Consider the following 72,089-nt stretch of genomic DNA (forward strand, 5'->3'; position numbering starts at 1 on the left):
CGCTCTGTTCTTATACATGAGAGTGTAGCACTGTACGTTCGCACTTCGAATAAACACGCAGAATTTAAAGTGAACAACTACCGTCCTTCACTGCTTTTCTGATTGGTGTCCCAATAAAAAGCGTACCATCTGAAGTGTTCAAAATAGCAGTGGTTTCTCTGAAAAATGTGTAGGAAATATTAAAACAGAATCCTTCCATTGGCGTTTGGTGTCCTTTCATCGGTGGGATGAGTGCTTACAACACTGGTTGGTGCAGGCGATGACAATCGTAATGCCAGTGGAAGTCGAACGCTGAGACCACGCGTGGTTTTGCAGGCTTCATTCATTCTTGTTTATTTATAGAAGAAATACCTCAGTGGTCGTGCAAGACACGCACAATATTTTTTGTTCTTCTTGTGGGTGGTAGCGCGCGCCATTTTAAGTGTTTGTCCGCCATTTGCAGGTTGGTATGCAAGCAAACACACTATCGGCAGGGCCACCAGGCGCCTACTTTAATGCGTAAGAGAAAAATGCAAAAATTATGTTTTAGCGCAACGCTGCCTCGAATGCGTAAAATAAAATTTCAAGTTATACACGTTTCTATTAAAACAAGTCTACCTGCGAGTATTTTTGGTCCAACCAGTAGACTGACGACATCGCTGTTAGCTGATGATTGCGGTATTCTTTTTGTCGTATTAGCTCTTTATTTGCGTCAATGTGATGAACGATCTTCTAATCTGCGCCACAATCGGAAAGATTTCTCCGCATAGTAGCCAGTCCCTTTAAGGTGGGGGATAAGTGACGTTGAAGATGTAACCTAATCGTCATAATCGCAGAATGTGAAACACGAATGTGAAACAATTTTTTCTCGACAGCTATATTACAATGAGCTAAAATATTCATTCCAACCATAGCACTAATGGGCTACTTTGCGTTAACTAACAACAGCGCGCCATCAATTACCACACTCTTTGTTTTTATGAAACAGTGAGCTTCTCACAAACAATTTTTCTAACAAAACAAATGTGTATCAAATTTATCTACTATGTGTTTTACTGATTTCATGTTTCTAGAACGAAAGCCGTAGATCTAAACTCTAATTTGATTTACTACAAATTCATTTTTTTACATTTCGTATTTTTATACATCACTTCTTGCCGTGCTAACACATGCAACAGTTATGAGAAGTGTGATCTAACCACATCTAAAACTCTTCTAGATACGTCACTAGGTTGAGCTTTCAGACGTTAGAGATATTAACTTGTACACCGCTCTTTCAAGCAGGATAATTCTGCAGTTTTTGCACTGTCTACACACTAGATCAAACAGCGTGCCGGAAAAGAAGTGCTCTCTAGTGGCCAGAGGACTACCCGAAGGCTCTTTGCGAGATATACGGACCCGGTACATCTAAAAAAAACCGCCAGGCATGTGCAATGCGCCGCACAGTCACAGCAAAAGAAAGCTGCAGCAGTGGCTTTTCAGAGTCTTTTCTAAACACTCATTAGGCTAACGGCTGCAAGCACACCTGCATGATGCCGACTACGGCATTAAAAATAAAAAAAAAGTCAGCGTAATAGCCCGGAAGTCGCTATGCTTTTTTTCAACATTTTTCGGAGAAGCGTGGTGTCCGCTAAATTATTGCGAAAGCTTTTTTGCCAATTGTAAATGCAGTGGCTGACGACGATGAGAATTAAGGCCAAAAGTGGGTAAGTGCCACAGAAATAGGCTTAAGAAAAACAAGATTTTGTAATGGGTTGGAGCATTGGACGACCCACTCGTTACGTTACTCGCGTTGTGCGACGACTGCTTGATCTTTCACCGTTTTAAAACGCTTTATATGTCGTGATAATGCAATTGCTTTTCCGACATCAAGCCTGCCTAAGGCAACTTTGCCGAAAAGTTCCAAGCACCGGCGTGGCTTAGTGGTAGAATAGTGAGCTGGCTGGTAGAATACACGGTAGCTGGTAGAATACACGGGTTCGAGCCCCACTGTCATTGGTACTACGTATTTTGTTTTCGAAATTTCTGCGATTAGTTACGGAAACCTGCGGAAGCAGACAACTACGGTGCCGTGAGAGACCCGAGCTCTGATCTCACAACAGATTTTGCTCTAAAAAATAGCCACAAATCATGACGCCACCAAAATACGTTGCTGTTTTATTGCAGGCTATATTCATCCTCATAAAAGTGGTTTCATGAGCAACATATCAGGTAAAAAAAAGCTGTGTTATAGAAAAAAATGGTGGTATTGATTCATATCTGTATGAAGTACAGCGCGATAAGTTAACCTACTAGGATATTGTACATAGTCACAAGTAATTGTTTCTATGGATGTTTTATTTCGCCCCATTTTGCAAAACGAGCTCCCACAATACCCGAGGGTAGTCGTCCACAGGATATCCATCACGTTGCAGATCGTTCATGCTGAATGAACAAGCATCAAGATATGCTCCATCATTACCTGCTTTATCAGGCTTTGCATAGCTTTTAAGATAATTTTTGAGCACATGCTCTTTGCTGCATTCTCTCTTTTGAGTTTGGTGTTTGATGGTCAACCAAACCTTTCCTTTTAACGGCCACTGAAGAATGTGGTCAATTATTCCTTTGTGCAGCTCAATGAATCCATTCAGGTAAACATGTTCTCCCCGTTTCATGAATTATACGCCAAGCAACAGGCGATAGCCACAGATATACTTGCTGTTCTCCACGTGACGAACCCCTCTGCTCGACAAAGCTCTCTCCTTCAATTCTGCGATTCGTGGTATGACGAACCCGTGTCCCTTAACATTGATGCTGCTTAGAGCCATGGTACATTCTCAGTATTTGTTCTCCCTAGATCCGTATGTTTTTCAAAGTCATTTACTTCAAATATCTTAGCAATACTGTCAGCACAGCTGCCACAGATCTTCGCGGCTCCCCTGTACAGTTTTTGGTGGCTCTCCATAAGGGCAGTTCCCTCAGCTCTGAAGAGTTCCCTTAAATCCACTTTCAGCCTCCCCCCTGTATTTTCTTTCATCTCCTCGAGACTTAGCGTGGTCCCTTTCAAAAACTTTTTGAGGGTTTCGCGTGAATCGCGTATTGTTCTTGCAAGCTCATACAACTTTTCACTGTGACCATTCAGAGTTTGATACATTGCTTCGGAGCAGGATGCAATGCTGTCAAATCTACCACTTGTGCTTGATATTTCGAGCAGTGTTTCTTTCAACGTGTTCACGCATTGTGAAATCTCATTTAGATGGTTAATTTCTGAGTTCTTTTCTTGTGTGAAATGGTCTAGGCTTCGTTTCATTTCATTTACTTGTGTGTCGAGCTTTGCACTCAAAGCCATCATCAGAGCCCTTTCGCCCGTTGCATCAGTTGGCGGATCCTTGGACGCCGCAGACTTAATATCACGGCACTCGTTCTGCATGTGGGCGCACACATTATTACAGCCCACGACCATCGAACATCTCGGACATGAAGTGGAGTGGTGGTCACAGTCTTTGCAAAAGTGTTTGTTGAGTTCTGATGCCGGCAACACAGTATCGCATCCACGGTCTTTGTTCCAGCATTTCACCTGATAAAAAAAGATAGAGCAACTTTTCAGTGGTGTGTACCGTTAGACAAACTTGTATAATCTCTACTATAGCATTGTCAGTAGTATGTCAAGATTGACGTGGGAAGTATATATATATATATATATATATATATATATATATACATACATATATATTATCACGGGGTCATGATGACGAAGGGAGCAGGATTTAGTGATTGGTATGTGGGGTTTCACGTCCCAAAACCATCATATGATTATGAGAGACGCCGTAGTGGAGGACTCCGGAAATTTCGAGTACCTGGGGTTCTTTAACGTGCACACAAATCTGAGCACACGGGCCTACAACATTTCCGCCTCCATCGGAAATGCAGCCGCCGCAGTTGGGATTCGATCCCGCGCCTGCGGGTCAGCAGCCGAGTACTTTAGCCACTAGACCACCGTGGTGGGGCGAAGGGAGCAGGCAGTAGGAGTTGGTCGAACATCACAATGTTAATTAAGCCAAGCTGGTTGCAACGTAAAAGGAAATTGAGATTACAGCAAGACATTGGCACTGATATCGGCACACTGAGCGTCGGTCGTCGATCAACTGACAAGCGGCGAAGCGTGTCGGCACTTACACTCTTGCCATCGAATATTCTAGCGTTATCGCTAGCTGCGACATAGGTTCCAGAATAATCTGCGATGCTACCGAAGTGGGCGTAATCTAGACAAAACGATCTACTAAAGCCCCGAAGGTTCTCGAACATAGTAGGCGCTGAACGTAGTGTGACGGCGTGATAACAACATATGACACAACATATTCTTTATTCTTTATTCAAAAAAAAACCTTACAGGCCTCAGAGAGGGCATTGGGTAAGGGAGGGAGGAATCGGAATGGTACAGACAGGTAACGAACAGTTTACAGGCAGGATCAGTGCAAGAACAACGAAAAATTATATATATATATATATATATATATATATATATATATATATATAAATGAGATCACATTTTAGGCTGTATAGGGCGAGGTAAATTTGAGAGAATACAGCACTTGTTGATATGAACATGGCGACAGAGGGATACATTTTAAAATAAAAGGCAAGGGGAATATAAATCACCGTTACGCAATGCACTCAGAATACAAAAACAGGGTCACATGGTGAACAGAGTGAGTAGCTGACGGCGAAATGTATCGGGATCAGATATGGAGGCTATGCAATCAGGGAGGTCATTCCAAAGACAAACGGCCCGAGGCAGTGGTGATGAATTGAATGCATTAGTTGACCCGTATATGCGCATGAAGCTGAACTGATTATGCAATCTGCGTGAAAAAGAGTGAGGTGTTTGAAGCTGAAGCCGCTTTCGTTTATTAGAGGTAATATATTTCTGGAACAGACAGAGAAGAGCAATATTGCGACGGCTATTCAATGACGGCAGCTGAAGGTCTGATTTAATTTGCGTTATGTTTGACGTGATGTCGTAGTTTCGTGATATGAAGCGGGCACCTTTATTTTGAATCCTTTCTACCATAATAATCATGTAATTTTGATGAGGAGACCAAAATGCTGAGGCGAATTGTAATATTGGCAGAATAAAGGTAAGAAAGGCTAGTTTTCGCATATTAGTAGGGGAATTTCTCAAGTTGCGGCGTAGGTAGCCCAGTGAACGTCATGCTTTGGCACAGGTAGACTCGATATGTGCGGCCCATGAAAGATTCTCTGTGAGAAGAACACCTAGGTATTTGTAGGAAGAAGTATGGGAAAGCATGGTATTGTTCAAGTAATAGGAGAATTCAGAGTTTACGTGTTTACGGGTGAAAGACATTACCTCGTATTTTGTTAAGTTCAGTTTTATAAGCCACTTGTCGCACCAGTTACAAATATGGTTGAGATCTGCTTGAATGGTTAAGTGGTCATTACTGGAGTTTATAGAACGGTATATTATACAATCATCGGTAAATAGACGCATGCAAGAAGTAATCTCGGAGGGTAAGTCACTAATGTAGATTAAAAATAGTAGGGGTTCAAGGACGCTGCCTAGCGGTACGCCCGAACTAACAGAAGAAAAAGGGGACGCAAGATTGTTAACGACAGTGAACTGCTGTCGAAAAGAAATGAAGTTTCGATTCCAGGTTAATGTTAAAGAATCAAGTCGTAGAGCAGATAGCTTAGAGATTAGTCGGCAATGGGGCACACGATCAAAGGCTTTAGAAAAGTCAAGAAAGATACAGTCCGTTTGAAGGTTGCTGTTCATGTTTGAGTGTAAATCGGTGGTGAATTCAAAGAGTTGTGTGTCACACGAAAATTGTTTTCTAAAACCATGCTGATTAGGAAAGAAAAAATTGTCGTCTCAAGGTGATTGTACACGTGTGAACTGATTATGTGCTCAAGCATTTTGCAGCATATGCAAGTTAAAGATATGGGTCGATAGTTGTCAGGCGAGTGAACATCTCCAGTTTTGTGAATTAGTTTTATCTTTCCTATTAACCAGTCGTCCGGTAGCATGCCAGATGTTAGAGATTGGTCAAAAATTTGGCATAATATTTTGCTTGATATGGGGAGGGTGTTCTTTAATATCTTCGAATCAATGTTGTCAATACCGGCTGATGTGGATAATTTTAGGTTGTTAATGAGTGATCCAATGCCTCCAACAGTGACAGTAATGGGTTTCATATAGGCGGCGTCAAGTTTAGGAAAAGTAGGCATATTGGAAGAATCTTCCTGAGTGAAAACAGATGCGAAGGACCTGTTGAAAACAGAGGGGCAATCGGCGATAGGAATAGGTATTTTGTCAGTTCCATGTAAAGTAATTGTGTTAGTATCTCTGACCGGAGATATAGTTCGCCAAAATTTTTTGGAATTAGACTTAAGCTGGGAAGGTAGGTCTTGCGAATAATATTTATCTTTAGCTGAGGTTATTGCTGAGCAGTAGGTTTTCAAACAGTGTTTGTATGCCTGCCATGCCCCATCAGTGCGCAAGCGTTTAGCCCTGTTGTACAACCGTTTCTTCTTGTTTCGCAGTTTGCTAAGGGACTTGCTGAGCCAGGGGCTTAATTTATCGTTGGTTATGGACACCAAGGAAACATTCTGATCGACTAGCGCTGTTAATTTATCTCTGTAGAGTACCCAGTTTTCATTTACGGATCGACAAATGAAAGTAGGTAGTAACTTTTAAAAAAAATTGTTCTAGTTCTGTGTTAATGGCAGCGTAAATTCCTCTATTGTAATCGCGAATTCGTTTTGTTGTTTTTCCAGATACGGGCTTCGGGATGCTTAAATTAAGTTGGAGGAGGTTATGGTCACTAAAACCGCTCACATTTGAAATTGAAAGTATTGTGTCAGGAGCAGTGGTGAATACCAAGTCCAGGATATTGGAAGCACGGGTGGGTTCCTTGGCAACTTGGAACAAGTTGAAATCTAACGTTAGATTTATTAGTTCTAGAGACGCTTGACATGAGGATGACGTGTGTTCCCAGTCGATAAGAGGAAAATTAAAGTCGCCAAGAAGATATACATGGTTAGATGGGCATGACTGAATGGCATGAGAGATGCTATCACGCAAGTCCCCCAAAAAAGAATGATCATAATCTGGTGCACGGTAACAAGCCCCAATTAATACCACACTAGATGACATAGACAAAACTGCCCATTCAATTTCGATGGAAGATATCGAATCAATCCAATGCGAATGAAGCGTTTTCTTAATAGCAAGGAGTACGCCGCCACCGCGCCTGCCTATTTACGCGGTCGTTCCTATAAATTTTGTAAAGGTCATTGTGAGGTAGTACTTCGTTATCTCTTATATCTGGATTCAACCACGTCTCCAATAGTACTACTATATCTGAATCGCTATCATCAAGAAAAGAATAAAACGTGTCACGTTTGTGTAACAAGCTTCGGATGTTCGTGTACGCGACCGAGAGTGGAAAGGCTGCTTGGGGCACGAGATGCGGCGCGTGCGAGTTTAAGCTTACATCTAGCTATCTGGAAGATTGAGCAACTGTGTCATTAACGGCATCATACACATATACCTACTTACCCAAGTGAAGCTTGTGTAGAACCAACTTGTCCGGCTTGTCGAATGATCTGGCAAAAGCGACCAACTTTCTTCACACGTGTTGATGGCGCAAAGTTTTCCCCAATAGAAAAAGTTGTTCCCTTAAGCTTACGAGCTGCAGACAAGATGCTCTGTTTGTCCCTGAATGAAGATAATTTTGCTATAATGGGCCGTTTTTTTTTCAATGGAAAACTTGCCCAGGCGGTGTACACGTTCATACTGCACACTTGTAGTGGCAAGTTCGAGTTCGAGTTTTTCTGCGCAGAATTTGATGACCTTTTCTTCAGACGCTGCCCAATTTTCTTTTTCGTCGTCCTCTAAACCGAAAAATATCACGTTGGAACGTCTTAATCTGTTTTCTGCATCGTCGCATCTGGAAGTTATTTGTTGTTGCTGACTTGAGATATCATGCAAGGCATTTTGAGAAGGAACTACTTCAGGGAAAGCTGGATCGATTGCACCGGTTTCAAGAGCAGTTACTTTCGCTATAAGATTCTGGATTTTTCTATTAGTAGTTGCTTGTTCCGCTTTAATACCCTGAGGTTCAAGCAAATTAGACTTCAGTTCAGTACGCAGTTTCTCAATTGCCCCCAAAGCCGATTTGAAGGCAACACCCTCTGCCTTACTCATCGGGCCGGGGTTCGATTCAACATCGCCCGCCAGCAAGAGCAGCAAGTGAAGAAGGGAAGAAGATATTGTCGCGGTACAACGCGAATAAAACACAGATACACCTTGGGACGATGAAAGGCAGCGTGTCCTGAACAGCTCAGTCACAAGATCGTCTTCTTCAGCCTCGAGAGAAGCTAGAGGCCCACTACCTCGTGCCCACTAAATGCCCCATCATCGTTATCGTCCACATGTAGACACGCGTCATTTGCCTCCCTCCCAAAGAGCATCGCCCCGATGCGCAGTCTGTAATGCAGTTTTTTTTCTAAATTAAAGTATCATGCAATCACTCGCTGACGTAGGGTTTCATGCGGACTACGTGAACGAGTTCAGGATGATGCTGGCGACGCCTTGTACTATACGAACAGTCGGGAACAACTTCGTAAGTGACATCGCTCAGTCGTCGCACAACTAGGTACGGTCCAAAGTATCTTCTTAAAAGTTTTTCAGAAAGTCCTCGTTTTCGTATGGGCGTCCAAACCCATACTTTGTCGCCAGTTTGGTAGACGACTGTTCTGCGGTGAGCATTGTAGCGGCCTGCATCGTAGTCTTGCTGCTGGCTGATCCGTAAACGTGCAAGTTGCCTAGCTTCTTCTGCGCGTTCCGTAAACGTGGCGGCGTCCGGGACGATGTCGTCGCCTTCGTGCGGTAACATTGCATCTAACATGGTTCGTACTTCCCGTCCATGAACGAGGCTGAAAGGTGTCATGCGGGTCGTTTCTTGCTTGGCCGTGTTGTATGCAAACGTTATGTAAGGCAAGATTGTATCCCAGTTTTTGTGTTCGACGTCAACGTACATCGAAAGCATGTCTTCAATGGTTTTGTTTAGACGCTCTGTCAGCCCGTTTGTTTGTGGGTGGTATGCGGTGGTCTTACGATGCGTTGTTCCACTCAGCATCAAAACATGGTCCAAAAGAGCTGCTGTAAATGCGGTTCCTCTGTCTGTGATTACGACGGTTGGTGCACCATGCCTCAGTACAATATTCTCGATAAAAAATCTTGCCACCTCCGCTGCTGTACCTCTCTGGATAGCCTTTGTCTCGGCATAACGGGTCAAATAATCCGTCGCGACGATAACCCATCGGTTGCCTGCAGTAGAAGTAGGGAGTGGGCCCAAAATGTCCATGCCGATCTGGTGGAATGGAGTCATTGGGACCTGTACGGGTTGCAGGAGGCCAGCTGGTTTAGTTGGCGGTGACTTGCGTCGCTGGCAGTCGAGACAGGTACGGATGTGGTGCTTCACGACTGTGGTTAATCTTGGCCAGTAATACCTTTGCTGTACCCTGGCTAACGTTCTTGTGTAACCCAAGTGGCCAGAGGTAATCTCGTTGTGGCATGCTTTCAGTACTTCGGTGCGAAGGGCTGCTGGGATGACGAGCAGATAGGCAGATCCCGTCGACGAAAAATTTCTTTTATGGAGTACTCCGCCACGTAAACAAAATGATGACAACGCTCTTGCGAAAACTCTTGGCGCCTTCCGAGATCTGCCATCCAAGTAGGTAATTAAGCCAAGCAACTCAGCGTCGTCTCGTTGTTGCTGCGCAATGGTGGTCGTGTCGAGGACACCGAGAAATGATGTTTCCTCCTCCTCGGGTAGGGTTGCCGACTCAATGGGTGAACGGGACAAACAGTCGGCGTCCATATGTCGCTTCCCTGACTTATGTACGACTGTCATGTCGAATTCCTGCAGCCTGAGACTCCAACGCGCTAATCGGCCGGTAGGGTCTTTAAGATTAGTTAACCAACACAGTGAGTGGTGGTCGCTAATTACTTTGAAGGGGCGGCCATATAAATACGGACGAAATTTTGTAACCGCCCATACCACGGCGAGACACTCCTTCTCAGTCGTGGAGTAATTAGCCTCAGCACGTGTTAACGTTCTGCTTGCGTAAGCGATTACCCTTTCTGCGCCATCTTGCTGCTGCACAAGCACAGCTCCCAGACCGACATTGCTAGCATCGGTGTGAAGCACCGTAGGGGCTCTCTCGTCGAAGTGGGCAAGGACTGGGGGTGTTTGTAGTCGCTGGCGAAGATCGTTAAAAGCAGCTTCCTCTTCGTTATTCCACTCAAAGGTGACGTCTTCCCTTGTTAGGCGAGTTAGTGGTGATGCTATGCGTGCGAAGTCTGCGATAAATCGTCGATAATACGCGCAGAGGCCGAGAAAGCGTCTGACAGCCTTTTTATCGGTCGGCATAGGGAACTGTTCTACGGCTGCAATTTTTTCAGGATCGGGACGAATACCAGCATGACTGACGACATGACCAAGAAATCGCAGCTCTTCGTAGCAAAAGTGGCACTTCTCAGGCTTCAACGTCAGGCCCGCGGACTGTATGGCTCGTAAGACCACCTCAAGTCTTTCAAGGTGCTCGTCAAACGTCGCGGAAAATACTATGACGTCGTCCAGATATACTAAGCATGTTTTCCACTTCAACCCAGAAAGCACGCTATCCATGAGTCTTTGAAAGGTAGCAGGGGCTGAGCACAAACCGAATGGCAAGACCTTAAATTCATATAACCCATCTGGTGTCACAAAAGCGGTCTTCTCGCGGTCTCTCGGGTCCACCTCGATTTGCCAATATCCACTCCGCAAGTCCATTGAAGAGAAGTATCGAGCATGTCGAAGTCTGTCGAGAGAGTCGTCTATACGTGGTAGTGGATATACGTCTTTCTTGGTCACCTGATTTAGCTTCCGGTAATCCACACAGAAGCGCAGGCTGCCGTCCTTTTTCTTAACGAGGACTACAGGCGACGCCCAGGGGCTCTGTGAAGGCTGAATGACGTCATCTTCAAGCATTCTGTCTACCTGCTGTTGTATCGCTTCACGTTCTTTTGGAGCCACGCGATAAGGGTTCTGGTGAATAGGTCTCGCCGTTTCCTCGGTAATTATTCGATGCCTGGTTAGAGGCGTGCGGCCAACTCTTGATGTTGTCGAAAAGCAGTCTTGAAATTTGGCCAGTAACTCAAGGAGTCTGCGTCGGTCGTCTTTTGGCAAAGTAATGCTAACGTCCAGAACAGGCGCTGAATCAAGATTTAGCGACTCGTCGACTACCGCCAAGCAGCCTTTGGCATCTATGACATCGTCGAAGTAAGCGACAGCCGTGCCTTTAGGAAGATGCCGGCGCTCAGCACTAAAATTGGTCAGCAGCAAGTCCGTGCGTACAGCAGCAACTCTGACGATACCTCGTGCGACAGAAATACCGTGGGTGAAGAGCAGCGAGCTTATTCGGTCCGCAACTCCTTCGGCGTCAAACTGAGCAGCGGCGGCCACAGAAACAAGCGTGCATGACCTCGGAGGGAGAACCACATCGTCATCGGTAAGACGCAGTTGGTTTGGTCGCGCCTCTGGGGAATCGGGTAAGCCCGAACTGTTGCAAAACGTAATCAAGCTCTCTGGTATGTTGATGACGGCACCATATTCCCGTAAAAAGTCCATGCCGAGAATTACGTCTCTGCAGCATGCGGCGATAACGACGAACGACGCCGTAAAAGGAGAAGCTCCGATGTCAATTCTTGCGGTACATCTTCCCGAAGGCATCAATAACTGGCCTCCTGCTGTTCTTATATGAGGGCCCGTCCACGGCGTCTTCACTTTTCTGAGGCTGTCGGCGAGGTCCTGACTGATAATGGAGAAGTCGGCACCAGTGTCGACTAAAGATGTCACTTTCTGGCCGTCGAGAAGAACACTAAGGTCAGCAGTCACAATTTCATCGTTTTCACGGCTTATCGGCTGTATGGCGTCGTGCTGTGGGGGCTTCTTGTCGTTATCTTTATGGCCTGCAACCTTGCCCCCGGAGGTCGCCGCTCTCAGTTTCCCCGGCGCGGGCTAGGTGACCTTCTTGTATTAAGGTTCGCATAGGTGCGGTGGTGCGACAAAGGCGAACGTGCGGGGGACGGAGAGCGGGACTGACGTCTCGGACCAGGAGGCTGAGCAGGCATTGCCTTCTCTGCAGTGGTAGAGCCGTCCTCAAAGTGATAACGGGCTCCATAGAAAGAGGTGTCGTCACGGCGCGGAGTGTATTCGTCGTTGGCACGTCGACCGTCAAACCAAGGTCGTTGAGGACGGAATGAATCACCTCGATGCCAGCAATGACGGGCAATATGTCCTGCACCTCCGCAGTGAAAGCATAGTGGACGCCTGTCCACGGTGCGCCATGCATCTGTTTTCCGGGTCGGTGGACGCGTCGATGCCCATGGGGTGGCTGTGGATGGCTGGTTGTGTGGCTGTAGCGTAGGTGTTTGATGCAGTGTCTGCTCTTGCGGCGGATACGAAGGGGCCATCGGCACCTGGTGGTACAGCGTCGGCATAGCTGGTGGTGGACGTCGGAGAGCGGCAGCGTAGCTCATAGGACGCTGCTGAGCATCAGGACTAGCCGTAGACAACGCTTGGTGGATTTCATCGCGTACGACTTCAGCGATCGATGCGATGGGATTTTCAGCAACAGGATTCCGCAACTGCTGCAGTTCCTCGCGAACTATCTCCCTAATCAAGTCTCGCAAGCAGCTCTGACTCTCAGACGTCATGGCGGTAGCATTGATTGGGACATTGCAGGACATGCGGTCATATTGCCTGCAGCGTTGATGAAGGGCCCGCTCAATAGCCGTAGCCTCCTTAATGAAGTCAACCACGGTAGTCGGAGGGTTGCGCAGTAGCCCGGCAAAAAGCTGCTCCTTGACACCGCACATGAGGTAACTCAACTTTTTATCTTCCGTCATGTGCGGGTTAGCTCGTTGGAAGAGACGAGTCATGTCCTCGGCAAACATTGCAACGGTTTCGTTGGGTTTTTGAACCCGTAGCTCCAATAACTGCTGCGCGCGGTCCCTTCTATCGATATTGGCGAAGGTATCGACGAACTTCTCTCGAAAGTCGGGCCAAGCTGACAGATTGCCTTCTCTATTCTCATACCAAGTACGAGCACCGTCGTCAAGGTAGAAATAGGCGCGCCAAAGCTTTTCCTGTTCCGACCAATGATTTACCTTGGCAACACGCTCGTAGTGGTCAAGCCAGTCGTGAACGTCTTCATGGGCACTGCCACTAAAGCGATCGGGAACAAGGGGTTGAAAGAGGGTCACCTGAGATGGGTGCGTCGGAAAGCTGCCTTGGGGCACCTGTTGCGGGCTTGCGTTGGCCATTGGTTGAGCTGTGCGCTGCCTAGCAGGTTCCGGCGAGTGAGTCAGCTATGGCGCGAGCCCTCGCAACCGTCGACTGGAGCGATGCACCGGTGTTTCTACAGGTGACAGTGCGTTTGGACTCGATGAGCGGCTCCCAGCGGGCGTGTGGAGCATCAGACAGGGTTGCGGCCCAGCGCCTCCACCAGTGTCGCGGTACAACGCGAATAAAACACAGATACACCTTGGGACGATGAAAGGCAGCGTGTCCTGAACAGCTCAGTCACAAGATCGTCTTCTTCAGCCTCGAGAGAAGCTAGAGGCCCACTACCTCGTGCCCACTAAATGCCCCATCATCGTTATCGTCCACATGTAGACACGCGTCAATATGCATAATGAACAATCCAAGATATGTTTTTTAACGCAAGACAACTCTGATGGCCACGACAGCGCAACAAGGCAGTAACTGCTCGTTTTGTAACACACGGCATGGTTCAAGTAACTAACCTGGAAGAAGATCATTTGTGAGCAGCGCATGGCGGAAGCAGTGCCGTGCCCGATATGAAAGTAGATGCGCTTTCACATAGCAACTGTTTATTCTGCCGACATTTCGACGGGAGCCCCGTTTTTTTTCAAGGCATAATAATGATGTATATTATGATATAACTGTATATATATATACCAATTTTTATTAGGCGCTCCAAACTAGGTGAGAACCACTTGTGCAAATAACTAAGGCGTTCAGGGGGACAGAAAGTTAGATGTTAATTATCACCTCCGCAGCCCAATGAACTAAAATTTATTATTTACTCTTACTGGCTGCGGTAAGCTGGCATGTTTATATTAAAACAATATATAAGCGTGGTGTTGGTATACACTTTCAGTTGGAAGATTTTTTTAGTTTGTCTGTGCTCCGAGACATCCGGCTTCAAAGTTTGTCCTTCGCATGATTACGCATGCAACAGAATGAGGGTCACCTGGAAGCTCCTCCCCAACGTGACGCCTCTGTTGTGTGCGCTGTTTAGTGTACGAAGAGGGCGGAAGCGTAGGCATAGGTGATAACAGTTAGCCATCCTTCATCTATCTAACTGCAGCAGGCATATCATTTGCAACGCTTGGCAGCGCTGACAACAGTCCAAGCAAGCCGACGCCACGTGTCGAAGCGTTCGAGTTAAAGATGCTAATGGCTGTACGAGACGTTATATTTTTTTCCTGCGTTTATTGCGCATGTTGACAGCTTTGCCTGGGCGCTCGAACAACACAGCGTGTCGAACGTGCGCAGAGAGCTTATATAGAAACACGGCGACAGTAACACTGGACCAGCCACACGCCTTCACTTTTCGAAGAGCGACAATTTAGACCTGCTACGCGATGTAAGGGAATGCAACCATTTCGAGGAAAACATTGGGAACAATGTGCGGCGGACACGTATATACTTCCTCAAAATGACAGTGTCGTTCTAAAAAGAGTTCAGCACTCACGCTGTTTGCGACCGCATAGACTTGCTGCTCGCGCAACACGCTGAGCGACGTACCTTTGATGGCAGGTCTCTTGGTGGTTTCCATTTAGTGTGCAACGCGCAATGTGTACTAGACTGTTCTGTACAAATATTTTTTTTCCATTGGTGGCGCCTGCTAGTGCCGAAACAGAAGAGCAGTGCTCGGAAGAAGACCAGTCGCTCGAAGAAATTTTAATTGCCAAGAAGACTGGCTTTAAAATAAATATCTAAGAAGGCACTCGGCCCTGGCAGCCGAAGCACACCAACCATCAGTAAAAGATTCGCAGCACATAGAGCTACTTGGTTGCTCTCACCGCGCATCGCGTACGTGTAGCTAAAACATTTCAGATGACGTGCAGGTCCGTACGTAAACTTTTTGCGTTTGCGTACAAGAAGTCCTTAAGTACGATAAACTAAAGCTGCCCAATCTGAAACGCATGGTGTGTTAGGCGAATTGACATTGGCAACATAATACAGCATAAGACCATCTGTGCGCCCCACTCTCTCAAAGTGCTTTGAGCTTCTACAGACAATCGATAGATCACACGTACAGCCGTGAGCTCTATTAGGGTAAACACGTGAGCGCGTGGCCGCACTCCGCGCAGCGCCAGTGTGCTGGCGCGGGCGCGCGTTGAAGTGTAGTGGTGCATGCGCACAAGAACACACTGGAGCTGCTTAACGTCATCGGCTACATCGCATGAGTGCACCATTCTGTGCACTCATGCGATGCATTCTGTAGAAGACAAGCGCCACTTTCGCTTTTCATTATATAGAACAGCAGGAGCGGCACACTCGTGTGCACCTACGCCACTTGGATTCGATGCGCGGCCACTCCAGATCCACTGGCGCTCCGCAGAGCAATGCTACGTTGAGCCGTGTTCACCTTAACAGAGCTCACCCGTGAACTTTGGGAATTGACGTTAAGCAAGGCATCCGGAGGGAACCTTACCGTGTTGTAATTCTTTTGTTTTTAGAAACACCCTACCAAATGACGCTAATATAAGCGCATATATTTTACCCCCTTTCATATGTTCAACAGTCGCGTATGTTAATATAAACAGTTATCACTTGCACAACTATGCCAGAAGGAAATCAGTATTAGCCACACGAGAAACGGTAAGCTGATTTGTAGCACTTATGCTCGCGAGGATGGCAGCCCTGCAGGCTTTGCTACATAAATATCAGTGATTGACACTTAAGTACAGTTGGCATTACCCCAACGAGATGGCTGTTCCTTAGAGTAATTGATTAATATGTGGATTTTAACGTGCGCTTCTAAACCAGCATACGATTATCGCAGATACCGTAGTGAAGGGCTCAAGAAATTTTAAGCACTTGAGGTTCTTTAACGTTCACCCAAATCTAAGCACAAGGGCCTGCAGAAGTTTCGCCTGCATCAATAATGCATCCGCCGCAGCGGGGATTCGATCCCGTGACCTTCGGGTCAGAAGCAGAGTACCTCAGACACTAGACCATTGCAGCTGGGCATGGAGTGCATACACAATGCTTATAAAATAGAAGAGTGATTACTGCAACCACACTTGACCTTTCACAATAATTAAACCTTATTAGTGTATTTTTGAAGCTGTACCAAGACCTGACATAGCTCTGTGGTAGGGTACTTGTTTTAAACAAAGAATGCTTGGATTTGATTCTAGCTGTGGCCCCTATATTTCTTTTTTGCATTCGTCCGGTCTACGCTGCCGATGCAAGCGTTTTTCTTTGTGCTCTTGCGTTAAAATTGCTAAATTCCTGTTCTCGCTATTCGTGGGTATGGACACAAACTCTCAATACCCTGTGTTACATACCTGCTTATCTGTGGCACATACCAGCCCGCGGGTACGTGCCACAGGTCTGGCGGAGATACTTACTTTTATTTGTGTCTTTTCTGTATACCGGGCGTCCCAAATATCACGTAGCAAGATTAAAAAAAAGAACAGCTTTACGCGAAGCATTGCCAAAGCATAATGTTCACTGTGTAGTGTAGTATAGCCGTTAATATAGTTTTGCTTATTTACAAATATTATTGCGTTACAAGCATATTTTACTTAAACAGTAGTCGCCTAATTACGAAAACGTCAAATCGGCAGATGTGCGCATTTTGAACTGACATTTGTCTGTGCTACTTTCAACAACGTATTGAGCAGGCTCAATATGTGACACATTTATAACGCGCAAAGGAAGAGGAGGACGAAGAGGAAGTGATCCTGTTGACGTCCCTGCGTGTTCCACGTCAGGGACGTCCTCCTCATCTAGCCATGGCGCCATCGACGTCATGGACGCCTTCGAAGGCGCAGGCCTTCGACGTTGCCGTCCCTGCGGGGACTAGTCCGGAGACCGTCGTCGACGCGACGGCCTCAATAGTTGGCCTCTCAGAGGTACACTGCGTTCAGCACATGGGAGGCATGAACTTCCAAGTAACTGTCAAGAGCATGGCTTCCATGACTCTCATCGTCGACGCTGGCTACCTGACCATCGGTGGCGAGCGTATCCCTGTCGTTCTCGTCGGCCCGCAGGTAACTAACGTCACCTGCCTGTTTTTACCAGCCTTCGTCTCCAACGAGGTACTCGTCCAGGCTTTGTCCCCATACGGCAAGGTATTGACTGTGACCACTGGCGTCATGAGCGCAAGACGCGGAGTTCTCACAGGCACACGCTATGTCCGGATGGAAATGAGTCCCACAAATCGCGTCCCCAACTATGTTCGCGTTTCTGGTCATCGAGTCACCTTCGACTACCGTGGTCTGCAACGTGTTTGTCGTCGGTGTGGCTCTAGTGGTCATTATCGAGCACAGTGCACAGCACCATTCTGTGGTCGCTGTGGTGTGCATGGACACGAAAGCGAAGGTTGCGACCGCCCCTGCCGACGTTGTGGAGATAACCACCCTACCGCCGTCTGCCCTGTGCGTCGTTCATATTCTGATGCTACTTCGGGGACCTTTCCTGCCCTACCGTCTGTGTCACCAACGGCAACAGATGAACGAGAACCCGAAGCTGTATTAGAAGAACGCCAGAATCCGATTCTGAGAGCTCCATTAAAAGATTAGGAAGTGTGCAGCTTGGCCAACCCGAGCGCGCCACGTCTGCAAATCTCAGCAATAGAAACAGCCACCGCGATTGACCTCGCGTCTGTCTCAGACAAACATGTCGTGCCATGTTCGACGTCGGCGCAAGCCGAGAAAGAAGCGCTGGTAGGCACCGAGGCACCGGAATCATCGTTAAACCTAGCAGCTGAGTGCCCAGAAGAAGCTGACGTTGCGAGATCTACGGGCGCTGGTGTCTCGCCTGGAACAGAATTAAAACCTAATGAGCAAAGCCCTTTGGATCATTCCGAAAACCAGGCTCGTGACTCCCTTGAACAAGTAGCAAGATGCCATGGGAGTTCTTTACTGACGCGTCTCGACAAGCAATCCGTGATCAAGTTCGTTGGAGGCGGCGACAACGTTAACGCTGCAGCCCTATAACCATCTGATTCGTCAGACAGCAGCTTCAGCCTCGAAGTCGACAGTAGCATCGGACTCCCTTCTAGCCCAGACAGTTGTGACGTGGAAATGCAAGCCCCGCGAGAGGTCAAGCGTGCTCACAAGTCTGGCACCAGCTCGGACGGCACGCACGACAGCCGCTCCGAATTCCAGCAACCGAAGAAACCTCGACCCTCTTCTAGAGGGTCGAATGGTGCTGTGTAGTGTACGTACTCCAGTTCCCCCGGACAAATCCCCGGGGTATACCGAATCGAAAAACACGACCAGGTCAGTCACACATCTTTTTTCAATATGGCTGACACCCTGAAAATTCTTTCTTTAAATGTTCAAGGGTTCCGTAACCCAGTAAAGCAAGCCGAGGTTATCAGCATAGCCCGCGCAGAACATTGTGATATTCTGTGTTTACAAGAAACAAATTTTTTCACCATTGGCCACGTTCGTGCATTCAAACGCGCATTTAATTTAGACTGTTATTTTTCCTTCGCGACATCTCGCTTCTCTGGGGTTGGAATTATTATTTTTAACCGCGCTCTTCTGCGAAATCATCATGTTTTCTATGACGCGTTTGGACGGGTATTGGCTTTTGACTGCATCCTATCATCCTTCAAGCTGCGTGTTTTGTGTATTTATGGGCCAGCTCAAGCAGCGATGTCTAACGATTTTTTACGTGACCTGGACGTGTATTTTCTAGACGGTCGTCATGTTATACTCACTGGAGACTTTAATTTTGTATTAGACACGCGAGCTGACGTGCAAGGTCCAGGATGCGGTCGCTCTGATTGGAACGCGCGAGAGCTACGTCGCCTAGTGACACATTTCGCTTTGATAGATACGTACAGACTAGTGCATGGACCACAGTATGCCTGGACTTGGCGGCGTAGCACGTCGTCTAGTCGTTTGAATTGTTTCTATGTGCCGAGCGCGCTAGCTTCTTACGTATCGCACTCTGATGTAGTAACATTACCATCATCGCCTGTTTATATATCAGACCACCGACCAGTGACGCTCGAGGCTCACTTTCCCTTTTCATCATCAGTGAAACCTTGGCGTCTTGACATACGCATTCTGCACGACGCGCCTACACGCTCCAGTTTATCTGGAAGCTTGCGGGCCTCTCTCTTGGGATGCGGTCCGGAGGTGTGGGACGCGCTCAAGACACAGTGGCGTTTACACTGCTCAGTAGCAGGGCGGGCCCTCAGACGCCGTACGTCCGAAGAACTAGCGGACACTGCCACAAAGCTGCGTATTGCTCTTCGGGTTGATCGACTAACTCCCTTGATGCGCGCATGGCAGCGAGATTTAAGGGGTCGTTTTCAACGACTCATTGCAGCTTCGTCATTGACGGCGGCTGCTTGGCGTTGCAGACGTAATCCATGTGCTCACCCTGAGGTTCTACGCTTTGCGAAAAGCTCGCTTCTCAACCCGTCGAGTCGACTAGGAACTCCGGCGGCCAGATTCTTACACACTGCGTTGCCGCCGACACGTGATCAATCAATATTCCTAGCTCACTTTGCCAACATGGCTCGTACGACAATGTCATCACATCGCGGTACCACCGAGACAGCCACAATGTTAAGTAGGCTACCTCAAATTTCATCTGAAGTCGCTGAACAACTGTGCACAAGTCCGTCAGCTGACGAAGTGAAAGAGGCACTGTCTTCCATGAAGCGTGGCTCGGCCCCCGGGCCCGATGGGTTGCCTGTTGAGTTTTATTTAACGTTTTGGGACGACATTGGTGCTCTTTTCACCTCTGTTATTTGCCGCTGTTTCGAGAACTTTGATTTTCCTGATAGCTTTCGCGATGGTCGAATTGTTTTAATACCTAAACATGACCCATCGTCAGTTCGCCCAGAGGAGTGGTGACCAATAACGCTCCTCAACGTTGATTATAAAACTTTCGCGGCAATTATCACTCGGCGTTTGAGAAGCTTGATGCCCTCCTTAATAGGTCATCATCAGGCGTGCTCTATTCCTGGAAGAGAAATCCACAGTCTTTCCTTTGTTACGCGAGATATAGTTGCGTACACGTTAACAAGATCAGCTCAGGGACTCTTGGTTTCACTTGACCAAGAAAAGGCATTCGATCGCCTCGAACATAGCTTTATATTTAGCGTAATGGCAGCATTTGGCTTCTCACAAAACTTCGTCGAGCTTCTCAGAAACGCATACCGAAATATACGCAGCACGTTGTTTCTTGATGGTTTAGAGAGTGCGCCATTTCCGGTTACCCGTGGTGTTCGCCAGGGGTGTCCTTTATCCCCTGCACTTTTTGTACTCAGCCTCGAACCATTCCTTCAATCGCTAATCGCTGACCCTTACGTTAGAGGCCTTCCTCTTCCAGGTAGTGGTACCGTGACAGTGACAGCATTTGCTGATGACATCACGTTGTATTTGAAGAATGAGGACAGTTTATCCCGTAGCCTACGACTTTTTACGACGTATGGCATGATTTCAGGTGCCGCTTTAAATTTTTCCAAATGTCGATATTTATTCATTGGTTGCCCAGACGCATGTCTAAGTTCCTTTTTCGGTCTTCAGAAAAGTGACTCTATTCGTATTCTGGGGCTCGATTATACTTCCTACGGCATATCAGGCTCCTTGTGGAATTCTGTAGTCGAAGATGTAAAACGACACGTCCGGGAAGCACAAGAGTATGATTTACCGATGCTCGAAAGAAGGTATTTAGCACAGACGGTGTTTTGCGGCCGTGCATGGTACATATCTCACGTCTTACAGCCCCCATTACGAATCACCAGGTCGTTGCAATTCCTCATTGGCTCTTTTTTCTGGTCGGGTGGAACAGAGCTGGTTTGCCGAGCAGCTCTTGGGCAACCGAGAAACTGCGGTGGATTCGCATTCCCATCCGTCTCTGTTCGCTGCCGGCTGCTTATCCTACGATTCTTACTTCGGTTGTTGCATGGTGATCAGTGCCCCGCGCGTGATCTTGCCTGTTATTTCTTGGGCACCAAACTACGCTATTTACTACCTGACGCACGGCTTAATTCTGCACCGCAAACACTTAACGTGCCTGCATTATACTCAACGGCAGTAGCATTTTATCGACACGCGCAGCAGGTTTGTCCCGATGTGGACATTCTTGAAAGCCGCATCGTATATACAACGGCGGCTCTTCTGCTTCCTCTGGTTCCTCCAGCCCGTCTAGCACGATCGAGACATGTCTCGTGGAGCGCGATAACGGCATCGTTTTTGCCTGGTCACCTCCGTGACTTTATGTGGCGTCTTGGATGGGGAGTACTCCCAACACGGGACAGATTGGAGAGGTGGCGCATGGTGCCATCTTCCACTTGTCCTAACTGCCCGTTACAGAAGTCTAACCAGCATATGCTGAAGCAATGTGTCATCGCAAAGGTGTTTTGGAAGTCAGTTAACGCTAGTTTTCGTGGCCTAGGTGTTAATCGCTTTGTAACATCTGGTCGCTGCTCGCGTAGTCGCTTTGCACGCCTTCTTATAGCTGCGGGAGCCTTTTGTTTATGGCGTAATAGGTGCGAAGCTGTTGCGGCAGGTCATCGTCGTCGTGCTCTTTTTCCGATTCTGGAACGCCTATACTGTGAACTCTTATCGTTTCTGTCGGAGGAATTGTTCTTCCTTGGGGAGGAAGAATTTCTGCGACAATGGTCGTGCCGCTTTCTGTCCGTAGTTGACAGACGCGTTCGATTAGTCTTCCACTTGGCCTGGTTCCTATAGCCAGGTCACCTGTTAATGTCTGATTGGTGCATGTAATCAGTATGTGTTTACTATTTTATGTGTTTGTGTATGTCCCATATTGGTGTGAGCTCTTCTATATATGCACTTCATTCTAACGCTGTAAGTTATGTAACCTTTATGAAGATTGATACCTGTTGTACATATTTTCTAACATCTTCACCATGTATTGTAAATTCTGCACATATATCATCATGTACATTGTCCATATTGTGACTAGTGCATTTATGTAGTGTATGTATAGTTATTAGTACTATGAACGATGGACATCCTACGGACTTGGACACTTGTTTAAATGTGTAATGTATGTTGTGCTTTGTCTTTTGTTTGCTATTGTGCCTGTTATACAGACGCTTGTCCCTTAGCTTTGTTGCGTCCCAGGAGAGAATAAACTTTTTCTAAACACACAACGTACTATAATTGCGTTCTCGTTTTGTTACTGTTATCAAAGAAAGCCTGCGAAATTCAAAAAATAACACGTGACTGGACTTCTGAGCACATCAGAAAGACGCGCCCTCAAACAAGCTCACTTTGAGATAACCAGTAGCAACGAAAGAAAAGTAGAAGGAAACAAAAAACGGATCGAACCGTTTGTCTCTCTTACACGCCAGGCTGTAATAAATCTAATCAGAACAGTGATGCGGCCGCCAAATGTTGACCATGAGATATGAATGGTGATAGCGACGCACTATCGAACGGAAGGAATGCCTGAAAAACTGTGACACATGTTGGCATCCAACCGGTACCTTTGCTAATGTGTAAAACGCGATTTCTGCTAAGAGAAAAGAGGCAACGCGGTTGCTTCCAGTAAGGGTATATTAGGACGCTGCTTTTTTTTTAGAGGTGGGAGCGCAGTAACCTTTTATTTTTCATATTTTCCGGGCTTCCTTTATTCATAAAAGAATATCAGTACGCAATTCTAATGTTGTTGTAAGTAGCACAGACAGACGTCATTTCCAAATGTGCACATCTGTCTCGTTCACAATATCATAATTAGGTGATTATTTCTGAGTAAAAAATATTTAAACAATTTAGTTGATAGGCATAAACAGGAAATTAGTAGTTGCTACTTCAGTATACTGGGAGATTTGCACTAGCTTTGCTCTACCCGCAACGTCGTTCCAATCTTTTTTTAAATCTTGCTGCGAATAATTGGGATGCCCTGTATATGTATACATACATACACAGGATATAACAGCGGTGAGCTACAAGAAGTGATGCCGACAGCAAGAACCAGCCGAATGTGGCCACATAATTGATATCCTAATAATAAACAATGAAACTAACAGTCTAAGTGTCAATCAGCGTAGTTTTCATTTTTGTGATTTCGTCTCGCTGAGCTGATTTCGTCTTGTCGTGAGAATAATTTTGCACTCTGCAAATCAGGGGGGGGGGGGGACCTTACGCTGTTCCGCCAATTTTACCTTTCTTTTGAGCAGGTTCACAACAGGAAAGTGAATCCGTAAGACGTCTTCTTCCAGGGCTCGTTGACCATCGAGTGGACAGCAGTGCCCGCTGTCGTGGCGGCACTGTTCGTAGCACTTGGTGCAGGCAAGGCAGAAAAGCGGTCACTCTGGTTACCAGGCAGCACGCTTTACATATTTTGTTTGGTGGAATAGGTTCCACGAAAGTCAACTCTCTCCAGTTCAACTCGTCGGAAAAACCGACCACCATGTACCGATGGCTCGTAGTAGACATGGTGAAAGCCGCAGCAGCCTGCTATCACAGTCGAGGAAACTCTTGCCGCTGGAACCTTGGAAGGCTGTCGACAGTCTTTCGTAGCGGCCGTTTCCTTCACTACAATCACGATTATTTGGGCGGTCTCCTGCGACATATCACGTGCGCTGATTGCGGAAAGAAAATGTGTGCCTGCAGAGGTGTGTCTTCAGAGGCTCACCTTATCAAGGAATTGTTCTATTCATTCTGGAAGAAAAATATACAAAAGCATGAAATGTGTGCGAATATTTACCAGATAGATATTTGCAGGTATAATAATGCGCACATTTCATTTGACATGATATTTACTGCGCAGTAAAATTGTTGCGTAAAAGAACAGTAACATTAAGCATGAGTACTTGCACGTCTTGTTTGGGACGCTACTCTAGAAGCATAAACTTGCAAGTCTGTTTCTTAATAAACATTGTTAGTTACGTTTGTATCAAATTTTTAGGTACCTCCAAGAGATGCCTAGTTATACTGATATTCCAATACAAAACCAACTACAAGTGTAGGCCTTGCAATGCACAATGCAAATAAATAGACCAGTAGTACAGTTATATGGCAATTGTTAAAGGGAAGCGCAGTAGAGTACATAAAAAGTAAGTGTACACTGATAATTCGTCTTGATCAGTTACACACCGCTTGTAATCGTCAGATATAAAATGATGTGCCAAGATCAGAAAGCATGTCAAGTCAGGTTGCGCAAAAGAACAACAATATAACGGAATAACTGCATGAGGCGAGATCGTGGAATCTTATTTCATTCACGACAACAATCTAGTATGCTTCAAGCAAGCATTACTTGAACATGCGCCGTTGTAAGTTGGCTTTCTTTTCGGATAACCTGGCATTCAGCGCTTGCCGCGCGGAACGAATAAAAAAATACTTCTGAGTCTGTGAATGCGGCCGTATTTTGATTGTACTCATATATTAGTGCTCCTGTATAAGTGGATTTTGGAGTGCCTCGTTTTTTGTTGTAGAAGCTCATAAAAGTGTTGCGTCGTCATGACATTTATTGTTGTATCAGTAGTTCTTTCTTGGGTACTTTCAGAAAAAGAGAGAGAGAGAGAGAAAATAACATTTATTTGCACACATCTAGAGTGACGGACAAAGGGGCTTTGGCCTTCATCACCATTCATCCTCCTAGCCATCGGCCGGAATCTTTTGGGACTCGGTGGCGGTCAGGGTGTAACAGATGACAAGTTCGCGCCCATCTCGTGAAGTTGTTTCGTGCTTTTGCCACTGTTCATTTACGCAGCCTCCTTTACCGCGACTTCTTACAAACTAGCACAGATCTCATGGTCTGAAAGTAGTGGCCAAATTTATTGTCCCAAAACTGTCCCAATATTTAATGTCCCAGATATGATAAGGTGAGAGGCCGTTGTGGAAGTCTCTGAAAATTTTGACTACCTGGGGTCCTTCAGTTGCAACTCAGTCTACTCACACGTACCGCTAGCGTTTTCGCCTCCATCGAAAATGCGGCCGTATATGGCAGGACCGGCACCTGGCGCGGCAACGCTGACGTTACGCGAAGAAATGACGACCGGCGGCTACACACATCATGTCAGGTCAAAATGTATTGGCGCCTTGACTGTGGCACGTAGTCATGTTATCACATGACACGCATCTCATGATTGTCATGTTTTCACTATTCACATACCTCTTCAATCATTGACGTCACGCAATACTAAATTTGGCTTATGTGAAGCTAGCGAAACGGCAGCGAGCGCATCATGAGTCTGGCATGTAGACATGTTGATAAATGAATCTGATGTTGTGAATATCATGTTTGGATGTGTCATTTACCTATGTCGTTCGTTCACGTTGCAAAATACCGAGATTAGCAGATGTAAAGCTAGCGAAACGGCCACAAGCGCGTCATGAGGTTACCATAATGTCATGTTGTTACATGACACCCATCTCATGTTTACCATGTTTGAACCAGAATCATGCTTTCGTCTTTCATTCACGTCCCGTAAACCGAATTTGGTATATTTGAAGCTAGCGAAACGGCCGCCAGCGCATGATGAGCGTGGCATGTAGTCATGTTGTTACATGACACGCATCTCATGATTATCATGTTGGCATCAGTCCCACACCTTCTTCATCCATTCGCGTGCCGTAATACCAAATTTCGTATATGTGCCGTTAACGAAAATGCCACGAGCGCATCATGATAGTGACATGTATTCATGTTGTTACATGACACTCCTGTCATTATTTTCATGTTAGGGTCTGTCACTGGTGTTCGCCATGCAATCATGTTATATCATACAAGTTTTGCAACATGTTATGTGAGCGGAACCACCGCAACAGCTGCAAGACTCTGAAATGTAAATCATGACAATATACACAAACATATCATGATTTTCTCGTTATGAGTAGTCAAATATGTTCTTAATACAGCCATGTTATGCCATACTATGTTCGCTATCGGCACTATTATCGAAACGGCCAAGAGAGCTGAAAGCTGTAGATAGATAGATAGATAGATAGATAGATAGATAGATAGATAGATAGATAGATAGATAGATAGATAGATAGATAGATAGATAGATAGATAGATAGATAGATAGATAGATAGATAGATGCGCTTAAAGTCGCCGAAGTTCGCTGAGAAATGCTTCGCATTCAGAACTCCGGTGTACGCAATCGAATGCGAAGCCTCTGCATCGTGAATGCGAGGCGTTAACCACTGAGTCATAGGAGCACATCCTTAGTCGTTGAAACGGAAAGCTATTCATATCTACCACCTAACGCTGCTGACAAGCAACCGGGGGGGGGGGGGGGGGATTATCGTCTCTTCAGCATCACCAGAAAGATAGCGCAATAACCACGCGTCACCTAGAGAGCCTTCATGTGCACGCGTCTCCATTTTGCAGGGTGCTGTCAGCCTTCAACCCACCACTTGCCAGCACTCACTAGAACGCAGTGTCCACTTCATGTTTCCATGGCAACAAGCGCCATGTTGGTTCCCGCGGCCAAACATTCTAGTTCCGCCACACTGCATCGCCCGCATGCTGGCGTTGGTAAACACATGCGTACCACGTAAACACATGCGTAGATGCGCACCCTTTGGTGCCTGACCCCATCTTGTGACGGTAACGTTGTCTGTGATGCGGTAGTTTGCACGAGGAAGGCAAACTGCGCCAATACGTCCTTCGTTTGTGGCTAGGTCGAACGGGGTCTTCAGCTTCAGCGGAGCGATTTTGTTGTCGAAACTGCTTAAGTCACTGTGCACGACTATCCGTGAGAGCTGTATGAATTTTTTTGTTCAGCTTGGCAAAGGAATATGTGGCTTGTGGAAGAAATCCAGAAAGAAACAGACTCATCTGCACATAGCAAGGTAACGCGATCGAGAAAAGCCGTCTTTGGGTCTCATCATCGTTCCGCCACCATCAGTTATACCAACTTGATAAATTTAGGCTGTTTCCTAATTAAAGCTCAAAATGAAACAATGGCACGAGAACAAGAAGAAGGAACAAGAAAGAAATATACCACGACAAACGCTCAACAGCAAATGACATATTATTTCTCAGTCATGTTAAAGACACGAGGTGTAAAGGCATGGACATAAGAGAGAAGCCAAGACACCGCAAACGCCGTGGTCTTCTCTCTTGTTCTCGGGTGTCCACATGCTGTCTCTTTAATTTATGTAAACTCACCAATCAGCTAAGATTCCCAATATTCGATAAGAATGGTTCGTCTTTTTACGACGCAATACGACGATATGATCATGACAAACGCATTATAATCGAGGGCTCCAGAAATCCAGTACGTTCGCAAGTTAAACGCATTACTTTCGCAGCGTGTACTAACAAGCGAGCATGTTTGCCGGTCATTCAAAAACTTTGCCATTACTCAAAATATTCGAAAATTGAATCACTCATTGTTTGGCGCTCACTGTAACTTGGCGGTTGACTCGAGTCCAGATGCCCACTTTGAACTGAAATCGCGCCGGGATATGTTTTGCGAAGATTAATGATCGTTATTTTAATTGTGCATTTTCGCAAGAAATTAACGTTGAATACTTAATCCAGTGCCTTTTTTTATGCTAACCGAGCCAGGTCTGCAGACATCTACAGCGGCAAAAGGGCGTCATAGCAGTGAGTAATTACCGCATTGCTGTCAACCGGCTCCAGCAAAACAAAAGTGGAACGATATTCTCAATGACAGAGAATGACGTTAAATCACTAATAGTGTAGAAATACAAGAGAGTTTAAAATTTCGTCATTGCAATTGTCCGTAATTTTAGAGTCCTAACTTACCAGGTCGGCACCAAAAAGTGGAGCTCACGTAGACTCATTCAAGAAATGTATTGTGCTCCGCCGATTTGGAGAAGCTACAGGCAAGCGTCTATCAGTAAGGCACACTAATACACACCTGTACTCTGGAAACTACAGCAAGAACTTTCAATACTTTCCAGACTCTGTAAACACCCTGTACCACATTATATGGTGCTGTGTCCAAACAACACAAGTCTCCAGCCCTTGGACGAACACCGCGTACGAGAAAATCCATTGACCAGTGAAAGGCGTTGCTGGCGTTGGTAAAGTCTGGGGACAAGTTCCAGCTGGTGGGAAGGGCTCAAGCGTCGGCGGCGAGCCATGGCTATACCAGGAACAACTTTCTGTGGCATTGAAGAGAAGGCTACGTGGGCGGAGCTACTGCTTCTGTAAATTTCCGTGAAGTATAGTCCGGTTCGGCTCGCGTTTCGCATAAAGGCTGCGTTCATGTTGTCCCACTGCACACAGTTTTATACGCCTGCTCACACAGCCATTTGTGAGAGAAATTTGACACAAGTTTCTTAGGCGAGTCGTCTGCATAGCTGGAAGGCGACGCACGCTCAGCTAAAGATGAAGATGCCAATTTGACTGTGAGGTGCACGCAAAACTTTCTACGTTTTCAGGTACGCCAAAACGCGAAGTGACTTTTCAGAAAGCAGCAACAAAAAATGTTATCTCCGCTGTATATGCAGCGTCTCTTTATAAACAGCATTTAGCAGGAAACATTGTTGTTTTTCAAATATTTTCACGCGGAAAACACGGACTCAATCGTGGCACTATATTCTACAGCGGGGGCACATGCCCACTTTGGCTTCGTCGTCTTCCCTTTATTGCCACAGAAAAATGTCCCCGAGTATACGTGAAATGTGTAAGTAACCCGTCTCTGGGCGAAGAGAACGTGCGTATATTCACAAAGTTTCATTCTCTCTCTGACTCTAAGTGCTCAATCAGGGTAAGACTCGCAACTTCTTCCTCAACCGGACTCACTCGGACACCAACTCGCTATAAATACAAGTTAGCACGACTCACTCATACTTACTGCTTGACGTGAACCTCAGTGATACGACTGACTTCGCTAGCATAAACATTGATTTTTTCATTATGATGGTATTGCTCCTCTATGCTAAGATGTGACATAATCGGTGCTTTGCGATACACCTTTTGATCTTGTACCTTGAAATACGAGTTATCAATGGTTTCAGTCAAACTTCGATATTTTCCTGGGATACGCTACTCAAACGAGATACCCTATGAAGGTTTGCGTCGCACTATGCACAATTTTTCTTTTAAGAGCCTGCGCATGCTTAGTTAAAAAACAGAGTACAGTAGCTCTAAATAGTAAAGAGGAAACCGGGCGGGGCAATCACTTGCAAATTATGCAAGACAAGATCCGCCGGCTACCTACAACAACCTTAACCTTTATTAACAACTTCTCGCGAAATAATTCGTGGTGCAGGTCATGGCACCCGCTTACGCCAATAAGTATTCTAAACAGTATATATTTCGTTCGCATAATAGCGTTTTTTAAGTTGTATATGTGGGAACAGGCTTCAGTATAAGTACAAGCCAGTAATAAGGCGGATAGTAAAGCTGAATATAGATACACAGGACTGCATATTGGTGGTAAAACGTGGAGGTCACTCACACTCATTCAGGGAATATTGTGTGTGTTTACGTGTCGCTCTGTCCCACGCGCAGCAATACGTTTCTCATTCGTACTCAGTCCGATTTAGGTGCAACATAAATAATAGTCCGCGAAAAAATGTAAAATTGAGGCCCCTACTAATCCTGAGTGAATTTGCCTACCTGTGCTTGACATCTAACACATGTCCTGCGGTACGTACAGCACACTTGCTTCAATTGTTACTCTAGATCTTGGTGAGGCAAGCTGTGTGTGCCTGTAGTGAAACACCATTTCGTTTTACGGCTCATACTCGTAACTTTTGCTGTTTCTCAATAGTAAAGATATGGCTGGTCGAATTTTAATCAAAGTGCCCGAGTGACTAGCGTGTTTGACAAAGAACACTCACCGAAGCAGCATAACAGCACCGCCAGAATGGTGTCCCTATAGAAATACATGGTAAGTATACTACCACTGCCCCTACGAGTAAACGCAGTGCGCGGATAGCCACCATAACACGGCCGTGACAATTATGTCGGTAGTGATGACGCTGCCTCCACAAAAGTGAACATGGCTGTCATTCTGGGGAGAGATGCCTGCGAACAGAGAGAAGAATAATGCTAGAAAAAGGAGAGAATCGTCAAGTCACAGTGAAAAAAATTCTCCGTGAGGTCTCCATTGAACTCCGCCGTATTTTTTGTTTGAATACTTATGTTTGCTCAAGCTTGAGAGGTAAGTGCCACTCGATCGTGAGTAGTCGCATAAGCCTGGGAAACAGAACAACATGGTTCTAACGTGGTTGCTTGGGCGAGTTGGTACGACATGATTCACATAAAAAACAGCGCCAATAACGAGAGACAAGAAAAAGAAGGAGACAGACAGCGGCACTGACAGACAGCGGTCAGTGCCACTGTCTGTCTCCTTCTTTTTCTTGTCTCTCGTTATTGGCGCTGTTTTTTATGTGGAACATGGTTCTCTCACCCACCACGGGTATACGGCATCTGTAGCCTCCGTGTCTTCCACCATTCCACCGTCCTTAAACCCACGTTAACACGAGACACCGCATTCACTTGCACTTGAGAAAGGTCATAATCGTTTACTTATTAGCCGGCATTGCTGGTTATTGTCAACTGACAGTTTGTTTCCTACTTAGGGTAAATCTAGAAGCCCATGGCATCGCGTGGCCGGAATCACTTTGCGCGTGCGCAGATGTTTGAGGAGCTGGCGAGAACCACATCGTCTGCTACGGCGGCACACATTGGCCACATTCTAGGGTATAGCGTACAAAATTGATCGTTACTGTGGGAAAGAGACAGATATTCTGTACAAAAAGTTGTGCAACGCCAACCTATAAGCATTTATTGGTGATCATTGGCAAGTCTGGGTTTCTAGAAACATTATTTCAAAGTACACTTTGTTTGCTATTTCGAAAAGCTCTGGTACTGAGTGCGTTGACATATATTCCTTCTTTTGTGCGTGCACTGCCATACGCTGTGACGCGTAACCCTGAAAGGTGTCCGCGCCGTGCGTAGTATAAATGCCACGTTGAAGATGAAGGGTTCATTCTACAGCGGCTGCCGTGCTGCTGGTTCATCACAAATAAAACAAATGGGAGCAAATTTAGGATTGGTTTTTGTTTAGATAACAACCAAAAGGTGCTTTTCCTTGATGACGTTTTATTACGTGAGCGGTTGTTCATTGTTACCTTGACATTTTATTACATGGGTTGTTGTTCATGAGTAGTTGTTCACTTCATCAGCTAACTGGCACGAAAGAAAAAAATACATTGAAAAAGTTTTACCAGCAGTGATTTATAAGCTGCCTTTAAATTAAATGACAATATTTTTTTATTCTCAGGCATTGTAACTCTTCCAACAAAAATTTATTACACGTCTTCACAATATGGAAAGAAAAGAAAAAAAAAGGATAAGGTTTATGTAAAAACAATTAGGCGGTGCTGTTTTGAAGGCTTCTCCTACGGGTTACCTGTTTTAAAGTCACGCGATGTTAGTTGTTATTCGGGTATATCCCTAAACCGGCTGAGATAATTCATTTTCAGTGCTCGCTGTCTTTCATTTCAAGTTTACCAAGTTAACCTAATGAGGCTAAACTGTAGCGTCATTAAATCAAACCCTTAGATTTAGTGCTTGGTCACAAAGGTAAGCGGGATATGACAGCAAACCAATACATTCCGGCACCGACACTTGTATTAGTCTTTATCGGGATATACAAGGACAAGAACTTTGCGCGTCACAAGTACCCAGACGAGCCCAGTTGCAACGGGTTTAATGGCAAAAAAATGCCTCAAATTCTAGATATATTTTTGTAGCGTGTGTGGCAGGTATGCAATCTTCATCCTCAGCAAAGAATCAATACTCGCTGTAAGCCAAAAGCGAAGCTCGCGGTAGCTCAGCGTGCTAGGAAAATTTTTGTACAGGGAAAGCCTGGTTGCGTCACCAGGCGTCACGGGGTTTTGATATGCATAGTTATAAATTGCATTGCGTACTGCTGAAAACGAGATTTTCCGGCACGTACTTTGCAAGCGAACACGTGATGTATGGCACATTAAGAAACAGCCATGATATTCACAAAACGTAGATGAAATGTTTCCACGCATTATGAAAGAGAGTGCTTATCTAAAGCTGAATTCTTCTCTCATGGCACGCACAAGATTCTAGCAGTCAGACTGAGCTCCGTATCACCAACGTTTTATCTGTTGCTAGGACAACTGCACCAACGTGGAACTGTCAAAATGACAAAAATTTGGGGTGATTTGCAGTGATTTATATGCAACAAGCAATGCATGCTTCTGAGGAAACAAGATAATTTAACCGAGCAGCAAAATACGTTCATGCTTCATGCTTCTCTTCGTGTGTCCCTGTGGGCATGCGTTGCCTTCTTCAGTGCATTCATTATTTTGTACTTTTCTTTCATTTCCCTAAACGCCACGCTAGGGAGGTTGTACATGAAGGGTGGCCTTACAGTGGCACAGAAGGTAACTGGTGGACTCATATACCTAAAAACTAGTTCAAAATGTTTATGGACACGTCATTTCAGTGACAGAATGAGAGAGGTGCTTCCATTCAGTCGATCAAGGCTTATTAATTAAACAATGTGTAAACGTTTGTTGTGCGACCACTTGGAATGGCTTCTTGGAAGTGATACCCAGTACAGAAGCAAAGTGGTGGGATTGGGCGCAGGATATGTAAAGCCTTATGAAGTGAGCTGTCAGAGAACTTGTTACAAACAATTATTGAATCAGTTTGACGCCAAAATGAGTGACAATCGGGATCATGCCTTAAGTAGTAATACGCCTGCCTCAGTCATATTTCTCCGAAAGCCGTGCTGATGCACACGCATTGATTCTACTTCAAAAAAAATCACGCCATTTCTAACTAATTAGAACCATGTCAAGCATGCGAAGCAGTTCATGGTTCGAGTAAAAGTCTCGATCACAATGGGCTCCCTAGGCCGATGTAATGCGTCTTTGCAAGTGGAGTGCACAATGAATTCCCTGTAGTTTCTGTGTTGTTACTCGTACCGAACTCTTGTTGGACCTCACCACGTGGGAGCACATGCGTGCATCACGGCTTGAAGGAAGCGTTCGGTTGATGGGCTGGAAAGCACCTGCACCAGACGTCACGGGGTCATGACGTCGACTAAGGGCGCACACTCGATGTTCAGTTGAAACTGTGTATTCGGTCGAACTTGGAGCCAGGAAATGAAGGTCAGATTGCAGCAAACACACTGGCACTGATAGCGGTGAATAGAGCGCCGGCCGACGATCAACTGATAAGCGGTGAAGCGCGGCGGCATTTTCACACGTGTGGTCCAATATTCTAGTGTAATCGCTAGTGGCCGCGTATCTTTCAGAATAATCTGTAATGTCTGAAGTGGGCGTGATTTCAACAAAACAATCTATTACAGTCATGAAGCTTCTCGAACACTGCAAGCTTGGTTCGCGCTGAGAATTACTCACAGTGCAACGAGGCGATAACAAAACTTTCTCTTTTCAAACTCGGATAGTGGTTCGAACGATAACGAAGTAAGCGTAGCTTTATCAGAAACGGAAGCCTCGACAACAGCCGAGTGAAGAAGCGCTGACAGCGCTTGGAGTTCACAAGACCGTTTCGGCATTGGGCGGGCACGCTGCGCTCTTCGTGGCTTTTCAAATGCAGAAGTACACACTATTCGGGTTTTCGCAAAAACTAGACTGGAGACCTCTGTACTTTTCTGAGCCTATTCCGGCGTACCGAATATGCGACGCTTGTGGTTTGCTGCCCAGAACGACCATCTGCCTGCCCTGTCGACATGTACTGTGCAAAGCATGCTATGAGCAGTGCTTGGATACCGACGCACACGAATGTCCCCTAGACGGTGAACAGGTTTCTGCAGAAGACGCTGATTGGAGAGACTTTCCTTTGGAGAATCTGCTGAGGCGTAAGGTAAGACTGAAGAACGAAAAACAATCGATTCTGTTACAATATGGTGCGAATATGATCGCAATAGTTAGAAATAGATGTGAGATACAACGTGGCTGCACCTTGAGTAATGCCAATATTTGGCTATAAAAGAGGTGTAAGCATTGCACTGGGAACGTTACAGGTAAAAATAGAAGTGATTTCACCCACATTCAAATAAATCAAGCGGAACTCAGATATGGAAGTAGTTGCGTTTCTTGACTGTGACAGGACATGGCAGTTAGAGTTTGATGAAGCCAGTATGCTAGAAGTCTGAGTACTCTGCACGGTAATGAACAACGGATGCACAAATATGTGGATCCCTCATCTATTGCGTGCCTCGTAGCCGTGTTGTGGTTTTGACAGGTACAACTCCAGATAATATTATGGCGAAGATGCGTAAAAAATGTTCCTTCTAAGGCGATCGCAGCAGACTATCACCACCTTAACGGGTATGTGCCATTATAAGGCTTTCAAGAAAACTAAAGTTTTAAATTGGTATGGGCCACAAAAGATTGCTCAATCTCACTATTCACCACTGGTCCACTAAAACAGAAAGAGGCAAAAGTTTGAGACACAAATAGCTATGAAGCGCTGGCAGAGGCCCAAATACCCCGAACGCAGGCAGAAAATGAATAGAGTAAAATGTTTTTATATCAAGCTCAGTTAATTCCAACACACAGTTTACTCAAACTGACGTCCTGCTTCCGGCACAGCCCCGTGCATTTCAATAGAAGGAAAGTGCCGATAATATGAACGTGTCGGTATCAGAAAAGATAATTTCGAACTGTGTGCCCCTGGTATTAGGTTCTCCTCGCAGAAACTGCCCGGAATGATTACGCAAATACGCAATAATTTCACTTGTCGAAAAAAAAAAAATTGGCAGATCCCCCGTACCAGCGGAGTCGACATTGTGCGAAGTATGCGGAGGGAAGGTGACCATGTTGCAGTTTTTTTATTGAGGAACAAGTCATGAAAAGACGCTAAATATATGTAGTTACTTCACGCATTGACATATGTTGAAGAGTTGCAGATTTTTATAATTCTAGACGATAGCACTTGCGCAACGATGCCAAATAAAACATGCGTATTAGCAACACCAGAAGCTCATATGAAGTGCTCATGCTCGCGAACATGCTAGCCCTGGACACTGCTACAATAATCAAATTCAGCGCATGGTACCTAACTACAATTGACGTTAACCCAACGTGATGGCTGAATTAAAGGTGTACATATGCAATGTTTATAAAATTGGGTAGATATCTGTTACAAGCTGCCACTCTAGCGTCGCCAGCGCGAAGTCGGCGACGGGAATGACAGCAGGTTGGTTCGTTCCGTACGCAAGCAGAGACAGTGAAGAGATCAGAGACGTGGGAAAACAAAACAAACTTTACTCTAGTGATATTGAAGCAACACGGGATCTAATACAACACTTCAATACAACTAACAAAATATATCGACACTTGAAACAATTAAAGAAATATATAACAGAAACAATAAATCAGCTTACGAGAGAGAACTATTACAAGCTACACAAACTAACAACAATGGAACTACGGAGTAGAAAGTTCGAAGATATAAACAGGTGAAGGCATACGTTTGATGACCGGCAGCGTTGTGTCCCCGACGATCGGATGCGAGAAGTCGAAGAGAGTTCTGGCACGACTGCGATGTCGGCGGTGTTGCAACGCTGGTGGCTCCGGGAGGCTAGCGCTTGCAGGTGACTTCGAGCAGGTTGAGCTAACTCGAGGCGAAGTCCCGATGTCTACGTTGCAGACGTTAATATCGCGTCACAACTAGACGAACGGCTAAGTTTAGGTGGCCAGCCGATACAGAGCCACACTAAAAACTTCTAGAAGAGATGCTTGTTGATCTGTTTCTACACCATCTTGGTCAGCGATTAGTCTGCCTAGAAGGGCAAAATCCTGCGCTTAAATTCCCCTCGTGTCTCGTCGCTCTCTTCCTTGGGGACAAGAGACCTCTACCTGGGTCCAATCATGCGCGTTTAATTGAGGGGAAACTCCCCCCAAAAATATTTTGACCCCACCGCTTTTTAATAGGGAGAGGGCCCGCAACTAGCGAGAGTCACAACCTGTCGGGTTGTTGTCATACTGCTTGGCCACCAGAGCGTTTCCCACGCTTTTCTCCGTGGGAACGGTCAACCACTTAGCTCTCAGCCGGGCGTCTTGTAGTCTAATCCTTGTACGGGGTATACCGCGGCCTTCTACGACCTTGCAGACGTCGCCACAGTTACAAAAGGATTAACTGTCGGCGGCGACGTTCTAAGGAGAGCACCCCATTTTGCACTTATCGGTTCCCTTTCATGTGCCGCCGTTTCTCACGGTCAGTCGGGGAGTACGGCGCCCGTTAATTGCCGTGGCGCGGTGTCGCCGAAAATAGCCGTCCGTGACAATATCACTGCAACCACTATTGACACTTCACGAAGATTAGCGTTTATTTGAAAAGTACTTCCGAGACCTGACGTAGTTCTGTTGTAAAATGCTTCATTGCCACGCCGAATGCTTTGGTTTGATTCTAGCTAGAACTCTGACATGTATGCTATGCCTTTGTTGGGTCGACGCTACCGATGCCGGAATTTTCTTAACGCTGACGCGTTAAAATTGCCCGTATGTTCTCTTCGTTCCTGGGTAGTTAATAAGTGTCAATCACCTGTGGCAAATATCCGCATACCAGCGGCACATACCTGCCCGTGGATACGTGCCACTGCCTGGCAGAAAGTGTTTGACGACGTATGCGACAGATACATATATATATATATATATATATATATATATATATATATATATATATATATATATATATATATATATATATATATATATATATATATAAACGCAAGAAAGAAAAATGTTTCATAAGACTCCGGCGCGCGGAATCAAACTTAGGACCTCTGAAAACTGAGCGCGAGGTGTTAACAACTGAGTCACGGATGAGCACCTCCTTCAACGATCAAACGGCAAGCTATTTATATATACCACTTACCGCGGGTGTGACGAGCATCTCAGGAGAACTATCGTGTTTTCAGCAATACCAGCAAGATGGCGCAATGAGCGTGCGTGGCCACATTGTCACGACACGGCGACGCACGCTCTTATTTCCTACATGTACTTGGCACCGCGGAGAGGAGGTTGGTGAGCGCTGACTCGCGCACCCCTTCGCGGTGGGAAGGATTGTACGTCTTGGCTGGCCTTTGGCTCTGATTGGAACGATTCTATTGTAGTTAACGGGCACACAAAGGTCACTGCAATTGTTGCACAGCCTGCGTTTTCGAAAAGGGTGCGCTTTTCAGACAAAACGAAGTAAAAAACTGAGAGACTAATTCGCGTTCGTCTGTACCTGTCAGTGTGTTTCGTGCGTCATTTGTGCGTGAGAAACGCGGAGCTTGTTTTGCTTTGCTTGCCTTTCTGCGCATGACCTCATAATTTATTGATAAAGCGTTCATTGATTCACCTTTGCTCGAAGTCGACAAATGTCAAAAAAAAAATCAGCAGATCCGACGTACCTGGCAATCAAAGTTATCCGAAGCATGCGGAGGGAAGGTTACCGTGTTGCATTTTTAAATGAGCGAAACGTCGTGAAATAACGCTAAATATATGCAAAAATGTTGCACGCACAGACATGTTGAGAAGTTGCAGATGTTTATATAACCAGTTTTTGAACTTGCGCAACAATGTCACCTGGAACATGTGTTCCAGGTGACATTTCTGGACTTTCGTTATAAAAACATGTGTATTAGAAACGTCAGAAGCTGATATGAAGCGCTGATACTCGCGAAGACGCTGGCCCTGGACACAGCTCATAGCTCAACATCAGTGCATGGCAGCTAACGACAATTGACGTTAAACCGACGTGACGGCTTCATCAAAAGGGTACATATGTATTGTTTGTAAATTTGGGTAGGCAGCATTGCAACCACTATTGATGTTTCAGGCAGATTAGCGTCTATTTAAAAAGTAGTTCTGAGACCTGGTGTAGCTCATTGGTAGAATGCTTGACTGCCACGCAAAACGCTTGGGTTAGATTGCTCTTGGGACCCTCAAATTCATTATTTGCATTCATTGGGGGGTCAACGCTGCCCATGTTAGCTTTTTCTTAATACTGACACTTATTCTATGTCATCGTTAGGTGGACGCTATGACGATGTCGGGTATTTCCTAACTCTCGAGCGTTAAAGTTGCCCATGTTTGCTGTCGTCGTTCCGGGGTAGATACTAAGCGTCAATCACCCACGGCACATACCCACCCTTGGGTATGTGCCAGTGTCTGGCGGTAAGTGTTTGACGGCGTACGCGACGGGATTGGGACAATATTCATTTTCCGACCAGCGCATCATATTCGTCAAACCATGTTACCCTTCCATGCTAATTTTGGTTCACACCAAGTTAAGGGGGTGACCATGGGAGCACGCGAACGTAAGCGGATAGATAGATAGATAGATAGATAGATAGATAGATAGATAGATAGATAGATAGATAGATAGATAGATAGATAGATAGATAGATAGATAGATAAATGGATGGATGGATGGATGGATGGATGGATGGATGGATGGATGGATGGATACCTCAAAGTCGCCAAAATTTGCTAAGAAATGCTTGGCATTCAAAAAAATTCTCCAAATGATGGAAGCCAAATTTGCGAATGTCTCTAACAATAAATACTAGTGCTTGTGAAACATCACGTGCTAAACTAAACCATTGGCTTCATAGGTGGTTGAATTAGCAGAGAACTTACACTTTTGTCCTGGAGAACAAGTAGGCATCCATGCTACGCATATCTTCAGGGTTCACAGAAGTGCCCCGCCGCGGTGGTCTAGTAGCTAAGGTACTCGGCTGCTGAACCGCAGGTCGCGGGTTCAAATCCCGGCTGCGGCGGCTGCATTTCCAATGGAGGCGGAAATGTCGTAGGCCCGTGTGCTCAGATTTGGGTGCACGTTATAGAACCCCAGGTGGTCAAAATTCCGTAGCCCTCCACTACGGCGTCTCTCATAATCATATGGTGGTTTTGGGACGTTAAACCCCACAAATCAATCAATCAATCAGGGTTCACAGAAGTGAAGCGCATGGTTTACAATTGGAGCAGTCGCTACAGAAACTTCTATTTTTTTTTACCAGTGGCCCCTCGAAAGCATTGCAATATGGAAAGGTTGCACCCTTGTTACTAATATTGAAATATTTTTCTCGAACTCAACCAGCGTGTGTTCTTCGTGCTTATTCCGTAATTACTGCCAGACACTAGAAAAAAAATGAAGCACTATTTTTCGCTCTGTGATGCATATATGCTTCTTCTGAAGCGTAATAAACCTACTCAGTCAGTACAGTCACAATTTCACACATGAAACCGACTATTTCTGGACTTTCAATATAAAAATGTATCTTAGACCTCAAGGATCTGAGTTATATCAAGTTTTAATTCGCTGTTACTTAGCAAATACTGTACACATGAGAACAAAAAAATAATCTAAGAGTTATTTCTTTTATAACCCAACTAGCTCACATATTTCTTGAATATGTTTTATATTTTTTTGAGTTATTCGGTGCTGAATTTTATATGTTGCAGGTGAAATGCTGGAACGAGGTCAACGGCTGCGGCGCACTCGTGAGTGCTTCGGATTTGCTGAAGCACTTTGATGAAGACTGCATGCATCACTCTACTCGCTGTCCGAAGTGTTCCGCTCTGATCCTGTGCAGGAATGTGTGCGCGCATAGGAGAAACAACTGCAGCACACATGTTTTGCCCAACGAAGCCCACCGTCAGGAACCATCACAGAGTTCCACTCCAGAAGCTGTGTTCACCGAGCTAAAGGTGGCATTGGAAGATGGTGTTAGGCAACTACGATCTGCCCTTCACCAGGCAGTACGAGAAAACACACCTTGCGATAGACTGAACGACTTCTCGCATATGGTCAATACACTGAGGGAGACTGTGATGAACACGTCAGAAAAGCAAACCCGGGCAGTGAGTGAAGCCAAGATCACAATTGTTAGAGAAGTCAGAGATGACTTGGCTGCACAAGGTAACCGACTTGACGAAGCTGTTCAACGCATAGGCGCTCTAACTGAAAATTTTAAACTCGTAGTAGCCGACGCAACAAAAAAGTGTTTGAATAAGCTAGAGGAGATTATTGCTGAAGGCGGGCGACAACGTAGCAAAGACGACAACCGGTCGGAAAGTGTCTTGCGAACCGTGAGCACTTTCGAGGCCATTCTTGATAAAGCATTAGAGCGTGCTACAGAGGTCATTGTGCAGAAGTGCAAAACAAACAGTGCACTATGCTCTGCATCAAAGGTCTCAGACAGCAAAATCAGCGAAACTACATCCGATGTGAGAAAAGACCATCTACTTGCGCTAAACACATTGAGCATTACACACAACTTGTTTTACGTCACAGGACTCGCAGCTTTGAAAGACAAGGCAATATCTTCACGTTGGAGCCTATATGAGAGCGATCCCGTCTACCTGTGTGGTTATCGCATCTCTCCAGGACTGTATCTGCAGAAAAATGAGAGGTCAGTGTCTGTGCACGCTCATGTGCGGCTGCTCAAGGGCGATGCTGACGAGTTCTTACAGTGGCCATTTTCTCACTGTCTGAAGCTCACTTTCTTACATTCATCTCCAGATAAAAACCGTGAGTTAAAGATCAATCGTGGATGCGTTACCAAGGAGTCCTTTGTCAGGCCAACTGAATCACGTAATGAAGGGTTTTACTGGTACGCGTCACTGCCTCTGGAAGACCTTGAACGTGAAGGACACATTGAGTCTGATGCACTCTGCTTAAGATAAGACCTTTCACCTCCACCTGCTCTATAAATACTCCGAATATTTATATGGCTTACATATAGATTATGTTAAAAGAAGGGTCACTTGGACTAACAAGAAATCTTCTTCCAAGGGTGAGGAACCTGTCCACAATGCAACAAAAACACAGAATCAACTATTTCGGGTAATAAATATTCTTACTTTGTGTTGTACTTTAGCCACATCTGAATTCATGGTTCCTTTTCACCAAGAGCGACAAATTCGTTCCTCCCGTTTCTATGGCCTCAAGTACGGGTATGGTAGTGATGATATTCTAATAAATTTGTTCATGCATCTCCCTGTGAACTGCCACAATTGGCGACGTTTTCTGCTTCAGTGTCTTTTTATTTTAGTCTATTTTATGACCACTTCAAGACGTAATGTTCATTGTTCCTATTGAGATTCAATGTGTCATTGTGTCAGCACGTTGCCAGGCAAGGAACTGTTTTTCATGGCCTGTGCGCGTGCTGGGCAGAACAGTCGCTAGAAATAATGAGCTAGCCGTCCGTAAAAAAGAGAAAGATAGGAAAAAAGAATGAACAGAGTGGAAGTATCAGAAAAGCCGGCTCTTGACTTTGCTCTAGTAAACAAAGACTGCTTTCCGTGGATGCCACATTGTCGATGGAGGCGAAAAGGCTAGAGGCTCACGCAATAGCTTTACTTTCCATATAGGTGCACCCCGGTGGACTAAAATTTTCGAAGCCCTCCACTGTGGTGTTTTTCATTATTTTATCGCAGTCTAAGGATAGTAAAAAGCAACAATTGTTAATACTAAAGACCAGTTTTCATCAGTGTGCACCCACTGCTTACATCTTGGAATGCGGCTCCCTAAATGTTGTCTTATAATACCTATCGTGTATGTTTAGGGCTAACGACCTTGAAGCAATAAGGTTCAAGCTTTCACTTACTTCAATCTGGTCTGAATTCACTGAGGTCAAAACAAAAAGTTCGCGCACATTTACATTTTACCGCACAGAAAGAGCAGGCGGTTACCTTATATTTACACCGTAGAACCAGGCCATTATGAATGTTATGCACCAAATAGAAAAGTTGATTTCCTGCTCTATGAAAGATGCTCTTTTTATCTGCGTGCAGCAATGGTTGAATACTGTGCCATAATGTTGGCTTGAAGGAGCACGAGCTGTAGAAGTGAATGAAGCCACCTATTTTATCTAAAAGCTGTGCCTAATACCTTTCGGGAGTCGACATGTGTTGTCAACATTATTCCTATGCTTCCTGTACCACCGCCAGAAATAAGTTTTCAGAATAAGAAGGAGCTGAGCCACCTCCATACCTTGATTTTTAGTGTTTTTCTCAACTGCTTGTCTGTGAAATGCCTCAAAATAATCTGTAAAACAAACCAGAATATATATGAAACATTAAGCACATCTTTCACACTTCTCAATATCAAACTCAGGTAGCTGCTCAAGACGTGGGCAGTTATCACCTCCAATTTTTCTGAAACATCACTTAAGGGCCTGGGTAAATGGACTGCGGTAAGCTCATGCATTGTTTTAAGCAGTTGCGGCTTCGCTGGTGCTCCGCAATTTCTTCACCAAAGACACGTTCTTGGTCACCGTCTACAATTCTTCTGGTTAGCATTTTTTGTAAGATCTGTTTGAACGTTTTAGGAGACTTCTTGCTGGTTGATCAAAGTAGTATAGAAAACAAAAAATATCAAGAAAATGTTTTATAAAAAGCTTTGCGTGTATACTGCAAGGCAGTGACAATGTTTTATGTAGGACAGAGGACGTGAAGCTAAGGTATTAAAATTTTCAAGTCTTGAAGCGAAACGTGTCACCTGTTTGAGATTCATTGTGACACTAATAACCGTCAGCGAAAACAGCGTGTAGTTGCTGATGTGCAGCACGGCTCACAATATGAGGACTGTGGGCAGTGTTGCAATCATTGGAGATAAGAAATGCGCTAAAAAGCAAGTATGATAGCTTCCAAACGTGCTTCCAAATCAAAGTGGCCGTAGTAGAGGGCTTCTGAAATTCCGACAAGCTGGCGTTCATCAACCTGCACTCATATCGCAGAGTACTCGGGCCTCAACCGTTTTTCCTCTATTGAAACGTCACTACTGTGCCCTGGATCGAACTTTCAACGTTTCGGTCAGTGGCTGAGCACCATAACCTGTGCTCTACTATGGCAAACCAATATTTTTCAGTAACTCAGATTTAGCATTTCTCGTTGAGCTTGGCTATGTGGGTGCCCGATTTTTTTCTTGTACAGTTATATTCCGCTTGGCAGTTCATAGTCTCGGTGGCACCGAACGAAAAATGTATGGCCCCTAGCAGTTTTCAGGCTTGATTGATGATTCATATGTGGGGTTTACCGTCCTAAAACCTCCATAGGATTATGAGAGACGCCGTAGCGGGGGGCTCCGAAAATTTCGACCACCTGGGGTTCCTTAACATGCACCCAAATCTGAGCACATGGGCCACAACACTTCCGCCTCCATCGGAAATGCAGCCGCCGAAGCTGGGATTCGATCCCACGACCTGCGGGTCAGCAGCCGAGTACCTTATCCACTTGACCACCCCGGCGGGGCCGTTTTGAGGCTGCCAAATAAGGGTTCCTCACCGCATGTCTTAGGCGGGTTGTATATAGTAAACAAATTAAACACAAAACATTGAATGTGGGTAAAAAGGTAAATGTTCTATTAACGCGCCTTCTAACATTCTGGCTTTGACAGACACATAATATAAATACCGATTCTGAACAACAGATAAACCTGGGTATTACCCTAGAACAGAACTAGAACAAAAGTAGCTATCTTATTGCAAAAGAACACATTAACATTGTGAAAGAACTAGAAGCATTAATACACATACAAGCCACGTCATCTATATAAACCTTTATACTCCTACTCTGCACGAAGGCTGGCATTTGGGCTACCTAGAAAATAGTTAAGCCACAGTACATCATTTCTTGCGCAATATTTCATTCGCAGTTGCCCCGCTTTGATAGCGACGCAGCTCAACGTAATCCATCGATGCAGAGCAAGTACTGCCGTAACAATAGAAAATTTTAGTTGAGTGTACGCAAGGCTGTACACAACTTTTAAAGCTGCGCTTTACAGCATTAGTTTAGCGAGCGCAACATTTGAAACACGTTAGGCGCCAGAGAGTAAAAAGGCCTGCCTTTGAGTGTTGCTTCACGCCATCTCGTGGAGAAGGAAGAAGCTGTAAAAACCGATATTCGTCAACGCAACGCCAGAAATATAGTATCTACATGTATAACTACATAACTCAGGCCACGAGAAGAGGCGATCTTTTCCGAGAACCAGTAGTGGTTTGGGGTGTTGAGGCTATAGGTGAATTAGCAGCATGAAGAGAAAAGACGGTGAAGACCGTTGCCTAATGCCAATTTCACATTTATTGTTTTCTATAGAGATTTGCTAATATCAAAAAAAAAGAACCATGCTGGAGTAGCTCAATGCCAAATGCAAAAATGTCGCAATTGGTAGTGCCGTCTTCACGCCGTATTCTTCACGTAGTGATAGCCGCTATTAGAATGATGAAAGCACAATGTGTGAGAGAAATCACCTGAGCTTCGTAGAACACAGTCGTGCATTCACACGCACTCTAAGGGTGCGATGATGTTTATGCGGTGAGCGTCGTCGTGTCGAGTCTTTTGTAGGCCTTGAGCCTCACTTGTCACAGACCGAGCCAACTGACGGCAGTCTTCAGCGTATCTGGCGACTTCCGAAAGCGGGGAGCACTCAGATGCATCAGGGCGATACGGTAGTATAGTGTCGAGTGGGTGGGAAGGTTCGCGGCCGTACAATAGAAAGAACGGGGAAAAACCGGTAGTCGCTTGCGTCACGGTGTTATAAGCGAAGGTAACAAAGGGCAATACAGCGTCCCAGTTAGTGTGGTCGGAGGAGGTGTACATCATCAGCATGTCGCCAAGTGTGCGGTTGAACCGCTCAGTAAGACCATTTGTTTGTGGATGGTATGCGGAAGATTTCCGGTGGATAATGTTGCATTCAGCGAGGATAGCTTGGATGACCTCCGACAGGAACACTCGACCCCTATCACTGAGTAATTCCCGCGGAGCACCATGGCGTAGAATGAAGCTGCGGAGAATGAAGAGTGCAACTTCGTGGGCGGTCACTGCCGGTAGAGCTGCAGTCTCAGCGTAGCGTGTCAGATGATCGACTCCGACAATAATCCACCGGTTTCCAGAGATACTATATGGGAGGGGGCCATAGAGGTCTATACCCACGCGGTCGAATGGGCGAGCCGGGCACGGGAGCGGCTGTAACATGCCAGTAAAGTGCCGCGGAGGTGTCTTGTTCTGTTCGCAAGTGGTGCAAGACTGAACGTATTTCTGCACAAAGCGATACATTTCTCGCCAGTAATAGCATTGGCGCAGCCTTTCGTAGGTTTTCAGGACACCTGCGTGAGCACTTTGGGGATCTGCATGGAAATTCATGCAGATGTCAGAGCGCATATGAGTTGGGACAGCAAGGAGCCACTTCCGACCACCAGGCTTGTAGTTACGGCGGTACAGAATGTTGTCTCGTAAGGAAAAGTGGGCTGCTTGCCGGCGTAGCGCTCTCGTGGAAGGGACAGCAGACGGATCGGTAAGGTAGTCGACTAACAAGGCAAGGTGTGGGTCTTTACGCTGCTCCGAAAGCATGTCAGTCGTGTCGAGTGGTGACAAGGTGGTAAAAGGGGGAGACAGAGAAGCCACATCTGGTGTTAATGGCGATCGCGAAAGTGCATCAACATCCGCATGCTTGCGACCGGAACGATATACGACACGGATGTCGTATTCTTGCAATCGAAGAGCCCAACGCCCCAGGCGTCCGGACGGGTCTTTCAAGGTGGACAGCCAACATAGAGCGTGGTTGTCTGTGACCACGTCGAAAGGACGACCGTAAAGGTACGGGCGAAACTTTGTCAACGCCCAGATTATGGCCAAACACTCCTTCTCTGTCACGGAGTAATTCAATTCAGCCTTCTTGAGAGCGCGACTTGCATAGGCGACTACGTATTCAGCTTCGGTGCCTTTCCGTTGTGCCAAAACTGCGCCAAGACCATTGCCGCTTGCATCAGTGTGAACTTCTCTGGGAGCAGTGGGGTGGTAGTGGCGAAGAATAGGTGGCGAGGTCAGCAGGCGGCTCAGCTGGTGAAATGCGTCGTCACATGCAGGTGACCATGCAGATATACCTTTGCTGTTGGAAAGCAGACTAGTCAGAGGTGCGATGATGGACGCGAAGTTGCGCACGAAGCGACGAAAGTAGGAGCAGAGACCGACGAAACTTCTTAGGGCTTTCAGTGATGTGGGCAACGGAAAGTCAGCGACAGCTCGAAGCTTATCGGAATCCGGAAGAACACCGTCTGTGGTGATGACATGTCCCAAGATGGTTAGTTTTCGTGCTGCGAAGTGGCACTTCTTCGAGTTAAGTTGTAGGCCTGCAGAAGATAGACACGTAAGCATCTCGTGGAGGCGAGCAAGATGTGTCGGGAAATCAGATGAAAAGACTACGATGTCGTCCAGGTAACATAAGCAGGTTTTCCACTTGTGGGCACGCAAGATGGTGTCGATCATGCACTCAAATGTGGCAGGCGAATTGCAGAGCCCAAATGGCATGACTTTGAACTCATATAGGCCATCCGGCGTTACAAAGGCTGTTTTAGGGCGATCACATTCAGCCATTGGCACCTGCCAATACCCACAACGCAGATCCAAAGATGTAAAGTACTCGGCACCTTGTAAACAGTCAAGAGCATCGTCTATTCGTGGTAGCGGGTAGACATCTTTTTTCGTAATATTGCTTAAGCGGCGATAGTCCACGCAAAATCGTACGGTACCATCTTTTTTCTTGACCAGAACCACAGGTGATGACCAAGCGCTTTGAGAAGGCTGTATGACTCCACGTTTAAACATGTCATCTACTTGCTCCGTAATGACGCGGCGCTCTTCGGCGGAAACGCGGTAAGGACGCTGTCGCAGAGGCGAATGTGAGCCGGTGTCAATAGTATGAGCGATAGTGGTGGTGCGGCCCAAAGCAGGTTCTTGAAAGTCGAAAAAAGAACGAAACTTGTTAAGGAGAGCAACAAGTTGGCGGCGATGTGAGAGGGGAAGGTCTGCGTCAATAGCATTGTCGAAAGCTGACGAACTTGATGGCTCAGACGCATGAGTGATTGCAGCAATGTGACATGGCGTTTCGTCGGGAAGAATAATATCATCGATATGGTCGACAGGTTGCACATATCCTAACGTTTCACCACGAAGTAAGCCAATGGGGTAGTTGCAGTGGTTGGTGACCAGCATTACGGTTAAACCAGACGCAATTGTAAGAACAGCAAATGGGAGAACGATGCGTTTGCGTTCAGTAAAAACCGGAGATGGCGTAAACACCACCGTGCCATCAGGTTGCGCCAGACATGAAAGGCTAATAGGGACCGAAGCTTCAGGAGGCACGGTGATGTCGTCATCAGCGATGACTTTGCAGAGCAGAGGAGAGCGGTCGGGTGGTGGAAATTCACATGTTGGCACAAGGGACACTTCGGCACGGGAACAATCGATGATAGCTTCATGACGTGATAAGAAATCCTAACCCAGGATAAGGTCATGAGAGCAAGATGGTAGAACAAAAAACTGTACGACGTACAAAACGTCTCGGATGACGACGCGCGCCGTACACACAGCCGAGGGATGAATGTGTTGCGCGCTAGCCGTGGACAGCACCAAGCCACTGAGAGATGTGGTCACTTTCTTCAGTTTCCTACAAAAGTTTGCGTTCATCACAGAAACGGCGGCCCCGGTATCAATTAACGCTAATGTGGCGACTCCCTCAACATCGACATCAACAACATTTTGCGGGGAAAATGGAGGCCTTGGGAATTGCGCACAAGTTGCAGTTCTTGCCTCCGGAACTGCACCGATTAGTTTCCCTCCTCAAGAGGTGGTCGACGACGCATAGGCGATGGCGATCGGCGACAGGTGATGGGAAACGAGCAGTCCATGGGTGGCGATCCGAGTCGGAGTGCCTCTGTTCATATGCAGACGTGGTGGTCTGCTGCGGTGCGTAGGTAGGAGCTCTGAAGTATGCGTGCGCAGGCGTGGGACGGCGGCGGCAGAAGCGTGCAATGTGGCCAGCGATTCCACACGCGAAGCAGATGGGACGATTGTCTCGGGTGCGCCACTCATTAGATGGACGGAAAAGGCGAGGTGGTGGCCTGTAGACTGGAGGCGAGGCCGGAGGAGGTGGAGCCGATAAGGCGACTGGATGCGGTGGGGGCCGCGCGACCACAGCTGCGTAGCTGAGAGGTGAAGGCGGCGCAGTTGGTGCGTAGCCAGCAGTTGAGAGATCAGATGGCACCGAAGTGCACGGGTAAGAGGCCGGAACTGTAGGGAGTGCATTGCAAATTTCAGTGCGTATAGCCTGCTGCATATTCGAAGGAAGGCTTGTCGTGGGCGCGTCACTATGCGGCAGCAGGAAAAGCTGTCGGGCGACTTCCTCTCTGATGAAGTCTTTAATCTGGTTCGACAGAGTTCCTTGGTGAACGTTGCCATTGGCGAAAGCGACGGCCGAGATCGAATCTGGTGATGGGACACTCTGTCGGGCGATGGAACGCTGACGACGCAATTCATCAAAGCTCTGGCACAGGCTTACGAGGACTGTCACCGTGGTCGGGCTCTTCGCCAGCAACATCTGGAATGCGCCATCCTCGATGCTTTTGAGAATATGTCGAATTTTCTCTTCTTCAGGCACGGATGAGTTAACACGCCTGCAGAGGTCGAGCACATCCTCAATATAGCTAGTAAAGGTCTCACTAGGTTGCTGGGCTCGGTGGCGCAGACGCTGGTCAGCGCGGAGCTTGCGGACCTCTGGTCGACCGAACGCTTCGGTCACGAGGGTCTTGAAGGTGGACCAGCTGGCGATGGCGGTTTCGCGGTTGGTGAACCATAGCTTGGCGACGTCAGCCAAGTAAAAGATGACATAGGCAAGCTTAGAGTCGTTGTCCCATTTGTTGCTGGCACTCACGCGTTCGTACAAGGAGAGCCAGTCTTCGACGTCTTGCTCACCACTGCCGCTGAAGATTGGTGGGTCCCGCTGACGGGTAGCACCGGGGCAGGTCGACGGGGCAGCCGATGGTGCTGGCTGTGCTGGGATGGGCTGGTTGGCGACTGCGTCAGTCATGTTGTACGGTAGTCGTTCGGTCAACTTGCGAGAGCGGAGCTCCAGGGCTGCTTAGGGATCTCAACAGCCTCCACCAAATGCGATGATGTTTATTAGAACAGAGGAGTCGCAACGAGGTCGCGACGGAAAATGGGCGAACAGCAAGTCTGGCAAAGGCGGCACAGGTTCTCGCGCAATCAGAGCACGGGCTTTTCGTTGTCTTCCGAAGGCGCATACGCGTTGGTGCGTATGCTCCACTACAAGTGCAATAAGAGAAGAAACTTTTACTTTGCAACGCTTGGCATGCTTCTGCAGGCGATCATTCCGACATTCTCCAGTTATACACACGCCGTAACCTGCACAGATCAAACGAATCACACACGCGACGCGCCGCACACAACCCACAAATCATTCGCGGTGCTTCACGCCACCATCAGAATCCTGCTTCTTCGTAAATGACGTTGTCCAGTCGTCCAACGTTGCGCTCCAGCTTAGCAGCGATCCCGATTACCTGAACCTGCTCACCTTTTGGCTTCAGGTGAGTTATTTAGGCTCCAGATGCACCGAAATTCACACAGACTTTGTTCGCTGGCTCGACCACTATAGTGTGATTGGCTGCAGCGATCTTGTCTGTTTTGGTCTGGGCTGTTCGAGATCTCGCGAGAGCCGCCTGACAGATACGCATAGGCCGCAGCGAGCGCAACATAAGCGCAGAGATAAAACGTGCGCATCCCCTGCGTGCGCAAACGCACGCATCTTTCTTAGGTTCAGCGCATGCGCCATTTTACTCCTTCTCGCGCGTTGCATACGCTAGGCCACTAGGTGCTCTAAAATAAACTTGCTAATGCATTGTGTAAAAGCCTCACATGATTTATTTTCCTGACAGGACCCGCTCTTGCATTACCATAACCATGAGCATGGATTTAGGTAATTGAATTTTGAATGCTTTGCGTTCTGATTTCTATTAGTGCGACTATAAAACGAAGATAACTGCAGAATATATTGTCACGTTACTCTCGACAAACTTGATAAAAAAATGGGCTCGTTTAGTCGACTACTCAAGCAGCGGCTCAGAGAGATCGTCTTTGTCTTCCTTCACTCTTCGATCTCACCCAAGCAAACCATGTGGCAATAGTCCCCCCCTTTGAAAGCATCGACTCGATGCTCGTAAATAAAAAAAAAATGAAGGTATACACACGCAGATATAGAGAACCAAAAGAGGGAGAGTGCCACTACTCGCAGCGCAAATGAGGAAGTTTCGCCAACGCTTCCGCCAAGCGCAAAAAGAAAGGGCACAAAAACACACAAGAACACAAACAGCAGCGGCAACGCAATGTCACGGCATGTCGTAGCACGTGAAACCACAAGGGCTACTGTGTGAAGTAGGGCTTCAGCCGAAGGACATGCACGGTTTCGGGTCGAAGCTGTCGACGAGAAGACGCTGCGCCGTCCGGAAATACCTCGTAGGTAAGATCTGTGATTCGTCTAAGAACCTTGTACGGTCCAAAATAACGGCTTAGGAGTTTTTCGGATAAGCCTGGTCGCCGGACAGGGATAAACACCCACACTCGGTCCCCAGGGTGGTAGGTGACATTTCGATGGCGGAGGTTGTAACGTCGCGCGTCTGCATCTTGTTGGTGCCTGGTGTTTATGCGAGCTAGCTGACGAGCTTCTTCGGCGTATTGAGTGTATTGCTCAGCATCTTGAGCAAGTTCATTGCTTTCGTCGCACGGAAGCATAGCATCGAGCATGGTTCGCACGTTGCGTCCGTAAACAAGTCGGAAAGGCGGAAATCGCGTTGTTTCTTGCGTTGCCGTATTATAAGCAAACGTGATGTATGGAAGAATCTCGTCCCAGGTTTTATGTTGTACGTCCACGTACATTGACAGCATGTCCGCTATGGTCTTGTTAAGCCTCTCTGTCAGTCCATTGGATTGCGGATGATAAGCCGTTGTTTTTCGATGACTTGTGCAGCTCAGTTTAAAAATGTCCTCCATCATTCGTGCTGTAAACGACGTCCCTCTGTCCGTAATCACGCATGACGGGGCACCATGCCGTAGGACGATTTGGTGCACGAAGAACTGCGCGACTTCAGAGGCCGTGCCACGGGGTAACGCTTTTGTTAAAGCATAACGCGTCAGATAATCTGTCGCAACTATAATCCACTTGTTCCCAGAGTACGACAAAGGGAAGGGCCCGAGAAGGTCCATTCCCACGAGGTCAAACGGTGTCCGTGGTGGTGCGATCGGCTGGAGCAGGCCCGCGGGTCTCACAGGCGGAGTCTTGCGGCGCTGGCACTCACGGCAGCCTTTCACATATCGATGTACACTAGTTGATAGTCGCGGCCAGTAATACTGTTGGCGTACTCGGGCGAGAGTTCGCGAATAGCCCAAATGTCCTGACGTGGGCTCGTCGTGGCACGCCAGAAGGATTTCATCACGCATGTCGGTAGGAACAACGAGTAGGAAAGCCTTGTCGCTACCACGGGCGTTTTTCTTGTAAAGAATGCCTCTTCTTAGACAAAAAGAGGACAGTTCGCGAGCAATGTGTTGAGGGACCTTAGAGTTGCGGCCTTCCAGGGAATCAATGACTGGGCGTAATTCATCGTCTGCCCGCTGCTTTGACATAAATTCGGAGTCACTAACTGCTCCGAGAAAGGCATCTTCATCTTCGGAGCCCCTGACAGCGTTCCCCACAGGTGCTCGAGAAAGCGCGTCGGCGTCTTCGTGTTTGCGCCCTGACCTGTACACAATCGTAATGTCAAACTCCTGCAAACGCAAACTCCACCGTGCGAGACGGCCGGATGGATCTCTGAGATTTGCCAGCCAGCAGAGCGAGTGGTGGTCAGTCACCACTTTGAAGGGACGACCGTAGAGGTAAGGCCGAAATTTGGTCGTCGCCCACACGACTGCGAGGCATTCTTTTTCTGACGTAGAATAGTTGGTCTCAGCTCGAGAAAGAGTACGACTGTCGTAAGCTATCACATGCTCAACGCCGCCGTGTCGTTGTACAAGGACAGCGCCAAGTCCGACGTTGCTGGCATCTGTATGAATTTCTGTAGCAGCGTCCTCATCAAAATGGGCAAGAACAGGGGCTGTTTGCATTCTCTGTCGTAACTCTGTGAACGCTGTATCTTGTTCTACGCCCCAAGTAAAGGGTACGTCATCTCCGGTGAGTCGCGTAAGAGGTTCAGCTATCTTAGAAAAGTTGGCGATAAATCGGCGATAATACGCGCACAAGCCGAGGAAACGGCGTACTGCTCTTTTATCTGATGGGACAGGGAAGGCGGCGATAGCAGCAGTTTTGTCTGGATCAGGTCGCACTCCATCTGCACTAATGACATGTCCCAGAAATTTCAGCTCTTCATAGCCGAAATGGCATTTTTGGGGTTTCAGTGTAAGTTCAGCTGTGCGAATGGCTTCCAGAACCTTTCTCAGACGCTTCAGATGTTCTTCAAAGCTCTCGGAAAAGATGACCACATCATCGAGGTAGACAAGGCAGCTTTGCCACTTCAAGCCAGCGAGAACTGTGTCCATCATCCTCTGAAAAGTGGCTGGTGCAGAACAGAGGCCGAAGGGAAGAACTCGGAATTCGTAAAGTCCGTCTGGAGTCACAAACGCGATTTTTTCTCGGTCTCGTTCATCCACTTCAATTTGCCAATAGCCACTCTTTAGATCGATGGACGAAAAATACTTCGCACGTCGTAACCTGTCGAGGGAGTCGTCTACTCGTGGAAGCGGGTAGACGTCCTTTTTTGTGACGCTATTAAGCTTCCTGTAGTCAATACAGAATCGCAGCGTTCCGTCTTTTTTCTTTACTAGAACGACTGGCGAGGACCAAGCGCTGCTGGATGGTTGAATAATCCCGTCATCGAGCATCTCTTTTACTTGTGTCTGAATAGCCTCGCGTTCTTTGGCAGAAACGCGATAAGGCTGCTGCCGGATGGGGCGGACGTCATCGTCGGTAATAATTCGATGCTTCGTGAGGTGAGTTTGACGGACTTCAGAAGAAGAGGCGAAGCAAGATCTAAACTCCCTTAAAAGGTCGTGAAGTGCAGCCTTTCTCTCGTCTGACAGCGTCGAATTGATGTCGATGTGGTCTAGAAATTCCTTATCCTCATGCGTTTCCTCGGACGCGAAGCACTCCGTGACGTCGGCAACAGGTTCTCCATAGGCTAGGGTGGTTCCACGGAAAAGATGCCGGTGCTCGTAATTGAAGTTCGTAGCTAGTATCGTTGACTGTCCGTCACGGACGCGCACTACACTTCGGGCGGCGCATACACCTTGGAGCAGCAGAAGTGATAAGTTGCTTTCAGCCACCACGTCGCCGTCTTGGAAGTCTTCACAAGTGACTTCGATGGGAACAGTTGCTCGAGGTGGCAGCGTCACACTGTCGTCAGCAACACGCAGCACAAGTCTACGGCAGTTATCGGCGTCTCGATCTGTTGCGCCTTGAGTCGAGAAGGTCACGATGCGCTCACGGAGATTTATGATGGCACCGTATTCCCGAAGGAAGTCCATGCCGATAATCAGCTGACGCGAACAGTCGGGGAGAACGAGGCAGCTGAGCACAAACGTTGACGCACGAATTTTCACTCTTGCGGTACAGCGACCCAGCGGTGTTACAACGTGTCCTCCAGCTGTTCGAATTCGCGTTCCATTCCACGGCGTGATCACTTTTCTGAGATCTTTCGCTAGCCTCCCGCTGATGATTGAATAGTCTGCACCAGTGTCTACCAATGCACTGACCTGAAGACCGTCAACCAGCACAGGTATGTCGAGCGACACGCGGTCACTAAGTTCAGATGCGGATGTCGGCATTACTTCGGCACTGCGATTATTCTCTGACGAAATGCCTTCGGCGTTGCGTGCAAGCATCGATGGGAGGTCTTCCGCACTTTGAGTCCCAGCGACCTTGCCCCCGAAGGCCGCTGCCTTCAGTTTTCCCGACGAGGGCTCGGGGAGCGTTCCCGTGCCGTCACCCCGAAACGTGGCCCAGTGGCTGCGGGTCTCCTCGGAGATGGTGACCGCGATTGCCGTCGTGTAAAGGGTGCACGCTGTTGCGCGAGATATTCTTCAATATCCCTTGGCCTTTGACCAATTCGGGGACGAGGGGAATTGACAGAAAATCCGCGCAGTCCAAGTTGCCGGTATGGGCATTCGCGGTAAATGTGACCAGCCTCACCGCAATGATAGCAGAGGGGTCGTCTGTCTGGCGTACGCCAGAGATCAGACTTGCGCGTCGGTGTACGGCGACTATCGATGTCCAAATCAGCGTGCGCTGACTGAATCGCGACTGACGGCATCATTGTCTGGATCGGGACGTATGGCAATGTCTGGATCGGGACGTGCGGCACTGTCTGGATCAGGACGTGCGGCACTGGCTGGATCGGGACTCCTTGACCCGAAAGAGGAGTGGCAGATCGCAAGGCTTCCGCGTACGTACGACGGCGACTGTCGGTAGACACAGGAGCCGTTTCCAGATCAACCGATGTGGGCGGAAAACGATGGGCGTGCAGCACCTGCTGGACCTCGTCGCGGATGACACTGGTGATAGACCCAACATCGATTTGCCTTGTCCCGTACATCTTTTCCATTTCTTCCCGGACGACAGATCGAATGATCTCGCGAATCCATTCGGGGCTCTTGCTCCCAGGGGTGGCGAAAATCTCGGGAGTTGAGGCAGCATTCACTTGACGGTCAAACTGGGCAGACCGTTGGTGCAGTACTCGCTCCATTGTTGCCGCTTCAGTAAGGAACTCAGCAACACTTTTGGGGGGACTACGCACCAAACCAGCAAAAAGTTGTTCCTTCACACCACGCATGAGGTGGCGCCACTTTTTTTCTTCTGCCATAGCAGGATCCGCTCGCTTGAAAAGCCGTGTCATGTCCTCGACGTACATCGAGACGGTCTCGTTGGGCATCTGGATGCGTGATTGAAGTGCACGCTCCGCCCGTTCGCGGCGGTCGGGACTCCTGTAGGTCTCCAGGAGGCGACGCTGGAACTCGCGCCAAGATGTCAGAACATCATCCCTGTTCAAAAACCACGTCTTGGCACCGTCTTTTAGGCACGTGTACACGTTCCGGAGCTTCGCGGCATCATCCCAGTAATTGATCGCTGCGACACGTTCGAACTCACTCAGCCAGTCGTCAACATCTTCATGCTGCGCTCCGTGAAAGGGGCTAGGCATGAGCGGGTTCTGGACGGTGCAGTAGATCGGCGTGGAAGGTGTCGGAGCTTGCATGGGATCTTGTGTCGAAGTCATAGTCGCTGCGTCAGTGGTTGGTGTCTTAGGCGGTAGGCCTCGTTGGCGGCGGCTTACTCTATGAACAGGAGTGTCCACGGGTGCAGGGCTTGTGTTCCGGCTGCTGGACGGGGTCTTGGGCATCGGGTGGATTGCGAGACGTTGTACCCAGCACCTCCACCAGTCTTGTCACGTTACTCTCGACAAACTTGATAAAAAAATGGGCTCGTTTAGTCGACTACTCAAGCAGCGGCTCAGAGAGATCGTCTTTGTCTTCCTTCACTCTTCGATCTCACCCAAGCAAACCATGTGGCAATATTTGTAGAACCGTTTCAAGCCAATATAGACACACAAAAAATGTTCAAACTTTGTGGGAGGCTTCTTTGGCCGGAATGATACAAGGTGAAAATGAAGAACCCGAGGCCTTTTGCTGTCCAAACGGAAAATTAAATGCGCACAAAGTGTGGTGTGTGTGTGTGTGTTTGTGCTGTGTGTGTGTGGTGTGCGTGTGTGTGGTGTGTGCGTGTGTGTGTATGTAGTGTGTGTGTGGTGCGTGTGCGTGTGTGTGTTTGTATGTGTGGTGTGTGTGTGTGTGTGTGTGTGTGTGTAGCAGAATCACACAGGTGGTTCTCCCAAAGTTCCCGTCAGCTACAGTGTGCTACTTGCTCCCGTAGGTGCAAGTGTGTCTTATCAGCGCTTTGTCTTGCTCTCATGGATAGACTGCATCTCTTTAGCTGGGTTGCTGGCCGATGACTGAGCGACACATATCAGCGATAAAAATACGACGAACGAGAGAAAGAAGACTATCCCAGTCGAAGTGGTAAACCCCTGTGTACAATGATATGTCAGTGCAAGGTAATGAACTCTAGATGGTTGAAAAGATCCTAGGCTCTCCACTTCGGCGTGCCTTATGAAGATATTGTAGTTTTGGCAGGCGAAACCCCAGATATTATTGTTAAATGCGACGCATTTCTTTCCGTAGTGCAAGCACTTTTGACGTCTATCTATCTATCTATCTATCTATCTATCTATCTATCTATCTATCTATCTATCTATCTATCTATCTATCTATCTATCTATCTATCTATCTATCTAACCAGCCGCCTACTTCTCGGTGCGCTGAAGATCCCCTTTAACTTGGTACACACCAAAATAAGTACGAGAGGGTAAGACGGATGAACTAATACGACTTGTCGACTTGCTGGTAAAGACATGAATAACATCACACTCTCTTCCCGTACGTCTTCAAAGACTTTCCGAAAAAAAGAGTAGCCCATAACCAGGGCGGGTATTCGTCCCAGGTGATATACATTTTATTTGTACCAGGGAACGGCGTGAACACGCATGACCAACTTTAACGCTTCACCGCTAAGAAAAACTTGCCATAGGCAGCGTTGACCTGAGGAGTTAAAAAAACAAATTTCAGTGTCCCAGCAGAAATCGAACACTAGCATTCGGCGTGGCAATGAAGTGTTCTACCAAACAGCTATGCCAGGTCCCATAAAATAATATGCAAAAAGGTCCCAAAATTTGTGTACCGTCAATCGTGGTTGCAGTACTGGCTGTCCAACTTTATAAACATTAATACGTACTTCTATGGTACAGCTGTCATGTCGGTTTAAACTAAATTGTAGTTTGGCGCCATCCGCTGAAGTTGGTTTGTGTATAGAAGTGCTGAGGGCAACCATACCCGCACACATCAGCGCAAACGCCAACTCTTCATGTCAGCTTACCCCTTCTGCTGTTTCTAATACTTGTGTTGATGTTTTCATCGTAATGCAACTGTGAACAACTGTTAATATAAAACATATGTGGCTGTTTACCGTATGTGTGTGCGTAGATTTGGACATGATTGATTGATTGATATGCGGGGTTTAACGTCCCAAGAGCACGATTTAGATATGAGAGACGCTATAGTGGAGAACTCCGGAAGTTTCGACTACCGGGGGTTCTTTCACGTGCACCTGAATTTAAGCACAAATTCAGCCGCCGCAGCCAGGATTTGATCCCGCGACCTGCAGCTCAGCAGCAGAGTACTTAAGCCACTAGACCACCGCGGCGGGGCTGATTTCCACATGTATTTAGCTTCACTTCTTAACGTCTCGCCTAATAAAAAGTAAATAAAACACATTAACCTTCCATCCGCATGTTTCGCATAATGTCGATTCCCAAGGCAAGTGGGTCCTGCCATTTTTTTTATTAAGAACGGTTCGCCTCGGTGGAACAGTGGCTAGGGGCCTCAGCTTCTGGTCCCGTGTTCGATCTCGGTCGCTGCGTATGCATTTCGAGGGAGGCAAAATGGTGGAGACTCGTGTACTCTGCGATGTCAGTGCACGTTAAAGAACACCAGAGGGAAATTATTCGAGCTCTCCACGGCAGCTTCACTCATATCATATCGTAGTTATAGGACAAAAAATGCCACACATTATTATTATTATTATTATAATTATTATTATTATTATTAGCAGTAGTAGTAGTAGTAGTAGTATTAAAGGAACTAAGATATTTATGTTAATTATATTGTTATTTCGCTGTCATTTCGACCTTGTTACGAGCTCTTCAAGCCCAGTGATGTCAAACTTTGCCCCTGAATACCAATGATAGCGAGCTTTATATGTTGATTTTGAGGTATTTTGGACCCATGCGCAAACTGGCAAAGAAATTGTTGGAGCAGGTCCAACGCTATTGTCAGTAGCAAGAAAGGGCGTATTGCTCAATTTCTCTATAAGAAAATCTCCAAGTGTATCAGACGTACGCCGTCAGATTGGTGGTGTGCATGAAAGCAATGTCTAATATACTAGCGTTAATTTGTCAAAGGCAATAAGGCACTACTAAGTTGCCGAAAAATTCATTTTTCGGAGGTAGATGGTTCTGTATACATGCACGTCATTAGATTCACACGACGAGTTTGGCTGTCTCACGGCAATCAATGAAGCACAAGATCCTCGCCTCAATGTCACTTGTTCTACAGCTCTACATTGCAATAGTAATGTATTTGAAAATATTTAAAACGTAGCGGCTCTAAATTCATTGCCAAACAAATAGCCGAACTCGTGTATTTTGTTTATAAGGGTATAGTGTGTGTATTTATTTTCCCGTCATGATGTATTTTTTTCGCTACTTATATCTGGGCATAATGCGAATCGGATCTATCAGTAACGATTCTTTTTATGAAGTATACTGAGCACAGATGTTTGCGCGTGGTCACGTATCTACTTGCGCGACATATATGTACGTATATAGTGAAATTAGCAGAAATGATTCTTCCTGAATAGTCTCACATGCAAATAATTTATCACTGAATGGTTGCAAATTGTCACAAACTGAGGGCCTTGCGCAAGAGTCATTTCCAAAAATGTATTAGTATGTTTTCTAGCCCGCTACCAAGAGCGCCCCCCAGTTGGCCATGAATGAACGCTGTATAGCTTCTTGATAACAGCAGTCTGGAAGAACCGACTGCATCGCCTGCTAACCGAATGACGCCATACACTACTTTCACAAACATTGGTAGATCTCACGTACAGTGGGAATCGATCTTATGTGAAGCACGAATGAGGAATGTTTATTTGTCCCTTTAAAATCTGCACAACATGATGAGACGGACATGAAGTTTTTCGTACATGACATGCGTATCATGATTATCATGTTCGCACCTGGAATTTGCACTTACTATCCAATCATCTCACGTAATACAAAATTTGGTATATGTGAAGATAGTGAAATGACCGCGGCGCGCTATGGGCTTCGCATGTAGTCATGCTTTAAAGCAAAACCTGTTATGAGATCAAAACTCGGGTCACGCACGGCAACGTAGTGTTCCGCCGCCGCCGACCTTGGTGGCCGTAACTACATCACACAATGACATAAAAAAGTAACCTTGTAACATTGGCACAATGGGTCTCGAACCAAGGTCCACTGGGTACGAGCCCAGTATTTTTATACTGAGTCACGCCGGTGCTTGTCACTTGGTGGCAAACTTGCTTTAAGCAGGCTTGATGACGGAAAAGCAATCGTGTTATTATGAATTACAAAGCGTTTTAAAACAGCGAAAGAACAACCAACCATCAAACAATGTACATAGCGTAACGAGTGGGCCGTCGAATGCCCCATCCCCTTACAAAAGTTTTTCTTGTTCACCTTATATTTGTGGCGCAGACATACTTCAGGCATAATTTCTCATCGTCGTCAGCCACTGCATGAACAATTGCCACAAAATGTTTTGCAACTGTTTCGTGGATACTACACTTATCAGACGAATGACGAAAAATAGCATAGCGAATGCCGGCCTATTACCCAAAAGTGTTTATTATTCATGCCGTAGTGGGTATCTAGCAAGTGTGCTTACAGCAGCTACCCAATTAGTGCTTAGAAAAAGCTCTGAAAAGCCGCTGTTCCAGATTTCGCTGTGGCTGTGCTGCGCCTTCCGCGCTGGCCTGCCGTTTTTTACATAACATACATGTCATGATTATCATGTTTAGACGTGTCAATTATCTTCTTCGTCTAGTGACATCACTTGATACTAAATTTGGTTTATGTGAAGCTAACGAAACGCCTGCAAGCGCATCATGAGCATAGTCTGTAGTCATGTTCTTGCATTACACGCACGTCATGGTTATCAAGTTTGCACCAGTCATATACCTTCGTCAGTCACTCACGTCACGTAACGTTAAATTCGGTATATGTGAGGCTAGCGACAAGGCTACGAGTGCACTATGAACATAGCTTGTAGTGATGCTTTACATCATACGAATGTCTTGAGTATCATGTTTGAACGTGTCGTTTAGCTTCGTAATCTGTTCACGTCACGTTATACGAAATTTCGTATATGTAAGGCGAGCGAAACGGCCGTGAGTGCAACTTGAGCATGGCATGTAATCATGTTCTTACATTACGCGAATTGTAAACTATCACATTTGAAACAGTCACATACTTCTCCATCTATCCACATCACGAATACCAAGTTTTGTGTATATTGCCACCTGGTGTTGTGCCAGTAAACAGTTAGCTAGTTCTGTGCCAGTGAACGAAGAAGACAAGGACGAACAACCCGTGCCAGCAGAGACGTCCTTCTTTGTGATTGAGATTTTTGACAGTCGCGTCTCCTTGTACGTTTGTTCGAGCCCCTAGCGCGTGATGACTGGTGGTGGTGCTGGGTACCCCATGCACCGAACCCCTCCCAGTACAAGAAGCTCCAGCCCCTTACCAGTGATTACGCCTGTTCACCGTGCTAGCCGAAGTACCCATGGACTGGACCCTGAGTTCGGACTTCTCTCAAAGGAGATGACGGCCCCAACTATCCCAGGCAGCGCCGTACCAGGTGGCTCTGACTCAGCCGGTATGGAAGGCGCAACGCCAATGCAATATACGCTGTTCAAACCACGAACGCCGAATCTCTTTTATAGTGCTGTCCACGAGGATATTGAAGATTGGCTAGTCCACTATGACTCCGTTGCCACTTATAACATGTGGGATGACAGAGACATGCTCCGACATGTCTACTTCAGTTTGAATCACGGGGCGCGTGTTTTGTACGAAAACCGGGCAGGTGTGTTCACGTCATGGGTGGACTTCAAACAACGGCATCTCGAAACATATGGAAGTCCCGATCGCCGAGAGCGAGCTGAACTTGAACTCCAGTGTTGTATGCAAATGCCGAATGAAGGCGCAGCTATGTATGTTAAGCACATGACGTGTCCTCTTCGACGAGCTGACCCTAACATGCCGGAAGAGAAGGATGAGCGATAACTGATCATAGCTGACGTAGTCTTGGGGGGTGGAGCTGTGTGCACGACCACTGAACAAGAAGCACTTGTCCGGTGGTCTTGCACGCAGCCCCTCCCCCCAAGACTGCGTCCGAGTTTCTTGCTGAAGCCGCCTTGATTGAGAGCACGCTTCGGCAACGGACTCTGACGTACGAGTGACAAGTAAAGTTTGTCTCTGCTATGGACTACATGACCGGTCTTGGGGGCCACGTCGACTTCTTCCGAGAGCGTATATGCTCTGTAATCCATGAAGAACTGCAGAAGTTATCAGTGCCCTCGGCGCCCACTGTCATTTCTGTGTCTGGCATTGTCCAAGACGAAGTTCAGCAGGCACTACGAGAACCGTCCTGACAGAGCCGCGGCCCCTAAATGACTTCCCTCGCAAGTCGTATGCGCAAACTCTGCTCCAGCTAGCAACACATTTGGCTCCGCTTCCCATCGCTGCCCCTTCCATGCTTCCAGCAGACCAAACTCTGTGCCAACCTGCACCACATTTCACTCCGCCTAATACCACAGCCCCAGCTGGCGGGCATATCATCACGCCACTCGGTATGTGCACGGCAAAATTAAGTCCGCGGTTGTACATTTGTTGCCAGTTTAAGCGTTCTACTGCAGTGGTCTCGAGACCTGATCATTGGTGTGGATTTTCTCAGGGAGCATGGTGCTATAATTGACATTCGATGACGTCTAGTCATCGAATGTCAATTTGCGACTTTTGCGACCACAAATGCCACAATAGCTTAAGCGAACCCCAGCCACTCCCGAGTGTCTCTTCGCGTCATCGACGACGCTGTCATATTACGACCGCGTACAACTGTTGTGTTTCGGGTGGCGTGGGATGGAGTGATGCACGGTGAAGCTGTCGTGGAAAGCAATCACTCGCTTCTGCTGTCTCAGGGTGTCTGCGTAGAGAGAAGCCTTGTTGACCTTCCTGATGGTCACTGGCACGTTTTAGATGCGGAGCATCTTATACTCGCGCCTTGTAGTGCGCCGTCCGCACCGCTTCTCGAACATTCGACAGCTGACGCGCGCGCATGCGCCGTCGCGCCGTCGCCCACTCTTCCATCATCTGTGCATCCCTTCCTCCTCTACACACCGCGCGCGCTTCACTCCTCCACCATCTGTGCACCCTTCCTCCTCTACACACCGCGTTCGACATCTACAATTCTCCTGATTCTCCAGTGGACGCGCATGTGGCGTCGCGCTTCGAGAACATTCAACAGCTGACAGTGCATGCGCCTTCGTGCTGTATATATACTCAAGGTCGGCGCTCGCTCGCTCAGTTGCCGCTCGTCGGTTGGTTTGTACGGCGCGTCGACGTCCAAGGTCGCGGTGAAATGAATTCCAACGAATCCACAAACACAATGATCGACGTCCCTTCGACCAGCGCCGCCCTTTCGCATACGTGTGTACGTGTTCACTCATTTAACACCCCCTCCTACAACCACGTTAACCAATTTAGCCATCGACCCAAGTAAGTCGCAATTGAACACCCCATTTCACAACCACGTTAACCAATTTAGCCATCGACCCAAGTAAGTCGCACTTTAACACCCCGTTAACCAATTATATGGTCCGCATCCTCCTCAGTGTTCCCCCGAGGGAAGCTGCGGGCAATTTTTCTCACAAACTTCAGCTACGAGCACCAGCACCTTTTTCTTGGAACTGTCATCGCCTACACCGACCCAGTCGCCAATGTCACCGAGTGTTTGCTTCCGAGGCCATCAGCACTGCTGAAGCGCCTTTCCGCAGCGTCGACATCAATCCAACGCTTCCTCGAGCGAACAAGCAGGGTTTGAGTGAGCTGTTGCTGGAGTTCCACACATGATTTGCACGTTCTTCGAAAATACGTCAAACACCGATAACGAAACACCGTATTATCACCCACGACGACGGGCATCCCATACGGCAGCAGCCTTATCGTTTTTCGCCAACCAAACGGCACGCGATTCAAACGCAGGTTAAGGAAATGTTTGAGGATGGCGTGATACAGCCTTCAAGGAGCCCTTATCATCACCAGCCCTTCTTGTGAAAAAGAAGGATGGCACGCTCGCTTTTGTTTCGACTACAGGAAGTTGAACAATATCACAAAGAAAGACGTGTACCCGTTGCCCAGAGCCGATGATTCTCTGGACAAGCTTCGACGCACGCCTTGTTTTTTGTCCGTCGACTTGAAGAGCGGTTATCGGCAAATAGACGTCGAAGAACGTGACCGGGAAAAGACCACTTTTCTAACGCCGGATGGGCTATATGTAATTAAAGTGCTCCCTTTCGGCCTCTGTTCCACTCCAGCCACATTCCAACGAATGATGAACACCGTCTTGGCAGACTTCAAGTGGAAAAGCTGTCTTGTCTACCTCGATGACGTCATTATGTTTACAGAAACGTTTGACGAGCATCTTCGTTGCCTTGGGAATGTGCTCGAAGCCATTAGATCCGCCGATCTCAGACTCAAGCCTGATAAGCCATCATTACGGCTACGAATAATTAAATCTTCTTGGTCACGTCGTGAGCGCCGTCGGGGTTCACCCAGATCCAGACAAAACTGCTGCCGTCACCGCTTTTCCAGCTCCAACTGACAAGAAAAAGTCTTCGACGAATTCTGGGTCTGTGCGCGTGTTACCGGCGATTTATTGAAAATTTCTCCAACATTGCGGAGCCACTATTACGCATCACACGTGATGACAGAGCATTTGTCTGGGCTGACGAACAGCAGACTGCCTTGGTGGAACTAGAGCACCGGCTCTGTTCCCCTCCCATGCTCCGCCACTTCGATGAAGATGCTGACACAAAGGTACGCACGGATGCCAGCAATATTGGTCTTGGAGCTATTTTGGTACAAAGACGGGACGACATTGAACGGGTAATAAATAGCCTACGCAAGTCGCACACTGTCTCGCGCAGAATGTAACTATTCCACATCAGAGAAATAATGTCTCGTGTTTATTTGGGCAAGTACAAAGTTTAGGCCATATCTCTATGGAAGGCCATTTAAAGTGGTGACTGACCGTCATGCTTTGTGCTTGTTTAGCAATCTACGAAACCCTTCAGGACAATTAGCGCGACGAAGTCTGCGCCTACAGGAATTTGGTGTCACCATCGTGCACAAGTCAGGGAAAAAGCACGAAGATGCCGACACGCTATCACAAGCACCTCTTCAATACGCCAGTACAAGCGCAGAAGAGGATGGCGCTGTGGTAGCAACTCCCAGCGTGCCGGATATGATGTTACATCAACGAAATGACGCCGATCTAAGGATGATTATAGATCACTCAGAAGGTGGCACAGCGCCCATTACTCGCCCGATGTCGCGAACGTTGCCATCATTCTGCCTACGAAGTAGCGTCTTATACAAAAGGAACACAGGTGCTGGTGACAGACCTCATCTTCTCGTCATGCCTGAAGCCCTTCACGATGACGTCTTACTATCTCGCTACGACGAGCCCACATCCGGTCATCTGGGCTACTCGAGAACTATGTACCGGGTGCGACAACTTTACTACTGGCCTAAAATGTCTGCCTGTGTCAAACACAACGTGAACGAATGCCGTGAATGCCAGCGTCGCAAGACACCATCCTTAGAGCCTGCAGGCCATCTACAACAAATCGATCCACCACGTACACCGTTCGATCAAGTGGGAATGGACCTCCTAGGTTCGTTTTCTTTGTCTTATTCCGGCAACAAATGAATTATTGTCGCAACCGATTACCTGACGCTTTACGCTGAGACGAAAGCGTTGCCACAAGGAACCGCACCTGAAGTTGCCAGTTTTTTATGTATCAAATTGTGCTACGGCATGGTGCCCCGTCGAATGTCATCCCTGATAAAAGGACATCATTCACAACGAAGCTTTTAGATGTTATCTTCAGGTTGAGTTACACAACCCATTGAAAAACCACTGCGTATCACCCTCACAGTAAAGGTTTAATAGAGAAGCTAAATAAAACGCTAGACGACATGATCTCCATGCACCTGGATGTGCAGCACAAAACATAGGACGACATCGTGCCGTACGTTACATTTGCGTATAACACTGCAACACAGGGAACTACACGCTTCACGCCATTTCGGCTCGTTTATGGTCGAGTTGTCAGAACTATGCTAGACGTCATGATTCCTTATGAGGAAATCGACGAATCGACTAATTAGCCCCCGACATCAATGAGTACATTCAGCGCGCTGAGGAAGCACGTAAACTGACCCGTGTGCAAATCAGAACTCAACAGTGCGCATATGCACGGTGGCACAATATCAACCATCGAGAATTTAATTAGGTACCTGGTGACCAAGTTTCGGTTTGGACACCCATTAGGCGGTGAGGTCTCAGTAAGAAACTCTTAAGGAAGTACTTTGGACCTTACAAAGTACTCAGACGTGTGAGCGACGTGAACTACGAAGTGGTGCCAGACCGAGGCTCACCATCATCCCAGCGCAGGTCACCATGCCCAGAGACTGTACACGTAGACCGCCTAGAACCATACTTTACGCGGTGATGCGAATTTTCTTCGTGTGCCAGTGAACTCTTGAACATTGAATGCCGTTTATTTCCGATTGCCGGGCCCAGGACGTTGTTTCTCTAGTGCGCTACTTTGTTTATTGTTTGTTTATGTTGCCTACTTCGACGCACTGCTGTGCACACTTATGTTCGAGCATCGGGTCGATGCTCTCGTGGGAGGAGGAGCAATGCCACCTGGTGTTCTGTGCCAGTAAAGATTGAGCCAGTTTTGCACCGGTGAACAAAGAAGACGAAGACGAGCAACCCATGCCAGCGGAGACGTCTTTGTTTGTGACTGAGATATTGGACAGTCGGGTCTCCTTGTACGTTTCTTCGAGCTCCTAGCGCGTGACAAAATGAAGCTAGCAAAATGACTGCGAGCGCATCATGAGCGCTGCATGCAGTCATGTTCTTACATGACACGCATGTTATGCCTTTAGAGTTAGGTTCTGTCACTTTTGTTCGCCATGTGGTCATGTCATACTATACCAGTTTTGCGATATGTCATGTGAACGGAACCACCGCAGGAGCAGCAAGATTATGACATCTAAAACGTAACAATCATGGCACGCATGTCATGATTTCCGTGCTATGACTAGTCACTTATTTTTGTCGTACAGTCATGTTATTTCATAGCAGTTTTGGTATAGATCCCATTATCTAATCGGCCAGGAGAGCTAGAAGTTGTAGGCGACTAGTAGATAGATAGATAGATAGATAGATAGATAGATAGATAGATAGATAGATAGATAGAAAGGTAGATAGATAGATATCTTAGATAGATAGATAGATAGATAGATAGATAGATAGATTGATAGATAGATAGATAGATAGATAGATAGATAGATAGATAGATAGATAGATAGATAGATAGATAGATAGATAGATAGATTCAAACTCACCGAATTTCGCTAGGAAATGCTTCGCATTTGAAGTAGGGAGGAAAAGCGGGATTACACCATGGCGGGACGAGGTGAAAGAAGACGCAAGTGCGTTCATCTCGCCGCTATGCAGTGCCCTCACTTCCCGTTGTGGCTGGTCAGCCAATTTTTCTTTTTGCGCGCACTTTTTTGTTCGAGAAACGACGTGGCAGACCGCATCAGAGGGGGAAAATGGAGCCGCTGTGACAGGGGGAACGCCGTTTCCTCTGCCGTTTCGGCGTTAACGTAAAAAGTCGCCGTTAGAGTTCTACCATTCCTAAATAAAACGGTGAAGTTCCTGCATTCAACTCAAGCAGAACAGGTTCCTTGAACGTCATTTCTTGGAACGCCCTTCTGTACAACTCTGCTGCAACTTCAGCAGACGCTCCGGAAACCAAACTCGAAACTTCACAACCCGAGTCTGGCTGCAAGCATGTTTTGCATTTTAGGGGCGAAGCTCCATAAGATCTCACGATGTCCACCGTTTCCCGTCTGTTCGTAACACGCCCTCATCTGTCTGACATTTCTGAACCATTTTCCATATAATCTTCAACTTATAAGCAACAGAGGGCGCAGTGGTTAATTATAGTTGTGATGGCATGCTGTCAACGCTATATATATATATATATATATATATATATATATATATATATATATATATATATATATATATATATATATATATATTTATATTTATATATATAGATAACCACGTTCCCTACCACACATTCTCTTCTCTCATATAGACGAAGACGAACGCAGGAAAGCGCGACGTGCGGAGTATCAACTAGTCACACTTCCACTTAATATTTAGCTGATATACTGCAATGATTCAACTTTCAGGAGAATTTATTATAACGATTCCACCACAGATATTCAACAAATTCTATTATTCCCCCCCCTTTTTTTCCTTTTTCTTTTTTTTCTGACATTGCGCCAAATTATTTCACAGTCAAAACACAGTAATGATATTCCCCTAATCTAGAAAATCTATAGGTATTTACTTGCATTAACCACCGGCTTTTTGGCCAATCCCTCTTAGTGGGTGAGAGCCACAAAATAAAGGAACAAGCAAGCAAGCAAGCAAGCGTCGCCGTCGACGGGAAGCTACCACGGAGACAAAAGAGAAGGAAGCGGATGCAAAGCGGCGACGGCGACAACAAATTTCTACCCCACAGACTAGGGCTAAGGAAGCAAAGGATAAGCGGGAAAAACGCCAAGGCGACGTGCAGTTGAGACCACTTGAAGCGGATGCAAAGCGGCAATACCGACAAAAAAATTTTACACCAGAGACGATAGCTAATGAAGCTGTAATTATGAAGTCAAAGCGTAACCCGGAACTCGAAAGCTCATATCAGCTATAAAGAAGAATCACCGCTATATCGCAATCGGTCTCAGCACTATCTCTTTGAATAAAAAAGTATATGTATCACAACCATAATCAGTTTCAGTACTATCTTAACTTTAACAACACTATTCACCTCCGAAAGCTTCGCCCCATAATTACCTTAAAGTAGCTTGAAATGCAGTGATTTTTTTCTCTCCAGGAATCTTCTGTTATTTTCATGCGAAACGTTGATGATTATGATTATGTTGGATGTTTTGTGGCGCAAGGGCAATTTCATGGCCAAAAAGCACCAGTTCATAAGAGTCGAGATGTGGTGAATAATTATGATAAGCAGCTGTGTAATGGCCATAAAATTCTTTGTGCTAAAGCGAGTAAAATTATAAAAGTAATGAAATTATGATCATAGCCTCAATTATGTGTAGTGTGAATAGACGACGAAAGTTTGTGATAATGAAAACGATTGTGGGCATGTATGACACTAGCAAAGTGCCTAGGCTGTTCTCACCGTTGCTTCCAAGGGCCGCGAGGCAAGTGCTTTGTTCAGCGGAAACATCTCTGGAGAGGTCATGCGACAGAGTTCCCGGGTATATGACGTGAAAGGTAGGCACGTCTCTCAAAAAAGCCAACAACGATTTATATGGGAAAAGTGGTTTCCTACTGATGAACAATGCCGGGTGAAGTAATATCTGTTGTTTATTGGGTAATGAAAAGTGTTGTCTTCTGAGCGTGTCTGATTCTTTACGCCGGATTAGAATATGAAGTACGGTGAGTGCTTCTCCACATCTGTTGCACAAAGGTGGATTGCCACCAGGCAAAAGAAATAGATGTGTTGCGTGTGTATGTCGTGTTCTTAACCTTGTAAGTATTACTTTTGTGTGGCGGGATTTTAATACTGGTGGCCAAGGACCAAGTTGTGGCTTGATAACATGCAGTTGATTACTCTGAGTGTATCCATGTGCTCTGCCAATAACCCCTGAGCTTTCGTTTTATAAAAGTGCTCAAATCAAAAACATAATCGGTATCAATGTATTGGTAGCGGTTTTGTTGGCATATTCAGCTGAATTGTTCGCCAAAACGTTGCCTTGTATTTTATGATGCCCTAGCACCCAGCAGACTGCAAAATGCTGTTTGGATGAGTAGAATGCGCATAAAAGTAAATAAACTGAGATAAGGGTGGTGTTTTAGTGATTTTCAAGAGTTTTCAGAGCTTTCACTACGCAAAAGGATTCTGTGAATATTATTACCTTCTGTAGTTTCATTTTTTAATGTGTTTTCCGGCCGTAAGTATTGCATAAGCTTCGATAGTGAAAATGCTTATATAAAGTGCAGTACGCCAGCTTCCGAAAAGAATGCGTCGACGACTGCGTATGACACGAGAGTGAGGGAGTTTGAGCACCTGTAAATAACTCAGGACATGTGTTGTAGTTTCCGGAAGTATGTCTGAATATGTGAGATTGGCGCGTGATTCGTAGCCTTTAAGAAAGACACGTCGCAATCTATCACCTGCCTCTGCCATTGTTGCAGGCATACTTCGGGAGCCATGAGACGGTGTTCAAGTGGCACACCGGTTTCCTTCGCTAGGCCCCTCACAGAGAGTGAGTAGGGCTGTCTGGTAGGAGGCCGGTTTTAAAACACACGAGAACTTGACATGTCAATAATTATTCATAGTGAATGGTGTTCCTTCTCTGTGTTCATTCACCTTAAGATAATATTCAACAGAGATGTAACATTTCTGTAGATGCAGTGACCGTTCGTTCGATTCCATGTACAGGCTTTCCATGGGGCTAGTGCGATAAGCACCCGTAGAGAGGTGGATGCCTATATGATGAACTGGATCAAGCATTTTAAGGTCAGTAGAAGTCACAGATTGATATATCATAGGCCCATCGTCTAGACGTGTACGCATAAGGCTTTTATACAAATTCATGACACACTTTTGTCACTTCTTCATGTAGTTCGTAAAAACACCTTCAGAAGATTCATGGCTTTTCTGCACTTCATTTTTAAATACGTTAGCTTACTGCCTGTTGTTACGACTAAGATTTTATATTCAATATTGACTGCAAGACGTCACCCATGCAGTTGAATATCAGGTTCGGCATGATTGCCTGATTTCTAGAGAACAATACACACGTGATTTTTTTGCATTCAGTAGTAACCTCCTTGATTCTGAAAAATTGGAGATCTTGTTTAAAGCAAGCTGAACCTGCCGCGCACACACGGCCAGATTACAAGTACTAAAACCAAGCTGGACGTCATCGACAAGTGTGTAGTAAAGCATATTACGAGGAATGGACCGTGCGAAAAAATTCATTTTGATATTAAAAAAGTGTCCAACTAAGTACACCACCTTGCAGCAAACCTGTTTCTTGGAGAAATGTTGTGGAGAGAACGCTGCCCACTCGAACACGGCATGTCGGATTTGACAAGTAACCTTCGCTAATGTAAAAATTCTAACAAGCACGCCAAGGTTGGACAGGTCTTTTAATACTCTAAGGAAGGAAGTATGTTTTTTTACAGAAAGGCAGAGAGGTCGGCCTGAGCGATAGCTTGCTCTAGCCTGCTACTCTACACTGGGGAAAGGGAAAGGGGAAAAGAAAGATTAATGGATGACGATGGTGAGATAGAGAGGTGAGTATGTAGTGTTCTTTCTAGATGAGACACATCTTATAGACGCGCACATAGTCAAGTTGTTTCTAAAAAGGTAATAACTGCTCTTGTTACCCCAGTTGCACTGTTGGTGTCTGGTCAAGGGCCCAACATACTCTCATCAGTTAATGACCTACTGCGATATTGTTCAGTAGAAGAAATCAGTGTTTGTCGTTCACGTGCGTATGCTGGGCAGACACAAAATATGTGCTCAAGCGTTTCTGGCACATCACAGTGTTCACAATTAGGACCGGTGTCACTGCGATCGATGATATGTGCGTAACGTCTAGTGTACGCTACACCAAGACGAATGCGGTGGATCATACTTGTGAGTTGCCGTTTCAATTTAGGAGGCATGCGGAACCTCATTTCCGGGTCCCATTTGTGAAGTCGCTGGTGTCGCCGTTCCGGTTTGGTCCAGTGCTGAAGTGTGTAGCTGCGCATCACGCAGCGAAGCAGGGCGTTCGTGTCAGCTCGTGAAAACGCAATGCGTACTTCAGGGGCACTGCTTAAGGCATTTTTAGCTTGAGCGTCTGCCTCTTCGTTTCCCATCACGCCGCAATGAGCGGGAATCCACTGGAAAGTTATAAGATGGCCATTTGTTGAAGCAACCTGAATAAGTTCTGTGATTTCTATTGCCAAGCTGTAATATGGACCTTGCTTAATGATGCATATAATGGTTTGCAAAGCGGGTTTGGCATCACAGAAAATCGTCCAGGCTCGAGGTCGCTCTCCGGAAATAAACCTTATGGCCTCTCGGATAGCGACAAGCTTTGCGGCAGTTGATGTGGTTTTATGGTCCACTTTGAATCGTCGAGCAATATCCATGTCTGGGATGACAAAGGCTGCGGCGGAGGTGTTTAGCGTGGTGGATCCGTCGGTGTACACGTGCATAGAATCACTGTACGTTGTATAAATGTGATATAGGGTCAGTTGTCTGAGGCCAACAGAAGAAATGAGCGACTTCTTCGTGATTCCAGGTATCGTAAAAGAGATAGGTGGTTTAGGCAGAACCCATGGTGGCACTGCAGGGGCATTTGGCGGAGAAAACCTTGATGGTATAATATTTTCATGCCGCAATATTACTTTTGAGAAACTGCAATCTGGGTGAGTGGCGGGTAGTACTGACAGTGGGTGCTGTCTGTGTCTGCTCAGTAATCGTAGGTGAACTCTAAGTGGCTCGCAGAGCATGTATACACTCATGGGGACAAGCCCGAGCCTCTGCGATTGTCCCATTTGTTGAAGTGCAGCGTGGTAGACCCGAGCATCTTCGTAAGCATTGAGCTTGAACACTCTCGAGTGTCTTCACACAACTAGGTCTCATATTGGAAAGCACCGGCATGCTGTATCGAATGTATCCCACAAATAGAGCATTGTATAACTGAAGTAGCAATGATTCTGATGGGCCCCATCTTGCTCCTGCTACGTGGCGAAGAATGAGAGCAAAGCTCTTCAATTTAGATTTGAGTACGGCGAGATGCCTCGTCCACGTGAGATCTCTGTGTACGACAACCCCAAGGAACTTGTGGTGCGTTACAGCAGGTATCGCTGTCCCAATAATAAATATCGGGTATTTCGACATATGCTTGCGCG

General features: G+C 46.6%; 1 protein-coding gene and 1 long non-coding RNA gene across 2 annotated transcripts; one reads left to right on the forward strand and one right to left on the reverse strand.

Moving 5' to 3' along the window:
- Positions 1 to 2,110: 2,110 nt before the first annotated feature.
- LOC142768674 (uncharacterized) lies at positions 2,111 to 23,947 on the reverse strand. The gene is made up of 2 exons (XR_012885386.1): positions 23,455 to 23,947; positions 2,111 to 3,535 (listed from the first exon to the last, which is right to left on the reverse strand). It is a non-coding gene; the product is annotated as an uncharacterized LOC142768674 (long non-coding RNA).
- A 9,825-nt stretch (positions 23,948 to 33,772) lies between these two features.
- On the forward strand, positions 33,773 to 41,240 carry LOC142768675 (uncharacterized). The gene is made up of 2 exons (XM_075870689.1): positions 33,773 to 34,101; positions 39,696 to 41,240. Exons 1-2 carry the CDS (start codon positions 33,829 to 33,831, stop codon positions 40,917 to 40,919), a joined length of 1,497 nt encoding a protein of 498 aa, XP_075726804.1. The 5' UTR covers positions 33,773 to 33,828; the 3' UTR covers positions 40,920 to 41,240.
- Positions 41,241 to 72,089: the final 30,849 nt, after the last annotated feature.

The sequence above is a fragment of the Rhipicephalus microplus genome, chromosome 8, assembly GCF_043290135.1.
Source record: "Rhipicephalus microplus isolate Deutch F79 chromosome 8, USDA_Rmic, whole genome shotgun sequence".
In the NCBI taxonomy this organism is placed as follows: domain Eukaryota; kingdom Metazoa; phylum Arthropoda; class Arachnida; order Ixodida; family Ixodidae; genus Rhipicephalus; species Rhipicephalus microplus.

Bases quoted from the DNA above. Each gene is read 5' to 3' on its own strand.
- LOC142768675 (XM_075870689.1), top strand. From the start codon at position 33,829: ATGCAGAAGTACACACTATTCGGGTTTTCGCAAAAACTAGACTGGAGA. The intron at 34,102-39,695 runs GTAAGACTGAAG...TATATGTTGCAG, and splicing joins AGAATCTGCTGAGGCGTAAG to GTGAAATGCTGGAACGAGGT.